This window comes from Camellia sinensis, chromosome 15 (assembly GCF_055761805.1).
Source record: "Camellia sinensis isolate YWXY chromosome 15, ASM5576180v1, whole genome shotgun sequence".
Lineage (NCBI taxonomy): Eukaryota > Viridiplantae > Streptophyta > Magnoliopsida > Ericales > Theaceae > Camellia > Camellia sinensis.
The window spans coordinates 45,928,268-46,000,356 of record NC_138975.1 but is presented as its reverse complement, the minus strand read 5'-3'; the positions used below and the strand labels follow the sequence as shown (position 1 = coordinate 46,000,356).

General features: G+C 40.2%; 1 protein-coding gene and 1 long non-coding RNA gene across 2 annotated transcripts; one reads left to right on the top strand and one right to left on the bottom strand.

Annotated features, from left to right (window-relative positions):
• Positions 1-34,680: 34,680 nt before the first annotated feature.
• Positions 34,681-35,623, top strand: LOC114310218 (uncharacterized). Its single transcript, XR_014356700.1, has 2 exons — positions 34,681-34,980; positions 35,132-35,623. It is a non-coding gene; the product is annotated as an uncharacterized LOC114310218 (long non-coding RNA).
• A 2,683-nt stretch (positions 35,624-38,306) lies between these two features.
• Positions 38,307-44,274, bottom strand: LOC114310244 (shikimate O-hydroxycinnamoyltransferase). Its single transcript, XM_028256192.2, has 2 exons — positions 43,353-44,274; positions 38,307-39,417 (listed from the first exon to the last, which is right to left on the bottom strand). Exons 1-2 carry the CDS (start codon positions 43,764-43,766, stop codon positions 38,521-38,523), a joined length of 1,311 nt encoding a protein of 436 aa, XP_028111993.2. The 5' UTR covers positions 43,767-44,274; the 3' UTR covers positions 38,307-38,520.
• Positions 44,275-72,089: the final 27,815 nt, after the last annotated feature.

Genomic DNA, 72,089 nt, shown 5'->3' with positions numbered 1-72,089 from the left:
CACCTATTGGGTAACTTTTTAGCGACTAATTGTATTTTAGTTGTCTATTGGGCGCTTTTTAGCAACTAATTTTTTTTAGTCGCCAATTGGGTCCCTTTTTAGCTACTAATTGTGTTTCTAGTTGCCAATAAGTAATATATGACTACTAAAAAAGTTTTGTAGCTAAAATATGAAACATTGCCGACCAATACAGATTTTAGTTGCCAAAGGGATGACTTTTGGCGACTAAATTCATTTTAGTCGCAAATTTGGTCGCCAAAAGTGCAAATTGTTATAGTGTGGGTTTGGTCCGTGCTGGGGTTGAGAACCTCGACGAAAGACGGGAGTGTGAAGCATGACTGGATTGTAGTGGAGCGACGACGAAAGATGACAAGGAAAGAAAGAGGAGGGGGCGATGGTGAGGCTTGATGTCAGAGGTGGAGGAAGAAACAAAGGCGTCACCGAGGATATGAATGGGGTCATTAGCAGTAATGGTAATGGTAGTGGTCGGCAGAGATGGTGGTGAAAAGTTGGGTGTGTGGGTCTTTTAAGCAATTTTTGACAAGGACAAAAGTGTAATATTTTTTTTTTGTTGAAAATATGGAGTGTAACGAGTTGTTTTGGTTGTGCAAAGAGAATTTCCCATTCATTATTCTACAATGGTGTATCTGATTCAAATTTTACATTTCTCATTTAATATGAACAACAATTTTATAAACACCTTTAACTTAATTAAAATTTAAAATATTAATTATAAAAAATATTAATATTGTATTTAAAAAATCATAAATAACAATTGGATCCAAAAAAGTATAGTTTAAAATGCATAATAGATTATGATTTTTTTTAGTGTAAACAATCTAAAAAGGCTAAATTCCATGACAATTACAAAGTGCTATGGAAAATAATACTATGAAAATTTTATATATTTCACAATATATGAGATAGTTGATAAATCTTATACTTACGCTTTTGTTTATAAAAATTCATTTAATTCCAACAATTAAAATTTTTTCATTATAAAATTTTAAATAAATTAAAATTATTTACAAAATTTTTGGTTCATATTTTAAGGAGAAATATAAAATTGAAATAAAATATTCTATTTTGAATAATTGAATTTTTTATAAAAATTTATAAAATAAAATAAAAAGACTTTTTTGTTAAATATTAAAATTTGATATAACTTAATAGTAATTTTCAAAACAAAATAGAAATTATTGATAATTTTTTCATTTTGGTTTATGATTTTTTTTAATACAATATAATTTTTACAATTAAAAAATATAATTTTACTTGGATTAAAAATATTTATAAAATTATTGTTCATATTAAATGAAGGGTAAAATTAGAATAACATACACCATTATGGAACAATAAATTTTTTAAAAAATATTTTATAAGAAATAGGATTTAGTTGTCCATATTAAAATTTGATAGGACTCAATAATAATCTTAAGGGCAAAATAGGACTTATAATTTATTTTTCCCATTTTTAGTTGTTAGTATCCACACAATCTTTTTATATATATATAATCACTATATTTTTTTATAAAAAATTTAGTTACATAGATCAAGACATGAAAAAATTATTACAAAACTCAAAATGATAAAAACATGATCAAAGTAAGATTTAATTAATTTCAATTTTGGAAAAAGAAAATTTTCCCAAATCATCTATAACTAATATAGTTAACAATAGAGGTGTAAATGGTTCAGTTTGATTGGTGTTAAGAATATATTTAGTATCGAACCAATCTTTTCGGTTTTTATGATTAAGAAACCGATAGAGACCGTATGTTATGGTTCGGTTTTGTCAATTTTGTCGGTTTGATGTAAAGGAGAAATTTATATGAAATTTTAAAAGGTTTTATAGTAGATTATAGAATTTTACATTAAAAATATATGAAGAAAATATATGAAAATTGCTCTATAAATGTTTTTCTTCGTAATTTTTATCACAGAAGTGTATTATATTAGTTACTTCTCATATAATGTTCAAAAAAGTATAATATAAAAATATTTAAATATAATATTCAGTCGGTTCAGTTTGTATCGATATAAAAAGTTTCAAAATCAAAATAGACCGTACGTTATGAAAAACAGACCGAAAACTAAAATTTTGGTTGGTTTCAATCAATTGATTCAGTTTTTCTTACATTCCTAGTTAATTATATTCTACAAAAAGCCATGTATTTACAAAATAACCATATGTTGCTTTCAATGACTTCCAATTTGGTTTTTACTACTTAGTTAGTCACTCTTTAACTACCCATAAATTATCTAGTCAAGAGGTCAATTCTTAGAAAATGTAAATATTGATGATCAAGTCACGGGATTCTTTGTTATGTTGGTTCTAACTGGAAGGGGTCTTACATCCGCACAATAATGTATTGGTAGTAACGCTAATATTGTGTTTGGTTGGGAATTTGGAGAAAGATTTGAAAAGAGAAGGGAAAAATGTGTGTGAAATTATGTGAAATATAATTATATTTTATTCTTATTTTACCTACTTTTTTTATTCTATTTTCAAATCCCTCCTCAAATTCCCCAACTAAACACAACATAAGAGTCAATGGGCTTGGGGTTAACACATCTAAGTAGACCACGACAGTGCGACAGAGATCTTGTACTACAAACTTGATTGAAAATTTTGGATCTGAGGAAGGTAGATTCATCACTAATCAGGTTCAAATCCAACCCACCATTAGGAGAGGCAGCACATTTTATTTATTCGGACGTGTTAGTTTCCTATTGAATTTTGCTGTGTTTTTGTTGTCTTTTGGCATATCTTGTCAAGCACAGCCAAAGAAGATAAGGAAATGACCAAAGAAATGGAACTTGGCAAGTTGCAAGAATGCTCACAATGATTTGAAACACATTTGTTTTCGCATTGTACATATCTGAAATAAAAGCAATTCACAATTTATATTTCCAAAATACAACTTCAATATATATATATATATATATAAATTAAATACAATGAACATTTGAGAAATAATATTTTGGATTAATTACAAAAACTTTTTTTTAGGGTTTCACGTATTTTTCAATTTAAACTCTAGAGTTTCAATTTTGACAAATTAGACCCTGGAGTTTTATTTATATTTCAATGTGAACCCTCCGTTCATCTCCATCTCACTTCATCTTCTTCCTTCTTTTAGATTCAAACCCACCTGTTTAAACCTTTGTATCTCCCTCGTCGTAATTCCGTTTCGCCTCATTTTTGCGTTGTTGGATTCACCTCATGGCCTAGTTTTCATTCCACCATTCATATACCTTGTTTCACATTTTTTTGCATGTCGTCGGAGCTCCAAAAGTTGACCAAAAATAAGATTCTTTTTGTCTTCTCAGCGGAGAAGTAATGGATGATGCTTGATTAGAAACCAACACACTGACATACTCACTGACCAATTTGGTTTTTGATTTTTGTGAGTAGTTGTATACCTATCACCACTTGACGGCACCGCCCCCATCGGAGGTTCACCACAAGCTCGGTAGAAGGGCTATGAAGGAAGAGAAAAAGAGAGAAAATAATTGTGGAAATGAGGAAGAAGGAAGAAGTATGGAGATAGAAGATAGGAGAGAGAGAGAGAGAGAGAGAGAGAGAGAGAGAGAGAGAGAGAGAAATCTTATTTTCGGCCAACTTTCAGAACTTCGACAACATGCAAAAAGAGGTGGAATAAGGCGCACGAGGAGTGAAGTGAAAATTAAGTCATGAAGTAAATTTAACGATGCGAAAATGAGGCAAAACAGAGTTGTGACAAGGGAGATATGAAGGTTTGAACATATGAATTTTAATCTGAAAGAAAGAAGAAGATGAAGTGAGACAAAGATGGATGGAGATAGATGAATGGTTCATGTTGAAATATAGATGAAACTCTAAGGTTTAATTTGTTGAAATTAAAACTCTAAATTTAAATATAAAAAACATGCAAAATCTTAAGATTTTTTTTTTTTTGTAATTAACCCCAATATTTTTAAATAACTAGGGTTTGATAAATTTCTAGAAATACATGTCTGCAACATGAATCATGTGTGTTTGATGCTTGTATAATTTTGGAAGTATGGCATTTTTAAAAAATGAAAAATAGCATCTAATTCGCTTATAACTTAATCAACAAGCACCACCAAGTCCTCACTAATTTAGCTTTATCCTTCATTCTGGTACCCACTATATGGTAGATTTGGTCTGTACTACTGTTCTATTTGTTGATTTGTGAAGGTTATGGAATTGCTTATAATTTTTTTTTATTTTTTTTTATTTTTGAAAATATGTGTTAGAACGTTTTTTGTAATTTCTGCTCACAACTTATAAAACAAAATAAATTTAAATAAGTTAAGAAAAAAATATTTATCAAAAAATAGATGGAGAAATATTTTTTATTTTTAATTCCTAATTATTAAATTTCAACTTTTCAATATTTTTTTTTTTCAACTTTTGATAGCAGCTAAGTAAAAATAAAAAGGAGATTCTTTTTCATGCCAAGAAAGAAGGATAAAGAACCGACAAGAACCTACTTTAAAGCGGTGGATTTTCATGTATCCTGATATATCTTTGCCAATGCTTGCTACTTTTCATGATATATACCGAAAGCCCTGCAAAAGTTAAAACTGTATTCATACTACTTTCTATATCCTACACCTCTACAATCACCATTATATTGTGAGAAAGTTTATGGTATTATTAGCAAAATTCGGTTTAAGTGTACTATTGACAAATAACAAACAAATCAATTTTCACAAATAATAAGATTAAGTAATTTGGTTGAGTGTCTTAATGTCTTGATAGGTTCAAGGATTTCTTTAAAGGTTTACTTCTTGAAGAAACAAAATAAATACAACTACAATTTTACTGATAATAACTAAACTTATATCTTTAGCCACAAGGATCAAATTACAAGTCCTTCAAGACTACAATCGACATAACTTTACACAGACTACAAATGCTAACTACTACTACTACTGCTACTACTACTTCTAAAACAAGAACCACTACTTCTAGATAAATTAGACTACTCCCAGATTTCTCAGGTTATGAGTTGACCTCTTCTTCTTTTTTTCGTCCTCTTCTCCTTTGAGTTTCCAACCTTTATGTCACTGGCCCTGCTAGTCATATGTTGGCACGTGTCCCACCATGGAGCCGATTACTTCCACTCCTTGAATAACTATCCATGATCCCCACAACTACTTGTAATTGCTTCCTCTACTGTAGCCTTTTCTTTCTCTTCAATTTATGCAAACAAACCACATGTCTTGTGAGAGGGTGATTTATGCTCCGGTGTTGGGCCGAGGTATAGACCGAACAAGTTGAGGGCCCAGCAGAGCATTGGGCCGAGATGATCGACTGTTCACCCGGAGATGGGCTACCAGAACTTGGGCCGGGCAGAGTTTGGACTGTGTGCTGCCCCGGACCGTGCAGAAGCTGCCCGGCCAGGAAGTGACCGGTCAGACCAGGATGCTCGGTCCGAGGATTGTCGAGACCAGACAGACCGAGAGGCTGTCGCTCGGAAAGGCGCGGTCAGCCGAGGTAGTTGACTGACCGGCGAGAAGGCCGACCAAAGGAGGAGCCCAGGCTAAGCTTTGCCGGGATGCCGCCTAGCCCGGTCCTTCATTCGGTTATCCGGTTAGGCGCTTAAGGTATGAAGCATGGTATGACCGAGGTAGGGCAGCTCGGCTGCCGAGCTCCAGCTATGCTGACAGGCAGTTGAGAGCAGGTGATGAACGGCATGGTTTATGCTGACAGATGGGATAGCAGAGCCACGTGTCAGGAGATGACAGGGAGTGGATATGGGGCTCAGAAGGTATATAAGCATGTCTGCGCCCCCCATACGCCACAGACGAACATCTCTGTAAGAAAATCCTTACACTCAAACACTCTCTCCCTTCTCTCTATTCCCTCTAAGGTGTGTGCTAATTTGACCGTCGGAGGGTGTTTCCGGCCACACACCGCCGGGTAGCTCACCGTTATTTGCTCGCAGGTGATCGGATATCGACGGAACTCGGAAGAAAGGAATACGGGCACGCCGGAATATTTGCTCCCCGTACAATTGGCACCGTCTGTGGGAACACTTGACAGACAAAACCTTGTCTTCCAGGTTCATCTGATCGCCGTCCATGGCGAACAACGACGAGTTCCCGTTGTCCGCCATCGATGGAGCCACCCCGGAGTATACCCGAAGGAGAGAGGGACCACCTGCCGTCCATCCAATGGCTGACTTGGGGACGCCCACTGGAGGACAGTCAGGAGACGCGCGCGGGATAAGCGCGGACGGAGTCATGGGCATTCACGGAGTCCAGACGGTCACCGGCGGAGAGACTCACACGCCAGGCGACTGGAAAGCAAGTTAAGGGACCAAGACGCTGTCATCAGGCGGATGGCGGCGGAGATGGAGGATCTTAAGCGGCATGTCAAAGGGAAAGGTGTAGCTGGAGTGGGTGACCACAGTGAGCGCACCCAATCCCGCCGTTCAGGCGGACAGAGTCAACGACATACTCAGTCCATATCTATCACCAGAAGTTACCAGGTTGGTGATTCCGACGTGCGTGCAGAAAAGTCCAGCGCGCAAGACAGCACCTACAAACCCTCACGTCCGGCGACGACGTCGAGGTATTCTTATTCAGCTCAGTCAGAGGACTTACGGGCAGTATTAAGGGAGCGGGCTCGCCGGCGCGAAGCTCAGAGAATACCAGCTTTCCAGCGGCTCTCCTACGGGGTTCATGCCAGCGAGGAGGTCGGAATGCCTCCACCCCGCCAGGCAATGCCGATATTCGAAGATACAGACTTGGCAAGGTTGAATGCCACTCCTTTTTCCCTGGAAATAGAAACAACGCCGCTTCCAGCAGGCTTCCATCAGCCTAAGTTCACACTTTACGACGGAAAAACCGATCCGTACATGCATGTGAGCCACTTCCGACAGGTTATGGCCGGACATCGGCGCAATGACGGACTTATGTGCCTAATCTTCCCGTCCAGTTTAGGTGAGCTGGGCTTAAAGTGGTTTGAGCGGTTGCCGGAAGGGAGCATACAACGGTGGCATCAGTTGGCCGAAGCGTTTGTTACGCGCTTCAAAACCAACACAAAAACGCCAAAGGAAGTTGATCACTTGCTGAGTGTCAAGATGGAACCGTGCGACACACTGAAGGCATACAATTCCAGGTATTGGGAGACCTTCAACGAGATCCTGGATTGCCCGGTCAACCTTGCCATCACGCAATATAAGCGTGGTCTCCCGGTCGGACATAGACTGCGGGACTCGCTTACCATGCACCAACCGACCTCCATGGGCCAGCTCATGCAGCGCATCAATGAGCACATCCGAGTGGAGGATGATGCGTCAGCTTCCACTGTGAAGGCCACTCCGGTCGGAACAGACAAGAAGACAGCAGGCAAAGTGCACGCAGTTGGGCAAGAGTCTAGCCGCTCAAATGACCGAGCAGAGGAATCAGACCGAGGTACAAATCGTAAAAACCGGGGTAGAGGACGTCGGAATGACCGGGATGACTACCCCCGTGATGACGTTGAGGACGCAAACAGGAGAATGAAGGCAAGGACTGGCATAACCACGGTCTTCAAGATTCCAATCTATCGCATACTTAGCGAAATCCGAGACGAGGAGTATGTCCGGTTTCCTGCTAAGTTGGGCGATGGACAAAAGGGGTACAATCCGCGGTATCGTTGTACGTTTCACCGGGAGAGGGGCCACCGGACTGAGGATTGTTTGCCTTTGCGACAACATTTGGAAGAATTGGTTGCGGCCGGGCATCTGGACCTTTACATTGATGGCGGCGTGAAACCGAATCAGGCTCCGGTCGATCCCAGGGGACAGGATGACCGAGATGCACCACCTCAAGGAGTTATTAATGTCATCCACGGCATCGTGGAACCGGAGCGTGTCTGCGAACTCCGGGGCATGATCAAGAAGGCTGAGCATATGAGGGAAGTGTTGTCAGTGCAACCTGCCATCAAGAGGGGGAAGACAGAAGAGAAAGACGTGATAAGTTTCACCTCAAGAGATTTAGAGCGTATCCAGACGCCGCACAATGATGCTCTTGTAGTAACACTACGCGTCAAAGAATTTGATGTTAGACGGATCTTGATCGATCAGGGAAGCTCGGTCGAGATCATGTATTATGATGCGTTCAAACAGCTCAAACTCCGTGAGACAGACTTGGCTCCGGCCACTTCGCCACTGGTTGGATTTAACTCGCAGCCGGAGTGGCCATTGGGAAAGATTATCCTGCCGGTCAAAGCGGGATCCGTGGTCAAGCAAGTGGAGTTTTGGGTGCTACAAGTCCCTTCAACGTACAACCTTATCCTTGGAAGGGGATGGCTTCACGCCATGCAAGCCGTGGCATCGACCTACCACCAGGTGATGAGATTCCCCTCGGCTATGGGGGCAATCGAGGAGATTTGGGGTGATCAGGTCATGTCCAAGCAATGCTTCGTGGCGGTCAACGGGAGCCGGGCTGCCAAAGGATTCGTTCAAATGATCGAGGGACCGGAGGACCAGAGTGTCCTGGATGATGTTGGCACCAAAGCCGAGGACAAGGCTATTGAAGAATTGGTTGAGGTGCGGATTGATGCCGAGCAGCCGGACAGATTCTTCTTGCTCGGTTCAAGTCTCTCGGCCATGGAGAGAACCGAGATGATTGAGTTTTTGATGGCAAATATCGAAGTCTTTGCATGGTCGCCCTACGACATGCCCGGCCTTGACCCAAGTTTTATCTACCATCACCTCAATGTCTTCCCGGGCGCTAAGCCGGTCATCCAGCGAACAAGGAGGTCGGCGCTGCATCACGCCGAGGTAGTAACAGAGGAGGTAAAAAACTTACTTGAAGCACGAGCAATACAGGAAGTGCACTACCCTCGGTGGATTTCCAACACGGTAGTGGTGCCTAAGAAGAATGGAAAGTGGTGAGTTTGTGTTGACTACAAGACAGTCAACCGAGCTTGTCCAAAAGACAGCTTCCCTTTGCCGCGCATTGACCAGCTAGTGGATTTGACGGCTGGACACAATCGGCTCAGTTTCTTGGATGCGTACCGCGGCTATCACCAGATTGCCATGCATGGGCCTGACCAAGAGATCACCTCTTTCACGACTCCAAGGGGACTCTTCTGCTATCGAGTTATGCCCTTTGGTTTGAAAAACGCCGGGGCAACCTTTCAGAGGATGGTGACCAAAATGTTTGCTCCTTTGCTCGGCCGAACGATGGAGGCTTACATCGATGATATGGTGGTAAAGAGCCGACATGAGGCAAACCATTTGACCGACCTAACCGAGATGTTCGCCATTCTAAAGAAGCACAAGCTGCGCTTGAACGCCTCGAAGTGTGCCTTTGGCGTGGGGTCCGGGAAATTTTTGGGTTTCTTAGTCACGAATCGGGGCATCGAAGCAGACCCTACTCAGATTAGAGCCGTGCAAGAGTTGAAGCAGCCCAGCTCGGCTAAGGACGTGCAGCATCTGGCCGGGATGGCCGCCGCGCTTAATCGATTTATAAGCCGGTCATCAGATCGCTGCCGCCCTTTCTTTCAAGCCTTGAAGTCAAAGTTCTCATGGGATGACGAGTGTGACCGAGCTTTGGCCGAGCTCAAGAATTATTTGTCTTCTCCGCCTCTGTTGGTTACACCAGAGCCCGGTGAGGAACTCTACCTTTACCTTGCCGTCTCCCAGCACGCAGTAAGTGCGGTGTTAGTCCGGGCTGAAGGGATCAAGCACCTCCCAATTTTTTACGTCAGTAAGACCTTGCTGCCAGCTGAGACGAGGTACTTGCCTTTGGAAAAGCTTGCGTTGGCACTGATGATGGCTTCGAGGAAATTGGCACATTATTTTCACGCCCATACCATCGTCGTACTGACTGAGTTTCCCCTCAAAGCCCTGTTTGAGCGCGCAGACTTCTCAGGCCGAATTTTAAAATGGGCGGTCGAATTGGGACAGTTCGATGTGAAGTTCCAGCTGCGCACCGCAATCAAAGCCCAAACCTTGGCCGATTTTGTTGCCGAGTTCTCACCTGGTACTCATCCGGTATGCCCGGTCGATATTGCCGAGGCAGATGATGAGACGCACACAATGCCAACCAAGAAACAACCAGCCGAAGAAGGTCGCGCCGCGGAGTTAGCGCGCACCTCCGAAGTTCCCTCAATTTGCACGGTCATACCACCCGGCGATGCGATGACGGAGTTGTGTATCACCAACACATCCACTCTGTCCGGCACCGCATCACCAAGGGGGGAAGGAATGGTTCCACACAGCTCAGAACTTGATGATTCGCCTACGGACTTGGGCATTCTGAACCAACTTGCTGAGTCCGGTGTCGAATCATCAAGGGGGGGAGGAATGGTTCCAGGCAGCTCAGAACCTGCGGCCGGCTTCACACCGCAACCTGGTGATTCGCCTACGGACTTGAGCATTACGGACCAACTTGCTGAGTCCGGTGTCGAATCACCAAGGGGCACTGAATTTGAACCGGTCAACACCAAACTTGGCACTGCACAGCCGAGCAGTTGTGATCCCATTGCCCTTCGCAACTCTCAGGACCCATCTGACTGCTGGAAGCTTTTTGTAGGGGACATGTGGAAGCTTTTTGTTGATGGAGCGTCCAACAGTCATGGTGCCGGCCTAGGTATTGTTCTTATATCCCCGGACGGCCTAACCATTGAGCATTCTATCACACTCGGCTTCCCGGCGTCTAACAACGAGGCTGAGTACGAGGCGCTTCTTGCCAGGCTCAAAAGCGCAATTCAAATGAAGGCTGCCGAGCTTCTGGTATATAGTGATTCCCAGCTTATGGTCAACCAAGTTTCAGGGATTTATGAAGCGAAGGACGACAGGATGGCGAAATACCAAGCTCTGGTCAGGGACCATATCAAGCAGTTTGAGGCAATCCGAGTTCAACGGATTGGCCGAGAAGAAAACAGCCGGGCTGATGAACTCGCCGGCCTCGCTTCCATGGTCAATAGTACGTCTCCAAACCCTTTGTTGATTGACTTTCTTCCGCGGCCGAGCATTGAAAACACCGGGCAGACGGATGTACTCTGCGCCGAGTTAGGCCCTTCATGGATGGACCCCTTGATCTTGTTCCTCAGAGACCGGATTCTTCCAACAGACAAGAAAGAAGCGCACAAAATCCGGGTGAAGTCAGAGCGGTTTTGGCTCTCTCCATCTGGCGCGTTGTATAAGAAGTCCTTCACCGGTCCTTATCTCAAGTGCGTGCATCCGAACAGTGTGGAGGCCTTCTTGTTTGAAATTCATGAAGGCATTTGTGGCAGCCACATCGGGGGCAGGTCCTTGGCCTACCGAGCTATTTCGCAGGGATACTGGTGGCCGTGCATGCAGGCCGACGCGCAAAAATATGTCCGCAAGTGCGAAAAATGCTAGAAATTCGCCCATCAGATCCACCAGCCTGCCAGAGAACTTCTTCCCCTCACCAGTCCTTGGCCTTTCGCCATGTGGGGGCTAGATATAGTGGGACCGTTGCCAACAGCACCGGGCAACCGGAAATTCTTCATCGCGGCCACAGATTACTTCACAAAGTGGGTTGAAGCTGAGCCCTTGGCAACCATCAAAGAGAGAGACGTGAAGCGATTTGTCTGGCAGAACGTTGTCACGCGGTTTGGTGTCCCCAAGATTTTGATCTCTGACAACGGCACCCAGTTTGACGGTCGCCTATTCAGAGGATTTTGTGACGATCTGAAGATAGAATTCTACAACTCCACCCCGGCCTACCCGCAGTCCAATGGTCAGGCCGAAGCATCAAACAAGACTATACTGGATGGGTTGAAGAAACGGTTGGAAAAGGCTAAGGGCAAGTGGGCTGAAGAATTACCGAGCGTTCTTTGGGCATACCGAACAACCCCGCGACGTTCGACCGGGGAAACTCCATTTGCTTTGGCTTATGGCATGGAGGCGATCATACCCTTGGAAGTTGAAACGCCCACCCTCAGAACTGAGAGTTTTGAGCCCGAGCTAAACGCCGAGGCTATTGCCTTGGAGTTGGACCTAGCGGAAGAGCGCCGGGAGAAAGCCCTCATCCATGTGGCCGCCTACCAACAAGAGCTCTCCAAGAAGTATAACAAGACAGTGCACCCCAGACCGTTCAAAGTTGGGGATTGGGTTTTGAGGAAAATTATGGGCAACACCCTGGTGCCAGGAGAAGGCAAACTAGGGGCAAATTGGGAAGGACCCTACAAGATCACTGGTCTGGCTGGCAAGGGGGCTTACCACTTGGAGGATCTAGAAGGAGGAGCCATACCCCGGCCATGGAATGCGGCCAACTTGAAACTGTATTATTTTTAAGCTTTTATTTTCCTCTTTTTGTAAAGAAATTTCTTGGCTTGCAAAGCAGAATGTAAGTCTTTTTGTCAATTTATAGAAGTAATTTCGCCCAGCACTAGCACTTTTGTTCTTTTAATGCTTAAAACCGAGCTGATGTACTCCGGTTGGAAGAGTTGGTGTCTTGTCCAACTTAGGATTCCCAACCGAGATGATTTACTCCGGTTGGAAGAGTTGGTGTTTCGTCCAACTTAGGATTCCCAACCGAGATGATGTACTCCGGTTGGAAAAGTTGGTGTTTTGTCCAACTTAGGATTCCCAACCGAGATGATTTATTCCGGTTGGAGGAGTTGGTGTTTTGTCCAACTTCGGATTCCCAACCGAGATGATGTACTCCGGTTGGAAGAGTTGGTGTTTTGTCCAACTTCGGACTCCCAACCGAGATGATGTACTCCGGTTGGAAGAGTTGGTGTTTTGTCCAACTTCGGATCCCCAACCGAGATGGTGTACTCCGGTTGGGAGAGTTGGTGTTTTGTCCAACATTAGGATCCTCAACCGAGATGATGTACTCCGGTTGGAAGTGTTGATTTGTTCAACTTAGTTACAGCCGAAGTGGCTATTTCGGTTCATGAATTTGTCTTGTTCTGCTGAAGTACTTAGACCGTGTTATGTATTCCGGTTCGATGAGTTATACCGAGATATTTTGCTGAAGACAGAACTGATTACAACCGTGCATACACTTGCAAAAATTTGAATTTTCATTGATAAGAAATTCATTACAAAAAGTGGGGACCAAGCCCGGTTACATCAGCAGTGTGGAAAGCAAAAATACAAGAGAAGAAAATTAAACTAGAGGGGATAGATGAGTGAATTCGTCCTCGCCGGCTTCAAGGTCAACAGTTGGACCGGTATCTTGGGCACCGGGTTCTTCATTGCCGGGCTGCTCCTGCACCTCGGCCTCTTCTTCCTCAGAATCTGTCTCCCCATCCCTATCTTCAAGTCCCTCCTCGGCCTCAGTCTGTAAAGCGCTGAAAACATCGTTGGCATATGGCACGAGGTAGACCGGTAGTGAAGCTTTGGGAGGATTGGCAAAAACATCGGTGTCAGAGCCCTGGCCGAGCTGTTCGCAAGCGGATTTCCAGCCAGCCTTGAAGAATATGTCTTGTGTCGCAAAGACTTGCTTCTTGTAATTCTTCTCGGCCTCGTTGAAACCCGCGTTGTTGGCAGCCCGGCAAGCCTTCTTCTTCGTCTTCTTCAAAGTGTCAACCTCGGCCTGGAGTTCACTTCGTTTTTTCTCGGCTGCGTCCAGCTGACCGAGAAGTCTGTTATTGTCAGCGTTTGCTATCTGGAGGGAAGCCTTAGCCCGGCCGAGATCGGCTTGAAGGCTCTCTACCTGGCTGGCTGTGTCGTTTGCCTTTTGCCTAAGCCGGTGGATGCGCTCCAAAACAAGATGTTGTTTTTGAATGGCCTGCACAAAAGCGAAGTAGATTAGAAAGGAGACCGAGAAGAAAAATTACCGGGTAAACACTTTGTGAAATTTTCAAAAGGACGCCGACTTACCCTGGCCATGGACTTCACGGATGACTTGACCAACCGAGTGTCAGGGACGTGGTCACTGCCGACCACGTCGCTCGGTAGTAGGAATGCTTTGGACAGATCAAAGGCGAGCAGATGCTCTTTGTCAGCCTTGATCGAGGCAGTAGCCGGGATGTCCTGACCCCGGTGTTTCAACTGTGGACGCCAGGCCGGCACTGGGGCGGGGGCGTCAGTCGGATGCTCGGTAGTTAGCTCGGCGACTAACTCGGTAGATGGGTCTGCCCGAACCCTTTTCCCGGCCCGCCGCGCAGAAGGTTCTCGGCTGGACTGGCCGGTCGGTGGAGAGGCAAGGGCGACCACAGCGCCACTGGATTGACCGGCGATGGGTGAGCGAGTTGAAACGCTCGGCAGCTCGGCAGATGTGGCGGTGAGCAAGTTCTTGATTCTGCTGCGCTTGGCCATCTCCTGTTCTTCGGTCAGGCGAACGAGGGGCACGTCTGGCAGAGTAGGATCCGGTGGAGGAGTTGGAGCTCGGAGGAAGTCGGTAACCTTACTCCGGCGGGGAGCAGAGTATCTATATGTGGGACTGTAGCCGAGGAGTTGGTTACAATCTCGGTCACGGTAGCGGAGCGCGGTCCTGATCGCCTCGACGTTGGGGAAGTTGTAGTTGGCTTGCAAGGCTTGGATGGCTGCAAAAGAAGCAAGAGTCATTAGTCTACAGAAACATCAAGTGTAATAACCGAGTTAATTTGCACGGCTTACATGTGCTCCCAAAATTTTTGCTAATCATCCAGCCCGGTACCTCGGCTGTCTCGTAGTTACCGGACACCCAGAAGAAATCATCGTCGTGGAGATCCTTGTCTGGTGTGCCGGTCACGATTTTCTCTCTGCCCGGTCTAATCTTGAGGTAGTAAGCAAGGCCATCACCGGTGTGGCCCATTGTGTATTGCCTCAGTATCTCGGCTAGGCCTAAGTTGATGCCTAGCCGATTGTTCAACTCGTGAACGCCGTTGATTATTCTATAAGTGTTGGTGGACACTTGGGTTGGCGCTAGCCCGGTTCGGCGTAAGAACTCGGTAATCAGTGGGTTGAGAGGGAAACGAAGGCCCCCTTCGACAATGGACAGCACGGTGAAGGGGCATTCCTCCCTACCCCAAGGCGTGGTCTCTTCTTCGGCCAGCTCGAGATGGACGTCGGCCGGGACGCCGTAGTCCTCTCTGAAAGCGGCTAGCGCGGCCGGAGTATCCACAAGGAAGCGGAACTTCCCCATTTGTGGCCGACTTACTATAGCCCGGTTGATGGGTTGGGCACGGTGATAAATTGCTGCAGCTCGGTCCTGAGAGGTTCAGGAATGACAGGGGTCCCCTTGGACTCTGCAGGAAAAGGATGGCAAGTGTAAGTGTGTGGTTTCGCAAAGGGAGCTAGACTTCAGCTCGGTCAGTAAGGGGGCCAAACTACCTCGGTTGTCTGATTAAGGAGCTCGGTCGCCCAAGCAGACCTGATGTTAGCCCGGTTAAGCGACCAAGTCCTTTGGTTATCTCGGTTTTTGCCATGATTGGAACAAACACGTTGTTTGCCCGGTTTGGCTGGCTTTTTGGATCAAAAGAAGGCCCAGAGCCCGGTTCACCCCAGTTCTTCGACGTTCTTCAGGAAGACGAAGAACACCAAGAACAGTGGGAGGTTTAGGACGTTTTCTATGGTCTAAGCCCTAAAAGCTACGTTTTTGGGTCCTAATGTGTGCAAAATAAGGGCAAATAACAACATAAGAGAGATTGGGTATCTTACCTGTGAAGGGCTGAAGGTGTTCTTCCCAAACACGAAGAATGGCAGGATGGCAGTCGAGCTTGGGCTTGAGAATCGACAGAGATGGAGGCAGCAGTAGGGAAAAAATGGAACGATGGGGGGCGAGTTTGTATAGGCGAAAGAGACCGCCCAAATTCAAAATCTGACAAGAACGGCGGGTTGCTTCTCGATAACCAATGGGAGCTCGCCGCGTGTCCCCATTTATGGCCTTGACAGGATTGAAGCGACGGGTTGAAAGATGAAGAGCCAACTGAGCTGCTTTCGACGAGAATAGGTCAGCCGAGGAATATAACCGGTCAAATCTGCGGACAATTACGTCAACTAGCTCGGTCGAGGCTTGGCATCTTGACGACCGGAGAAACGTTATCTCGGACGAGGTGAATAATCCCAGTCACGCCTCCGCGGACGGAATTAAGGGGCAATTGAGAGGGTGATTTATGCTCCGGTGTTGGGCCGAGGTATAGACCGAACAAGTTGAGGGCCCAGTAGAGCATTGGGCCGAGATGATCGACTGTTCACCCGGAGATGGGCTACCAGAACTTGGGCCGGGCAGAGTTTGGACTGTGTGCTGCCCCGGACCGTGCAGAAGCTGCCCGGCCAGGAAGTGACCGGTCAGACCAGGATGCTCGGTCTGAGGATTGTCGAGACCAGACAGACCGAGAGGCCGTCGCTCGGAAAGGCGCGGTCAGCCGAGGTAGTTGACTGACCGGCGAGAAGGCCGACCAAAGGAGGAGCCTAGGCTAAGCTTTGCCGGGATGCCGCCTAGCCCGGTCCTTCATTCGGTTATCCGGTTAGGCGCTTAAGGTATGAAGCATGGTATGACCGAGGTAGGGCAGCTCGGCTGCCGAGCTCCAGCTATGCTGACAGGCAGTTGAGAGCAGGTGATGAACGGCATGGTTTATGCTGACAGATGGGATAGCAGAGCCACGTGTCAGGAGATGACAGGGAGTGGATATGGGGCTCAGAAGGTATATAAGCATGTCTGCGCCCCCCATACGCCACAGACGAACATCTCTGTAAGAAAATCCTTACACTCAAACACTCTCTCCCTTCTCTCTATTCCCTCTAAGGTGTGTGCTAATTTGACCGTCGGAGGGTGTTTCCGGCCACACACCGCCGGGTAGCTCACCGTTATTTGCTCGCAGGTGATCGGATATCGACGGAACTCGGAAGAAAGGAATACGGGCACGCCGGAATATTTGCTCCCCGTACATCTTGTATTAACATATCCCTAACTCATGGCTTCACTCCTGGACCACGTTTGACCATGTTTCATCACCTTATTAGACAAATCGATAGAAAAAACTGCATCTTCCATCTCTACATATGAAACTGGTTCTTAAATTGCTTCACCTCTGTCAATTGTTCTGCATTCTGGGACCCACATCATGTCACTAAACTTGTGGCCTTCATTTCTACCATCCACTAGATTGTCTCTCTACGGTTTGGCGTACTTGTCAACAGAGAAAATAGTTTTTAGTGCCAACAATACCCCCTTCATTCAAGACAAAAAGGATATTTGTTTTGAATGAATATCACATATAGGCTAGGTCTTTACACTTAGTCACTTAAACAGGGCCTGTTAATTAAAAAATTAAGCCCAAACAATAATAAAACAGGCCAACAAAAGGCCCAAGCATCACGATTAAGCCCAAACGTTAATGAAACATGCCCAGATATTGGAAAAGCCCAGATCCAACGACAAGGTCGACCACTAGCTATTTGAACGTCAAAATTCAAACCAAACCATCACCACTTTTATTCCCTCTGCTTGCTCTATATTTTGATTCTTTAACCTTTCTACTCCGAAACCCTTGTTCAATCTATTTCCATGGTGTCCAAATGAGCTCAAGCTAAGGGAAACAAATAACCAAAAACTCCACCTACGCAACGTTTCCCAACTGAGTTCCAACAGTTATTCCGACAACATGCATTCGATAGTTGTATCATCCCACACAACATCACTACACAAGGGAAGCTGGGTCCAACCTTCACTGCAAAAATACCTGATGAACTCACTCACTACTACCGTATTATAGACACTAAGGTGATGCATTTTCATAAAGCAAAACTTGCATGGCACCATTGGGATTCCAGCCCTAACCCTTTACGCTCTTGGCAAAAACGTAACCCTAATTGGAGACTGTGGGTCCAGCGAATGATAGTGTATGACATTGACCTCTGGAGGGCTTTAGGTATTTATGATGACATTCGACTATCAACCCTAGCTTTAGACATAGACAAATGGGCCATCAGTGCTGCCGCTTGTTTTTAGTCCATGTCATGCAATTCTCTCATCCTAAGGTGTGGTATGATCGCTCCCACCAGTCTTGATATTGTGCATTTAACTGACCTTCCTACTTCTAGCAAACATATCAGTGCACTTCTAGCTCCCAAGTCACCCAATAAAATTGAGACTGACCTCAGCTATAGGAAATTCCAAACCAAATACCAACAATTTAGCCTTGAACCCACCAATGATGAGAGAATAACCTTTTATTTACTGTGCTTTCTCAAAACTTTCTATGTGTGCCTAGTTTTAAAATCACTAAAGAGTACCTAGCCCTTGCCACCTATATTCAAGAAGGCACAGAGATGGCTTTTGCTCCTTTCCTCTTGGACACACTGTAGAGAGGCATTTTTTCCTTAGTTGATAAGGAAATAGTCCATAACTGTGGTGGCCTTTGTTGGCATTTCCAAGCTTGGCTCTATGCCTATTTTCCTGAAATTAAGCCTACTACTCAGACCCCATACTTCTCTCTATGTGAGAGTTATGCTGAATTCTTTCTCTCTTTTCGACCAGCCACATCCAATTCATTCAGTAAGGTGCTCACCACTCTTTTTGAACTACTTGTCGACAGAGACTCCCAACTTTTTATTCCTTTCCATCACTTTCATTTTATCTCATCCAGAATCACATACATCCATACTGAGCCTTAGACTTTAGATAACAATTGGAGACAAAAACAAAAAAAGTTTCTGGGCTCAAGTCCTTACCGCCAGATATATCCTAGTGGGGAGATCTATCTCTACCATCAAACTCTCAAACTGTAGCTTTGAGAGTTAAAACCCTTGCCAATGGGCCGGGAAAATGGGCTTGTACCAGATTGTTTCTTGCCTTTATTTCCACTCCACAATCCATGAACAAGTTGGGACTAGGCTTCAATTCAAAGATCACTCAAATGTGGAGAATACCCTAGCTAAAAATGAGAAATTATTTGTTCAATTTAGCGTTTACTACTACGCCACCACCCCCTACCCTACTACAAGATTCAAGGAATGGTGGCCTTTTATGAGTGCACTGATTTTTGACAAGGAACTCAAAGTTTGCCTCTAGAATGTGCATCGTGACAATAAAAGAGGAGTAGAGATGAGTATTGTTAACCACTCATACCCTTTTTTTCCTTATGTCTGTTACTTTCTTTTGATTTGGCATTGGTACTGACCTGTAATGCTTCTTTTATGCAGCCAAGTCACCTATCAAAACAGCTCCATTGACTATAAAGATGCTTGCCTAGGCTGCTCCAACCCTCACAAATAAGGGCAAGGCCCCTCATGAACCCACCAAAGAAATCCAAGGACAACCCTTTGAATACCACCAGCTATGAAAGGTTCAAACCCTATGACCAAGAAGCTAAAAGAATGACCAAGAGGAGGTAAGAAGAGACTCTCCCTTCTAAACCACACCATGAAGGACCAACAACTCCACCAATCCTTGAAAGGATGTCAAAAAGAAGACAAGAGGAACTAACTCCCTACAAACCCATAGCAGCTGCTACACCGGTCCTTTCTTCTGCCAGCAATTCTTCCTCCCCAACTGCTATTGAACAATCATATCAGGTATAAGTCTCATTTACCCTATGATTGTTTAATACACATTATGATTATTAATGTGTTGACACTTTATTTTTCTAAAGGACATATAAAAAAGAAAACTTCTCTCCCCAGTTGTATCCAAATCCACATCCAACCCGTGGGCCTTAGAAATCTGGTTCCTGAGCTGGCCCAACTCTTGTTTGAGATCCCTCAAGGAATAGCACTAGGGGATTTGATGGCCTTTCCCATTAGAGAGATTCGCCCTGAAACTAATAAGGTCATCAATTTTCCTGGTGTTGCTTCTTTTTCAGAGGATTCCCAAGAAGCACAAATCCATGTCAAAGAAGCACCGATTGATCTGACTAACAATCCTTGTCACGCCCCAAAAATAATACAACAATCCATTCCATAAGATCTATGTACATAATAAGATGATCTACTTCATTCATCAGCGTTTCTATTACAAAAGAGAATTACATGCATTATACATTCATTCTGAATCTACAGCATGTAGTTCAAATTAACGATAACAAAATAAATGCCCTACGGGTTTACATCTTTCTAAGATATCACTTGGTTCCAATAAAAGAAAGAGTCCTAAGCTCTATAAAAGTTAAGCCCTTGGTTCATTATTATCTAATCAACCAAAATGAGACTACAACTTAGTGGTTCATAATTCAATACATTCATACTTCAACACTTCTATTTTGCCATTTTACGGAACTCTTATCCGAGGGAACCGACACCCATATATATATATATACAAGGTTTCGGGACTTTCACCCTGGACACTCCGGTCAACTTAATTTTAAATGGAGTCCATCCCCTATCTCCTCCCAAACAGTGGAGTACATCCCATTTCTTCTCCCAAACAATTATACATATACAATGTACTAAAATATCGTCATATACAATGACCATCCACAACACATATTCAATATCTCAATCATACTGTCATATTCAATGACACAATTTAAATGATAGGTTTCAATTCACCTAATCCTTATGCAATTTCTACAACAATCATAGCTATCCTCCACCGATAGCCCAAAACAGATATTTCTAGACAGATACACAATCGTTTAAACAGATAATTTATCAAATTTCCATAGGTGAGTGATTTAACAAATCCAACTACACCATTCATTCACATAACCTTTCAATTTCACATTTTCCATAACAATTTCTGTATTTATGCAATTTGGTTATCCAACTCAAATTAGGGCAAATCCCCTCCTCTTTATTCAAGTATCAACCCAAAGGCTAAATTTCACCATTTTAACACTACAGAATCTCATATACAAGCCCCATAGTCATTCTGTAAAAACAACATGGAAAACCCTTCTTTCAATTTTGAAATCAAACTCTAACTTTACTCAAATCCTCCCAAATCCCACCATTTATATAAAACAACAAATACCTAGGTTAAAAACCATGTTAAGGTGTAGAATACCCCTACCTCAAAGAGAGAAGGCGAGCCAAGCAAGGATGGAACTTCAAAAGTGACGAAACCAACTTCTACTCGGATCAAAGTGAAGAGCTTGAGGAGTTCTACTTCTTTAATGAAGGCACAAAGGTGTAGAGATCAAAGGATCTAGGTCAAAAAGTAAAGAGAATGTGAGTTTTAGAGAGAGAGACTCCCAACTTTAGGGTTTTTGATGAAAAAATATGAAAAAGTGATGTAAAAAGTGCTTTTCGCGATCTGATATATGCGCAGTCTGCTCAAGCATCAGACACAAACTTTTGTTCCACTCGAGCGCAAGAAGAGGCCCGCCCGAGCCCAGAACACACACCTCCATAACTTTTACAGACGACAGACCAACCGCTCGAGCTCAAGAAATGAAGCTCGAGCGTCTACCCACTCGAGCGTAGAAAATGCCGCTCGAGCGTAAAAGACACTTCTCCATTACTTTTGCAGACGTGCAAAGTACTGAAGGTTTGCAACTTCCGCTCGAGCGCAAGAATGGACGCTCGAGCGGAAGATCAAAAATCTGGGCAACACAAAGTTTGAAAACTAAGTAACCAACCTGTTCCAAATACACCCAAAGACCAATTTCAAAGGTATACAAGAGAAGAAGGAGATGAACAAAACACGAAGACATTAAACCAGAGTTCAGAACATCACAAGAGTCGGGTCAAAACCAGGATCGCTATAATCCTAACAACCAAACTTCTCCTGTCGACAAAAGTTTACCTATCCAAGAACAAGATGGTGATATCTTCAGAGAGGGTAACCTCTCTCTGCACAACCAAGAGGATGAGGACGACAGAGCTGACACTGAAATCCCAGAGAATGAATCATCCTCAAATGTGGTAAGGACTCCTCATGAAGGAATAACACACCCCTTCAGCAAGTATGCTTATTCTTCCTCTGCCTCTACATGTAATTCAGTGGAGGAAGTGTCATCTTTTCATGTGCCTTATGTAACTGGTGTTTCCCTTATCATTCTTTCTTCCGATGTGCGGTCAGATCACTCTCTAAGACCCTTTCACTACAAGAAATTACACTTTCCTCAACTAACGTTTTGGTCGCGAAAAGTACCATATTTGGTCGCTAAAATATTTTCGTGACCAAAATGTGTTGGTCGCGAGTTGGTCCCTAAAGCCTCGTCACCGATAGCTTTCTGCGACCAAAGTTATAGTTGGTCGCTAAAAGGGACCATTGGCGACCAAATAATTGGTCGCGAAAAGTCCAATCCATATTAGCCAAAAGGTAACTTTTAGTGACCAAAGTTATAGTTGGTCGCCAAAAGTCAGCACCTTCACCCAAAGAAAAATATTCTTTTGTGCTGCCTGGGAGTTGAACTCCTAACCAAGGTGTCACTCTCCATGTGCCCAATCCAGTCTGCCAATAACATGCTTCTTGTTCACATTTGGCAGAGAAAATATATAACCCATAAAATTTGGGTTATATATTATTTCATAAAATCTTTAATACCTAAACAGAGAACTAGAATGTAATTACAGTAGTACCTGTTTTTTTTTTAATTTATCCCACCATAACTTTCCGCGACCAACTTATTTTTTTTTCGCCAAAAGGTGATCTTCTGTGACCAAATTTGTTGTTGGTCACCAATAGTTAAGTCATTCACAACCAACTTATTTTTTGGTCGCCAAAAGGTAATCTTTCGCGACCAAATTTGTAGTTGGTTACCTTAAGTCATTCGTGACCAACTTATTTTTTGGTCGCCAAAAAACGACCTTCTGCGATCAAATTTGTATTTGGTCACCAAAAATTAGCTATTAGCCACCAAAAAATTGTGGGTCGCGAAAACATGCCCATCAGCGACCAAAAAAATTTTAGCCGCTGAAAGTGGACTATTTGCGACCAACTCAAAATAGGTGGTCGCCAAAAGTGTTTTTTCTTGTAGTGTTTCCTGAAGTCTTTGTTGACCCAGAGACATCAATCTTGCCCATACACTCCACTATGGACATGGGGTTTCAAACCTCTTACATTCCTAGTCCTGTCGAAGAACCAACTCCAAATGTTTTGGCCACCACCACTTCTACTGCACAAGCATTGCCAATACAGGTAACGCTCCTTATGCAAATACTTAACCCATTTCTCCATCTCTTCTCCATGGCCTAACAATGCATTTTAATACTCTGACAAACTACTATGCCTCCTCCAACATTAATTACTGTTGACATGGGGGTGCAAACCACATCACCTCAAAGCCCAAAAAGGAAGCCATTGACCAACCTCGTCCCCATCAACATTGGAATTACCACTCTGTCTTGAACAGAGGTAACATACAATCTCAAGTTTTCTATATTTTTATAACTTAAGCTAACTACTAACCTAACCTCTTTACTACAACAGCCCACAGTTACCCCTCTTTCTACAATTCAAGACTTACTCTTGGGTATATCTGTTGTTCAACAAACTATTGCCAATCTTGTTGTCGAAGAGAGAGTGAAGCAATTATCTAATGAGAAACAACAACTAGTGGATCAGTTCTTCAATTTACTTGGCCAATCTTTGGATGAACTGGCCCTTTCACACATTGTAGCCCTGACTGAATGTTTTGAAACCATTGCACCTCTGATGCCTCATCTCTTAGACTAGTGTAGGCTTTTCAAGACTTTCTCTATGAGCTTTCACAACACTTAGTGGCTATCACTCAATTCCACACTGAGCCCAAAAACATTGAAGCCCAAGTGGAGCAGGTGAAAAAGGCAGTCAATTCTCTAACTGAAGCCTCCACCAGATTACAAACCCTCACTGCTCAGATTGCTACCCTTGTAGCAGAAGAAGCTCAATTGGAGGCTCAACTGGCACATGTGAGAGCTCAGAAAGCTGCTACTGAACAAGAACAAGCCAACCTCACCCAACAAATACCAAGCCTTCTTGCTTAAACAGAGGGTGGCCCTCCTACCATTAGACATGCCCAAGCCTAGAGCAAAATCAAACACCAAACTGCCCTCCAAGCCTAGAGTAGGCTTTCAATGTATTTATAGAAAGACTAGATTCAATGTAATGATGGATTGTATTTTTTGATACAATCTTTAATAAAAAGATCTTTCACATTTATTCTTGCTTCTCATGACTTGTTATATATATATATATATATTTGTGCTTTAATGGCCTATTCATGCACTTCCACATGGTTGGATATTATTTCTTTAAATACTTGTCATTGATGACTCTTCTATGTGGCTCACCTTCTAAAGAGGCAAGATGATAAGCCCCTCTCCTAAGGACTTCATATATTCTAAATGGCCCTTCCCAATTTGGGAACCACTTACCATACTCTTGATTTTTTGAGCTAAGTGGTGAAATAGTTTTCCAAACTAACTCTCATTCAGAAAACACTTTACTCTTTACCTTCTTGTTATAGCTCCTCTCAACTTTCTTTTCCAGGCTATCAAATGATTGAATTCAGCAATCCTTTTTTCCTCTAAATCTTGCAATTCAATCAACATGGCCTCAGTATATTCATCCATAGATATCCAAATGTCTGGCCAATCGACTGGACCTCACTGTCACTTCTAAAGGCAACACAACATCATGCCCATATACCAACTCATATGGGGTTATACCTGTGCCATTCCTTTTTGAATTTCTGTAAGCCCAAAGTACCTCTGACAGGAGATTATGCCAATCCTTAAGGTTATCCTCAATCATCATTTCCAAAATGTTTTTAACAATCTTGTTTGTTACCTCAGCCTGCCCATTTGTCTGGGCATAATAAGGTGAAGAATTCAATATCTAAATACTATATTCTGTGGTAAGCCCTTTAATCTCATCCTCATTGAACACTGTACCTTGATCGACAATAATAGACTAAGGCAAACCAAACCTATGAATCACATTATTTTTGAAGAACTCAATGACCTGAGTTTGTGTCACCAACTTTAATGGCACTATTTCTACCCACTTAGTAAAGTAATCAGTAGCCACTTATAATTAAGAATGTGCTTTTGAAGAGGCTGGAAAGATTTGCCCTATCAAATCCATGGCTCATCCTCTAAAGGGCCAAGGCTTCACAACTGGATGAAGACTTATGGCTGGCACCCTTTGGATATTGCCATGTTTTTGACAATTTTGACATCCTTTTGCATATGTTATGCAATCTTTTCTTATAGATGGCCAAAAATAACCACACATGTTAATTGGCTATCACATTTTATCACCAACCTGATGGGCTCCACAACTACCTTCATGTGCCTCAGCCATGGCTTTCATTTGGTCTGGCTGCCCAATGCAAAGCAAAGTCAAATCATCATGTGCCTTCCCAAACAAATCGTCACCTATGATAACATAATTTAAGGCTTGATATCTTGTTTGCTTGTCACTCCCTTCATTAGGATTTGACAGGTACTTTATTAAAGAAAATCTCTAATCTTCCTCTATCACATCTAAAGTGAAAATTGACAAGAAATTCCTACACCTGTTCCTAAGTGTAGAAAAATTCATTCTTTTAATTCTAATCACCCTCTCTTGAGCTCCCTTAGGAATTTTCAAACCAGAAGCTGCTTAAGCCATCTCATTGGCCTCTTTATTCTCAAGTCTGTATCTATGTGTGAATGTGATATGGTCAAAGAAACTGATTAACCACTTAACTTCGATTAAATACTCCTCTTGAGCACCACTCACACACTTGAACTCTCCCAAGACCTGTTCAATGACCAACTGTGAATCACCAAAGACTTGAAGGCTTCTGATTTTGAATTTTATGGCCAGCGCTAAGCTAGTTATCAAGGCTTCATACTCAGCTTGATTACAAGATTGAATATGTTGCTCTTCCAATTGATAGGCAAACTGGTATATTTGTTTATTTGGTGCAATTAGCACAACATCTACTCCAACCCTTTCATCCGTCTTTGAACCATCAAACATTAACTTCCAAGGTTCATTCTCCACTATATTGACTTCATATAAATCTGAATCAACAGATATACAGGGGTGTTCTGCCAAAAAATCAGCCAAGGCCTGCCCTTTGACTACTTTTTGTGGCACATACTTGAGACATTACTCAATTAGTGCTAAGATCCATTTGCCTTGTCTTCCCCTTAGGATTGACTTGGACAACATATATTTAATCACATCTATTTGCGCTATCACAAACACTTCTATGGGCAGCATATAATGCCTAAGTTTAATAGTTGCAAAATAAAGTGTCAGACATAGCTTCTCGACAGAGTTGTACCTAGTCTCAGCATTATTTAACCTTCTCCTTAGGTAATATATGGCCTGCTTATGACCCATAACATTTTCTTGAGCCAATAGACAACCGATCGATAGGTCAAAAGTTGAGATGTACAACTTCGAAGGCTTACCTGCCACTAGGGGCATAAGCACTAGAGGGCTTGCCAAATATCTTTTGAGTAAATCAAAAGTTTCTTGATGGCATGCTTCCCACTTAAAATCATGTTCTGACTTGATTTTTACCAAAAGAGAAAATGCTAAAGTTTTCTTAGCCAAATTGGCTATGAATCTTCTAAAAAAACTTATCTTTCCAAGAAAACTTTGCAGCTCCTTTTTGTTGGCAGGGGGCTTTGCCTCCAAAATTGCCCTGGCCTTATTAGTATTCACCTCTATCCCATTGTGGTGCACTAAAAGGCCTAGAAAATTTCTAGCAGTAACCCCAAATGCACATTTCAAAGGGTTCATTTTGAGTTTGTAAACCCTCATTCTTTGAAATGTCTGTTGCAAATAGTCCAGATGCTCATCAAAATTGTCAGATTTAATGGCTACATCATCAATGTAGACTTCTAAGTATTTCCCAATCAAGTTATGAAAAATAAAATTCATTGCATTTTGGTATATTGCCCATGCATTCTTTAATCTAAAAGGCATGACCACCCACTTAAATGTCCCCAAAGCACCAGGACACCTGAAGACTGTTTTATAGGTATCCTCTTGGTTAATAAAAAATATGATTATACGCAACATGTCCATCCATAAAGGACAAAATCTTGCTCTTGGCTGCTGAGTCCACTAACAGGTCAGCCACTGGCACATGATACTCATACTTGGGGGTTGCTAGATTCAAATTCCTAAAATCTTTGCAGACTAACAGGTACAATATTAGACAGCCACTCAACATACCTGGCCATTCTAATGAAACCTCCTTTGAGCAACCTCTCAATCTCTTCCTTGACCAATAAGGTGACTTCATTGGTCATCCTTCTTGGGGGTTACTTATAAGGAAGGAAATTCCCCTTGATTGGGAGCTTATGCTCCATCAATGTTCTATTTATTCTAGGCATTTCTTCATAATTCCATGCAAAGAAATCAACATACTCAAAAAGCAAACCAACCAGTTTGCTTTTACATTCATTAGATAGATTAGCATTTACCTATATGGGCCTTTTACAGGCCTTACTCCCTAAGTTAAACTCTTCTAAAGGGTCCTGTACATTTTCCTTGAGGTAATCAAGCTTGGCAGGAGCAGCCTTTAAATGTTCCAGTTACACCTTTTTATAACGTAGAGGGCTACTATCGATAACACATTCTGCCCTAGAACAATTGGACAACCACTTAGGGATGAACTTACTTTCTAAAAAGAAATGAAAAGCTAAGAAAAAGTAGATCTAATTACAATAACTGCATCATCTAGCTTGTCTTCTTCAGTCACTTGTATCTGCATCACTTTTGATCTTTAACAACTTTCTCTATCACAGGCCTCTTTTGCTTTTGCATAAGGCTTGGCTTGGCTAATTCCTGGCCTATCTACTTGAAACCTTCCTTAATGAAGGCCTTGAATCCATCATTAGTCAAGCCTTTCCCTTGAGACTTAACCTCTTCTTCAACAATCACAACTGGGCCCAAATTTTCATCATATAACACAGCTTCTATATTGTTAACATCAGTAACAAAAAGGATTTGAATCTGCCCAGTAAAATTCCATTCCTCTGGTTGCTTTGACCACCACTAGTTAAAAAAATCAGTGTCTGATGCAAAGAAGAGGGTACACACCCAATGAGATGTATCCAATCTCTACCCAGCAACACATTATAGTTAGAGGTGGAGTCTATCACAAAGAAAGTTGTCCCTATAGACCTGGAACCAACCTGAAATTGCAGGGCCACTACTCATCTAGCCTTAGATGACCCACCAGCAAAATTACTTATATTAACCTCAGTAGGAAGCAAGTCATCGATAGACTTCCCAATAGCTTTCAGTGTTCTTGAAAGAAGAATGTTGACAATAGCTCCATTGTCAACTTGCACTCTTTCCAGTGGCACTCCATCAAGGTAAGCCCTAACATATAAAGGCCTTAGATGCTTGATGAGCTTGTCTTCTGGCTTTTTAACATAACCTTCTCTCCATCAACAGACCTAACCACCTCAATTGACTTTACTGGATTGGACTATGCCTCAGTCATTGCTATCTAAACCACTGGTTCAACCAGATCTTCCACATCACCTACCAATTCATCTAGCTAGTCTGGCTTGGCTAGGAACCTATGAGGGATGACCATAATCATGTTATACTCCTTAGAGGGAGGCAAAGAGCCAAACTGAATGACAACCAACTTCTCACCAAAGTCACCACCAGAACTGTCTGATTTGGCTTCTTTCTCTTTAGCTTCTTCACCAAAATTCATCATATTGTCAGTGGCCAATTCCTAGCCTTGAACTTCTTTCATTGCCACATCTTATCGATCATTGTCATTTTCATCTAACATCAAGTCTTTTTCCAACTCTTTCAGCTTCTGTCTCAACAAAGCTTTTTTAGAGAGCTTCTTAGCAGGCTTGTCAACTGCCTTTTTCTGGTTCCATCTTCCTTTTCAAAATTTGAACTGTTTGCACTGGATGGGCCCTAGAAGTTGGCCCCTTCATCTCCTTAACTGAAGAAGCAGAAACCAATCCATCTCTAGTCCATACTGAGTCCTACCTCCTAGTTGGCTTATCTCCTGTAACTCTAGACATCATGGCATGAAACTTCCTTTGTTCCCTCTTTTTTTGAGTTCTTGTCTCTCTCATTGGTCTCCAACCACCCATAGGAGACTGTGGATGACCTACCCCTTACCATCCTAGATAGGGTGGTATTGGAGGCTTTACCATCATTGGTTGAACTGGTTGCATATCTGGCTCATTCTTGGGCTACAATACTATTGTTGAAGTCCCCCAGATGGTCTCGCAAACTGTTGTTGTCCTCCATATGGCCTTCCAATCTGTTATTGGCCACTATGTGGCATCACAAATTGTTGTTGTTGGCCAATGTATGGCCTTGTCAGTATCTTTGGGATTCTATATGGCTTAGAACCCTTTTACTGTCTTAGCATGGCCCTTATATTACTTGATCCACAAAAACATGGATGAACAGTAGCTCCTTAGAACAAAAATAGAGCATCATCCTTGCCATAATTCTCTGTAGGGCCAAATATCCCTGGATCCAACTCATCATAGAACATACAATCAATATCAAATATCTACAAGTCACCACTTCCTATGGTATTGAACCTGAGGCCAACATCTTTTCCAATTTTTTGAATTCTATCGATCACAATGGCCTTGGCTCTTTCTTTTTCGGTGCCATATCTAAAACAAATGAACCTCTCACTAGGCTCTTTTTGAACTTTCTTTCCTTTTGCGTCCTTGGCAATCTTCTCCATCCTTTCTTTGTGGAGTTTCTCTAGTTCTACCAGGAGAACTTTGGGATTCTTTCCCTTCTTCTTTTGGTCAGTCGATTGGAGGTCAGTTGCTACCATGTTGATCTTTACCATGTTTGGGAATGATTCACTATTAACTGCCATGACCCCTTTATCTTTTTCAGCATACTTCAACATTCATTTCTGGATTAAGTCCTGCACATAATTTCGAAATGTGACATAGTTAATAGTAGAATGCCTAAAGGAGTTATGCCACTTACAATATTCCTTGCCAGCGCTATCCCTTTCTTTGGAAATATTGTGGCCAAGAGTCAAAGTTAAAAATTTGTTTGCTAATAGCTCATCAAACAGTACATTTGCTTTTGATAGGTCAAAAGAATGCTACATGTTCGACACAGCCACATTCTTCTTGGTTGGATGTGTTGCTAGCATACTCACAAGCTTGTCAGCCTTCTTTAATGTTTCACAAAGCACATGTTTTTTCCCCTGTGCAATATCTATGTTAACTTCCATGTCAAACTCAACCTCTTGGTAATAAGTTCCTAGTGAGGTTGCATTTCTCAGTTATTCCTCTCTGAGAATGGCCTCATAGTTGGTTGCCCTTGAGGACAACTCAAATAAGTCTCTAAACATCATGCTTTCAAACTTTTTCCTAAGCTCAAAGTCTTAACCATTCTAGGTTAGTCTTATGTCTTCTATTTTAGGCATGTACACATGGCATCTGTTTTTAGCTTTCTTAAGCCTGTCGATGTATTGTTCTGCACTTTCTCCTTGTTTTTGTTTAAATTTTGATAGGTCTACCATTGTCACCTCAGGCTCAATTTTAAAGAACTGAGCATGAAACTAACTCTCCATCTCTTGCCAAGTATGGACAAAATTTTCTAGCAAGTTTATGAACCACGTAAATGCCATCTTAGATAGAGAATGAGGAAAGAGTTTCAGTTTTAAATTGTCATCATAACCAGGTTCACCATATTGAAGTATGAAGCTGCTTACATGTTCTATGGTTGATTGCCTCTCTTTTCTTATAAATAAATTAAATTCAAGAATTTTATAGTTCATTGGAATGGGGGTTGTCTCTACCCATGGAGGGTAAGGACTCTTGATAGGCCTATATGGCCTTCTCAAGCCTAAGCCATACAATTCCTGTATAATATGTATGATTTGTTGTCTATTTGGCATATGGTCATGACCCATCGACACTTGTTGTTGGCCCTCTCCATAAAAATCTTGTTGCAAAGGAGGGAGTCTAGGCCCTTTAGGCCTTGGTTCAACAACAAGAGGTTCTTGGTAGTGTGCTTGATATGGTGGTTGGCATAGTGGTGGTGGTTGTGGATGTGGTGGTTACTGTCATAAGTCTTGTTGGAATGGGGGAGGCCTAAGTCTCTGCAATTCTTGATAAGGTTGTTGGTACACAGGTTCTTAAACATGCTAAGGCCTCATCATCTCTGGTTGCCTTACCCTTTGGTCCATTAGGTTATAATTACCATCTCTAGGGCCTTCGTATGCCTGCTGTGCCAAGGTCCAGGTCCTGGCCCCATGTCATTGTTATTAAAATCAAAAACTAAGTTTGGTGGGGAATCCTTTTATCTCATTAAACTCAAAGATAGGGTTTGAATCAATCCTCTCCTCATACTCTTCTTGGAGTGTAAGTCTGTAAAATGACACCTGCTCATTTGCAGGCAAGGCCTTTGTAGGCTTTGATGTATAATCTTGTGGAGTTAAAGAAGGACCAAAGTTTACCTTACTTCCATGAGCTTCAACTATGAGTTTCCTGGATCGACTTGGCCTGATGTTATGCTTCTCAAATTTAGCAAGGACTTCCTCAATTGAAGCCTGAATTTCATGTGAAGGCAAACTTGCAGGAACTCTACTCACATGCAAAACTAGTGTTTTCCTAACATCCACTAGAAAGCCACTTGTCTAGCTTTCCATGAGTACATTGTGGCCATATTTTTGGCCATCATCCTGACCAGCCACTGAATGGCTGTCATCAACATTGTCCTTGATTTCTTCATCATTACCTTCTTCTAAGACAATGCCATCGAAGGGCCTCTTCTCAGGATCCCTATGCATTTATGGGGACTGGTCAGTTTGCTTCTTCTTAGCCATTACTCCAAATTGGACAGGGTCCCACTAGGCATGCCAAAATATGTTAGCAAAAATCTGGTTTGGGTGTAATATCGACAAACAACGAACAAACCAATTTTCACAAACAACAAGATCAAGCAATGTGGTTGAGTATTTTAATGTCATGATAGGTTCAAGGACTTCTTTGGAGGTTTACTTCTTGATGAAACAAAGTAAATACAACTAGAATTTTATTGATAATAACGAAACTTGTCTCTTTAACAACAAGGATCAAATTACAAGCCTTTTAACACTACAATTGATAGAACTTTACACAAACTACAAATGCTAACTGCTACTACTACTGCTACTCCTAATTACAAGAACTGCTACTCCTAAATACATTACACTACTCCTAGATTTCTCAGGTTGTGAGTTGATCTCTTTTTCTTTTTTTTTCGTCCCCTTCTCTTTTGAGTTTCCAACCTTTGTCACTGACCCTGCTGGTCATATGTTGACATGTCTCTCACCATGGAGCAGGTTACCTCCACTCCTTGAATAATTGTCCATGATCCCCACAACTGCCTGTAATTGCTTCCTCTATTGTAATCTTCTCTTTCTCTTCAATCTATGCAAACAAACCACGTGTCTTATATCAACATATCCCTAAACTCATGGCTCCACTACTGGACCACGTTTAACCATGTTTTATCGCCTTATTAGACAAATCAATAGAAAAAACTGCCTCTACCACCTCTACACATGAAACTGTTTCTTTAACCGCTTCACCTTTGACACTTGTTCTGCATTCTAGGACCCACATCTTATCACCAAACTTGTGGCCTTCATTTCTACCATCCACTAGATCATCTCTCTTTGCTTTGACATGCTTGTCAACAGAGAAAATAGTTTTTAGTGCCAACAGGTATACATGTATCATATATACTTTATAATTAAAGAAAAAAAAAGGTATAATTTTATATATTTTGAATCATAATTAAAATAAAAATAAAAATAAGTCATAACCAAACACTATATGAGGGACAACTAAAGACTTCATGAGGCATAACCACAATATTATCATAATTAAAAAAAAATTAATTATAATTAAATAAGAAAAAGGACATTATTAAAAATATGTAAGGTACATCCCGTTCAATAAGTATATATATATAGTAAAATTTCTCTTTTATTATATATACAAAGTAATCATAAAAATAATTTTAAATGTCACTTCAAATGGTGGGAAGTGAAGAAGAATTTTCATAAAAGGATTAGTAAAATCGTTGTGACGTTCGTGAGTATTCGAAATTTACTTTACAAAAACAAGTGTAATGCGATGCCACGTTAAAGAGATTCTGCATTAAAAATAAAAATAAAAATAAAGTTTAGACAAATTGGTTGCGATGGTTTAATCATGTCAAATGTAGGGGCACTTCTACGATTTGAAACTCCTTAAAAAGTGCATTATTTGTATGACAAATATTATACAATCTTCTAATATCACTTTCATAAAAATAAATAACTGTCACAAATCGTTGTAGTTTCACTTTAGAAATTATAAATTATAAATTTTAATAACACTCAAAGATTACATAACATTTAAAATAAAGATTGGGACCCCTTTCCCCCTATCCCCTTTGACTCCCTTTCTTTTTTAATTGGTCATTTTTTCTTTTTCTTTTTCTTTTTCTTTTTTTTCTTCTCCTCCAATCACCACCCGCCACGTGTGTGTAAGGTGGTGGGGGTTGAAGTTTGAGAGGGTTTAAATCACTGCTGTAACATTTATTATATAAATATAAAATTTACTCAAAAAAATATATAACAAAATACATACAATATGTAGTTTTAAAGGATGCATGCTATAGAATTTTCATTTTAATACTAACACAAGTAATATGGACATACCTAAGAACATGGGTCTTTATATGCTCTCCCACCTTTATCTGGTATGTTCTTGTAATCGGCTGAGTAATGCTATCTTTTCAAAATCAATATTAAAAAATAATGTTCGTGTGTTTAGATCCTGTTTGTTTTGATATTTGGTTGAACAAAAAGTAAATAAAATGTTTTTTATGAAAAATATTTTTGTATCATTTTCTTAAAAACGACTTACCTTTAAAAATTTTGTAAGTCTATTTTTACAAAGTTGACTCTCTCACTCATGATCTTTTCCACGCATTTTAGCATTTTCAAATAAATATTTAACTCACTAAAAAGTCATAAATGACACTTTATCGAATCAAAATTTTTCTTTTAAGAAATAAAATATTTTTGTTTTACGTGTCAACTAAACGCCAAAAAATAAAATAAAAATATTTTTTTATGTAAAATTAATTGGCAAGAAAATTTTTTTTTTTATGTAAAATATTTTACGTTTAACAAATGGAGCCTTAGGTAAATATAAATGTGAGGGTAACAAGGATAAATCTAATTCATCATGAACATTTTTCGAGTAGTTTTTTTGATGTAATATTGTTATAATGGATGATGAGCTGATTTTCAAAGACTAATCAAGTGGCATTTGATTTGGTTCTTCAACTTATTAATTACTAATGCTACCATAATAGGAAAATTATTAAGTAATTATGAAGTATTATGTGATATTATTTACATAATGTACTCAATAAATGAGGAACTACAATTAGGTGAGTCATTTTTATTTCTCAACCATCTAACAAAGTGAGTTAACACTGTTTGACCGTGAAAATTTCTCACCGCCTCCATTAAGTGAGAAAACTACCTAAACAGTATCACTTAATACTCCAACACTTATTAATAATTAATTACCCGTCATAGTGAGGGCCACTCATTTTTGGTTCTTGAATAAAATTTGAAAGTGCCCCTGGGACCACGTGACTTGTGTCATAACGCAATCACAATACATCATGGATGATATTATTGAGTAAGGATCCTCTAGAATTTTTTTTTTTTTTAAAGTTTCTTAGAATAGTGCATTATGTGGTTAAAATTTAATGACAAGTCACATTAATTTTTCAGCATTAAATTTTAACCACACAATACACCACTTTAAAAAAAAAAAACACTCTAAAAGATCCTTGGTGAATATTATTTCGTTACCCAACACAAAATCACAAGTCTCACTTCCTCCACTAATTATAAAGGGGCACCACCTGACTTTTTATTTTTATTTTTTTAGAACGCCGCACCACCTGACAATATCACAATATTTTGTGGCAATATTCTCTCTCCACATGAAAAGCAAGCTCCATATATAATCCCCTCCTAGCCATCCATACAGCTCATCCCTATCCTACAACACTAGATATACATAGTGCCCCAAAGAAACTTGGAGATGAAACTAGTTGGGTGGCTATTCATCATCTTATCTGCTCAAGCCCTATCAATTTTGGCTATTGAACTGTCTTCCACAACAACCAGAGACACAAAACACCATATCCAAGAACAAGCAGTTAATGGTAAGAAACTAAGAACCCTCTCTATGCCTTTGTATAATAAAAGCTCAAAAAAAAAAAAAACAAAAACAAAAACAAAACAAAACAAAAAACAAAATTGTTTTGTGTTTCACATTCATTTTGATACAAATATACTATGTTGTCATATATGCAGGTGTAAATGGGGCAACAAGTTTGCATGGAGGAAGTGAAGATGGAAGAGGATATATTCATGTGTTGAAAAAAGCAATGGTTTACATGAGAAATGCACATAGTGGAGCAAGGGGAGCAAAGGGATCTTATGGAGGTGCAAATGTAGTTCATCGCCCTCCCCGTTCGGAGAGAAGTGCAGCTCCTCTATTGCTGGAGAAGAAGAGCTCCCCTTTCTTCTTCATGCTCTCAACAACTATACTATGTGCTGGCTTCAGTTTGGTCCTTGTTTTTCCCTTCTGATCAAAATCTGGACATCAATGGTAGAGAAGCTTAATGGGTTGCTATAACATCATGTTGGTTTGTTTTGTTTTCGTTTTTCCCTCTTAGTTTTGCTATTCAGCTTCCTTGTGTGCTCTGTTTGGATTCCAACAGAAATGATTTTACTAGAATTATGGCACTCGTCATGTAATTTAAACAATCACTGATTGTATTTATGTGATGGAAGTTGTTACAAGTTGGTGTGCTAGTCTTTGTTGTGTATAGGCCTGCAGAAGTTCATGTGTGAGTTCAGTTGGATAATAGTATGCAAAAGAGATGTCAAGGTAACCAAGCAGGTGAGAGCTCATTCGCTTTGATTTTGGTGAGGCAACGCAGTCCCCATCTACCTTTGCTACACGCTTTCACGCACTAGGATCCTGATCAAGTTAAGATAAGGCTTTAGACCATTTTAAAAGTGTGTTCAATAGCCTCACTTTGCTTGGACCCATCTAAGTCGTTCCTCTCCAGCTCCCTAGTAAGTAAAATTTATTATAATTGATTGCTCCCTTCTACTCTTTTTCCATCTAGCAAAAAAAAAATTGTCCAGGTTGCTCAACCCAAAAAAGTGGAATTCAGAACTTGTCATAATCAACTGAGCTTGACAAATTATCACACCAAGAACAGAGATAAATGTCTTAACTTGGGTTAAGTCAAACTTTCAATTTGATGGGTCAAGTACACAAAATAAGACTAAAATAAGTTAAGGTTTTCTAAATTGGTTTTACTAAACATGTTGGTATTGCAATAATAAGTTTATTAGAATCAAAATGATTTTATATCAAGTTGATTAAATCATTTGACCCTTAATTATCTTTGATCAACTTTTGATTTGTTGTAATACATTAAGAATAATAATATATTCAATAAGCTATATTGCATTCATCTTTTTCAAATTTTAGATTTTATTGCAAGGGCATGTAGATAGTGCTAGAAATCTATCAAATTAGGTGGGTTGAAGTGAGCCTTTACCAAACTTTCTTCCGCTGTTACTAAAATTATCTATGTTATTAAGACTAATACTTCAAAAAAATTTACTAGAATAGAAATCCCTAATAGTAAAAATAAAAGATTAAATTTGAAAAAAATCCAAAAAAAATGAAAGTAGTCGAAAAAAACAAATAAATTTGACCCCCTTTCTTAATCTTTAAATACACTTTTTTCAAATTTTGTTTCATTTGTTTTTAGTTTATAGGAATTTCTAATTTACTATAATCTAATTCAAACCAAAAAAAAAAAAGGCCAATAAAAATGTTGCTAAAAAACATAGTAGGCTCATAATTTCTCCATTTACCCTTGCAATTAAATCTAAAGTTTCATAAATTAAATACATACCAAATTCATTCTAACAAATTTATTAATATGTTAAATTTCAAGTTAGGTGATGTTTGATAAAGTTGAAAACTGAAAACTGAAACCTGAAAATTGAAAGTTGAAAATTAAGTATTGAAGACTAAATGCTGAATTTATTAAGTTAAAAAGCTGTTTGATAAAAATTTAACTACTGAACTAAAAATAAATTATTTAATATATATAACATTAAATTTGAAATTTATTATTTTCAAATTATATATTTTAATTTTTATATTGTGATGGTGGTGGTGGTGGTAGTGGTGGTGGCGATGGTATGATGATGATGGTAGTGATAATGGTGGTAGCGGTAGCGGTAGCGGTAGCGGTAGCAGTAGCGATAGCGATGATGGTGGTGGTGGTGGTAGTAGTAGTAGTGGCAATAGTGTGGTGGTGGTGATAGTGATAGTCGCAGTGATCGTCATGGTGGTGGTAATGGTGGCGGCATGGTGGAGGTGGCAACAACGGTGGTAGTGGTGACGGCGGCGGTGGCATGATAGTGGTGGTAGTGAGTTTAAAATAATATATACTGTTACTTATAATTAGTATTTATAAATTTTAGTTAGAAATAAGTAACTTTCATTTGATAAAATTTTATTAAGTTTTAGCTTACATATTAAGAAGCGCTTAAATTTTTAAATGATATCAATTGTAGTTATTAAACAGACTTAATTGATTGTCACTTAAGGGTTATTTAGGATGAACTAAATAATTGTACTTTTTGACTTTTTGGACTAAAAAATACAAGAAAAAATATTGTTGTTTGGGATAACTTTTTGACTTTTTACGAAAAAATGTGTATTAAAATATTATATAAAATAGCAAAATTACCATATTACCCCTAAATATATAATTGCCTACTGACAGTGATGGTACCATCATACATACGATTGGCAGCAAGATATATAGAACCAGATTGCCTACGGTGTTGTTCGGCCCGTGGGGGCCCACCATGTGTCTCGTTTTGATAATCAGAACCATTCAATGTGTAGAACTCGTCAAGTATTATACGTTTGTAAAAAATCACGGTGATCGGATATCGATAGCTATCTAATCGGATTAATTTTTTGTCAACCGTTACTTTGTGTACCGTCCACTTTTTTATACAAAACTGATTTGATCATATAGTTATCGATATCCGATCAACGTGATTTTTTTACAAACATATAGTATTCGACGAGTTCTACACATTGACGGTTCAAATTATCAAAACGGGAGCTGTAATAGGCCTCCACGAGTCGAACAACACTGTCTTATGTAAATTTTGTGTGCACCCGCTTAGCGAGTTCATACCATCACTTCAGACCAAAACATTACTGCAGCCAAAAAGTTGACTTGCACTTTTTTTGAAAAAATTTGTTTTATATATATATATATATATTTTATGAATTGTGATAACTTTTTGATTTTTTTTATAAATTTTTGACTTTTTACATTTTTTAAACATAACAAACTAGTTCTTAATACATTCAGTTTTAAGTGGTGAATCATATTATCAAACACCTCTCAGTTATACAATGAACTCAAAGTTCTTTGCATCCACGTTGCATTTTCCTGTTATATTTCATAAACACATTTCAACTGAAATAAAAAAGAATTGTCCAGCGTCACAATAAACATAAATAATGTACCCAAAAAAAACAAAGGAAAAAATACGACCAATGGAAAATTGTTTTGGCAATATAAATGTATCATAAATCGACCGGCTCGATTAACCAGCACGACATTGTCGGATGATTCAATCCTTTATATGTCAAACAAGAACTTCTCAAAGAGTTTCATATGTTCTGTTTGGAGCGAAATCGCCACCGATAAGCTCCCATCATTGGTTGGACTCGGCAATGCAAAGGCTAAGCCTTCATATGCAATCCCGCCCGGTCCCATGAAAATAGGCCGGCCCCAACCAAAATCCGCGTCATGAATCGGCAGCCTAACCCAACTGGTGATCCCGAGGTTTGGGCACTTGAAAGTGTGGGCTCCACGAACGAGCGCCTTTAAATCGGGCTGTAGTTCCAAGTAATCAAGAGCGGATCTTAGATAATCATTGTCCATCCGTACTAATGCATCGTGAATTCGACTTGCAGCATACCATGTTGGCTTTGATTGGAGATCACCGGCTATAGCTAGAGGCGTGGTGGTGAAAATCACATTGCCAAAGTAGCCCGGTGGTAGTGCAGGTCTTAATCTGGACCGTCCATCTGTCGCGATGTACAACTTGGTTTCTTGATTATCTGGTAGTCCCCGTGCCTTGCACACCGATCGCCACACATGTCCTGCAAGCATTTCATACGAGCTGTAATTGACCATGTTCCCATCTTCCTTCGACTTGGCTTTGAGAGTGTTGAGTTGGTCCTTGGTTAATTTGAAAATGGAAACCGTTGCCTCAGGAACTGATTCGGGCTTTGTTGATTGAGGATCGACTTTCATGGAAGGAGGGGGCTGGTATTCAATGTGGTGGAAAGCAGGTTGTGGTGGGTCCCGGGCACGGAGCAGGGTCCGGTCAATGAACGGTGGAATTGTGAGGTCAAGACCACGAGCAATATCAGACCATGTGTTGACAAAGTGGAGACCAGAAGATCCATCTGCTACGTGATGTTGCATACCAACACCGAGGGACACTCCCCCACATTTGAAATACGTCACCTGCAAAAAATCAAAGCATACTAAGATCGTGGTATTGATGAAGATCGAGAAGTCCTCGGATGAAGAATAAATTAAAGGATAATTTTAGTTTTAAGAAGATTGAGTCCAATAGTTTGAACTCAATGCTAACTGATGTATACAACAGAGTCGAACTGAAAATGAAAATAGCATAAACCTATCAATAAATATGCTGAACCTAACTAAATTAACACAAGGAGTTATCAAACTAACATGAGTTTGGTATTTCAACATGCACTGATTTATTAACTTAAACTTCTAATGATTTTTTAATGCTTTACTTTGATTTCTAGTTTGTGGACATAAGCACAGGTGTGCTAAGACTCATTCTGTTAGATTTCTAGTGACATCTCTGCCTGAATGGGTTATACACCCTAGCTCAGTTGTTCTTGTTTCCAATAAAAAAACTAGAAGAGAAAAGGAGAGTGACATAGCAAATGTAACGCGGTCTTGCAATTTAAGTTTATAATTTAGATGTGGTTCATAAAACTCAAGATCTAGTTATTAGGATACATTTCAATCAAATGAATTTAGACTGTTTGGATCTAGGATTCAAGGAGTGATTTGTGAAAGTGAGAGGAAAATGTGACAAAAATTTAGGTTCTATTTCACTCACTTTTCCCATCCTATCTACTTTCCATCTTCAAATTCCTCAAATTCTTAAACCCAAACACAACCTTACGGAAATTAGCTACAAGTTTCATCAATTATCTATCCAGCCCCTATTGCCGCCTGGAATTCTTCTGCTCAAATGAATTTTCACTTTAATAGACCTAATCTTAACCTAATGGTGACGCCTAACGCTAATGTTTGATATCATGACGAGAATCGAGGGGTGTACTTTTTGGGGCAACCTTGCCTTAATTAGATGTAAGTACATCCAACCATATTTTTGACAGCTAACTGAACCATAAAACAACAGACAACCAAAACCAATACCTACTACTGCTCGGTTTGATTAAATTTTTCTTCTGTAATAAATCGTTAGGTACAAGCTTGTAATAATTAACTCAACTATAGTCATGTTAGGTGGCCCATTTCTTAAGAGTTTTGAAATCAAATTATTGTTAACATGTTTTCCACCTTTCTAGTTCCAGCCTGTTTCTCGCCTAGAACCAGATGTGGAAAAGCATTTATTTGGGCCAACCCCCTCACTAAATGCACATGTTGCTAACCGTCATCTCCCCTAAAGAGTTGTACACAAAGAACTTTCCAATGGTTAGGTGTACAATATTGAAGGTCTAATGATAGTGAAACTCAACAACGTAAATGGTTCAAATCAAACAGTTCAAATCAAGCCATTAAACACCATATCCAGTTCTCTTCCCGTGCATGTTGTATCATTCATCAGCGACTTATGATAGTGAAACTCAACTACAATTTCCACAACTACAATAATCAAAGTATATCCCTCTCCCTTTTATTGTCTTTTCATTTCTGTCATTAACTATAGTATTGTTATTTATAATTTTTATGTGTTCTGTGAACCACATAGTTCCATTTACTCAGACAAAAGCAATAGTCGTAAAACTCAATGGCAACTATAGAGATAAATCACATACACTCAAGGAGTTAATAGCTCCTATATAGTTGTACTGTTCCTATACATAATTGTAATAACAGGATCACCGTACCCCCAAAAAAAAAAAAAATTTATTTCAGGGCCAGGGCACCCACTAATATTGAAACCAAACAGTCGACGAATTTGGATAAAGCTTTTTGCATGTGAAATTTAAATTAAAATTGGAAACTTGACCTAGAAGTTGGGTTGCCATTGCATCAGTTAAGGCATCAAAATTTTTGTAATAAAATAAGAGGGGCCTATGGGTGTGTCCATATTATAAACGAGTGAGTCGTCTTGTCTTGGCTTTGCTTGAAGGTAACTTATGATAATTATGAAAGAGACAACTTAGCTACATGCTTACTTCATTCAAAACAAAAATAAAAATCAACAAGGAACATGAGGCATAGGTTTTGCTTGGGTTTGTGGGTGTGAATTTGAGTTTCCTATTAGGTAGCGTAAGATTTTGTTAAAAAATAAGAACGACAAAATAAATAAATAATTCAATTCATTGAAGAACCATTTATTTTTTGGTAGGTAGGTGGATGGCTAATGTGTGTATGTAATGCATATGTACATGTAAATATTGTTAATTAGCAATACAATTAAATAATAAACTTCAAACAATTTAAAATGTAAAATAAAATTTTTAGTCTTTCAAAGATTACCTCAACAAAAATCTAAAGAATATGAAATTTTATTTATCCTGATTTGAGTTATTCTAGTATTCAAACATTTCACATATACTTAGAAACAATAATTCACAAATAGAATTTTTGGCAGATTTCTTGTCCACCACTCTTTTGTACTAGTTTCTTTTCCTCTTTTGTTTATTTATTAATAATATCTCCCTGATCATAACAAAATGGAAAAACTGCAAATAACTGGTGGTACTTTCATAAAATATTTATAAATTCATGAAAAAATTTATATCTTTAAAGTTAATAAAGTTTGCCCCTAATTTGTAATTTTTTTTTTTTGAAAACATGCATTGAAGTGCAAATTTCCCAAAAGAAAATTCATATTTTTAAAGAATGATTTGGATTGCCACAAATTCTACATAGAAAGTGTGTTTGTGTTATGACTTTAGTTTTGAAAAAACATTTCAGTAAAAACATGACTTTAATTAATTTATTAAAAAATTAGAATTCTATTTTGAAAACATGATTAAAAAATAATTTATATTTAGGAACATGACCAGAATTGTTTGAATTTAAGAATTTTATTTTAAATTTAATAATATAATTTTAAAAAAGGCAAAAAAAAAAAAAAAAAAAAAAAAAAAAAGAATAGAACACCAACAAACAAACTACTAGGGCACCAAAGACGCGGAATCAACATTTTCTTTTTTTCTTTTTTTTTTTTTTTGTTGTTGTTGTTGTTGTTGTAAATTACACTACCATCCCATAGTTTTTAAAATATATAACAAGGTTTATAAATAGTATAAAATTACAAAAATAAACCATATAAAATATATTTTTTTCACCTGACTAATAAATTACTGATAAAAAAATTATGTAAATTAAAATTTTAAAAGAACAATATAAAGTAGTAAAAAAAAAATGGTTCAGTTTTTAAAATTTTACCTTCCCTCTCCCAATTTTACTCCTAATGATATAGAATTAAAGGTTAAACATGAGAAAGAAAATAGTGTGAAATTATTTCATAGAGAGAATCATTAGTGGTGAAATTAGGAATCTCAATCAAAAAATATAACGGGACTAAATTATCAAAACTATAAATTTTATCAATAATGTGTAAGAGTTCTAAATTAACGCTATGTTTAGTTGAATGATTTAAGCAGAGATTTAGAAAAAGAAATAGAAAAATTAAGTGAAATGTGAATAAAATATAATTATATTTCACGTTTCACAGATATTTTTTCTTTCTCTTTTTAAATCTCTTTTCAAGAGTTCTAATAAAGCTCTAACAGTGATGCCACATGCTGATGTGATGGTTTTTTTTTTTTTTTTTTTTTTTTTTTTGACAACTCTAGTATTAGAGTTCTTTATCACTGTCCAAATTTTATTGTATTAATTTTAATTTTTTGAAAAAAATCTATGTAATTTGTTTATTTATTTATTTTAATAACATGGGACCCACTGTCATTCAACATTCTCACGAAAAGCTAAAAAAACAACAAACTCCAAATAAAATATTAAAAAAAAATGTTCAAGACTTAAAAGATTTATTAAATATTTTATATGAATGAAGAATTAAGTTTTACGTGAATTTTAAATCAACTTTTGATAAAAATTTTAACAAAATCTTTTATCTCTAACATAACTCTGAAACAAAGGAAAGAATAAACAGAGTATAGTAAAAAAGCAAAAGAGAAAAGGAATCATCATCCCACCTGCAAGACGAGAATAGGATACGATGAAATCCCTTTAGAATAATCGACGGCAGGAATGAGCTGCCGAAGCTCCAGCGTAGGCGCAAAGTCCCCAAAATCATCGACACAACTATCACTCTCTGCTTCTACAAACAACACTCCTTCATCGTTACAATCGATTTCGATACGCCCATCATCGTCACGAGCCAGCCGTCCAGCCATGGGATAGAACGCCACGAGGGCTCTGCTCAGGGCGTCTTTTAGCACATGGGGTTCAAAGAAATTGGGCGAACCATTGGGTCTGTAAAAGTAGACGCTGGGTGTGTGGAAGCTCGGAACCACCAGGTCCACGTTCGAGTTCCACAGCCTCCTCTTCGAAGATGGAATCTCCTGCGCCGCCTTCACCATTGTCGACTCCCTCACTTCTATCCTCATTCCTAACTTGCGCCTGTCGACTCCCTCACGTTTAATTTTTTTTTTTTTTTTTTTGGGAAATTTGAAAATTTGATGGAATTTGAATTTGAATTTGAATTGGGGATTTTTGAGAGAGGAGTTGTGAAAATGTGTGAAGGAAGGAAAGCAATATATGCGTGGGTTTAAGTTAACGCATGAAAATGGAAACCAGAGACAGAGAGAGATAGAAGAGGAGGGGGGTTATGAATTTGGTGGAAATGGGTTGAGTTTTAATCACACAAGTAAAATAATTTTATTTTTTATTTATTTAAATTGATGTTCACCTACCGCCGCGGAAATTGATCAGGACCGGCTACCAAACGACAGGTGTAAAAGTCATAGTTGAACACTAGCACAAAAGATTAGACTGAGGAAAAATGTTTAATGCACACGGTAATATTAATACAAAATTATATAAGGCTTCGTTTGGTAAGGAAGTTTGGGGTTATTTTAATCATAAAAAATAAAATGAGTTATTTTATTTACAATAAATAAAACATCATATTCAACGCTGCTACACACCCCCAGTTAGGAATGGCAACGGGACGGGGCGGGGCCGAGGACCACCCTCCCCGTCCTCGATCCCCGATAGTGAGAAATTCCTCGCCCCCGCCCCCGATCCCCGACGGGGACCCTATCGGCCCCCCCACCCCCGCCCCCAATCGGGGTTCGGGTTTCCCCGACCCCGAAAATCCCCGACCTGTTCAAAAAATATTCAATGAACCTGTTGTATACATAAACATATATATACTCAAAAATCTATATATATATATATATAAATATGAATCTATTGTATTGAATATGAATATATATACTCAAAAATCTGTTGTATATGAATATATATACTCAAAAATTAAAAAACCTGTTGTATTGAATAGATTCATATATACATATATATATATATATGAATCTTTATATATATATGAATCTATCATCATCATCATCAACAACAACTTAAAAAAAAAAAAAAAAAAATTTGAAATGGCGACGGAGGCAGTGGTGGTGGAGGATCTATCATCATCTATCATCATCCACATCATCATCAGCAGCAACTTAAAAAAAAAAAAAATCTGAAATGGCGACGGAGGCAGTGGTGGTGGAGGATCTATCATCATCTATCATCATCATCTATCATCATCCACTTAAAAAAATAAAAAAAATCTGCAGATCTGTTCGTCAAGCTGCAGCGGATGATCGACGGTGTTGCGAAGAGGAAGCGAAGAGGCGGTGTTGCCATGGCGACAGAGGCGGTGGTGGTGGAGGATCGGCGACAGATCTGTTCAGATCTGTTTCGATCTGATCTAGATGATGAGGAGAGAGAGGGGGAGAGGAAAGGGAGGGAGAGAGATGAGACTGAGATTTGAGTCATTGAGTAAGGGAGAGAGAGATGAAAGCCACGGTGAGAGAGAGACACACAGAGGAAGTGAAATGAAAAAATAGGTTTGGTTTATATATATATATATATATAGGAGGGGTAAAAGGGTATTTTCACTTCGGGGATAATTCAGAGACGGGGATGGGGCCGGGGCTTGAACACTGATCACCGTCCCCGGCCCGAAACAGATCGGGGATTGATTTTCAAATACCGTCCCCTCCCCGTCGGGGGTATTTTTCTTGGAAAAATCACTTAAATCGGGGTCGGGATCGGGGATCCCCGTCGAGCTGGTTTCAAATTGCCATCCCTACCCCCAGTGAGGGTCAACCCCCAGTGACGTGGCGCACCCCCATTGACCAGTTTTTTTTTTTTTTCTTTCCTTTCAATCCCGCAGTGCCACGTGGCACTAGGGGGTGGGGTTTACTGGGGTCGGATGCAGTTTTGCATCATATTTAACCTATAATCATTAAATTTTTCTTTTACAAAAAAAAAGTCAAAAAGTCAAAAAATCCTTTCCAAATCAAACTTTTTAACCCAGGCTAAAATAGTTCAAAAAATCAAAAAGTCAACTCACTTTTCAAGCAGAGGCTAAATATTTATGAATTTACATAAATAATTTTATAAAAATATATAAGTTAAATATAAATTTACATAAATTTATAAAAAGTTATATTATTTTATAAATTTACACTAATTTATATAATTTTTTTTTGTTATATATGGCGTATTGAATAGAACATGTCATGTATGTACGAGAGAGAATTTTGTGATAAAATTGTACATTGCATTCAGTAGAACATGTCATGTATGTACAAGAGAGAATTTTGTAACAAAATTACACACGGTGCGTTGAATAGAACATATCACGTATCGTATGTACGAGAGAGAGAGAGAGAGAGAGAGGAGAGAGAGAGAGAGGAAACAAACAGGGGTGAAGTTGGTGAGACGATGACCTAGAAACTCCTACCCCACTACTTCATTCACTCCTCAAAAGTCTCACCACCACCAACCCTTAGGTTTGTTGGTCCCACTAACATTTGAGGCTCTGTTTTGATCTAATTAGTAATGCTATAATAACGACACATTTTTATGTCATGTGTGGTTTTTTTTTTTTTTTTTTTTTTTTTTTTTTTTTTTTTTTTTGGAACAGGAAAAAAAAAGTTATGTGTCATCACAGTTTTGTTGGGCCCTAGTTCTGGGGTAATCGGTTGCCAGCTAAGAATTAACCCTCACCAAGTGAGGGACCCACCATTAGGACACTAATAGAGGGCAACTCCACGCCGCAGCAGGGGCCAGAGACTGAGGGAAGTAAAGGCATTACTCACAAAGAATGATCTCAAATACCCCTTCCCAAAATTGACCTAATTCTTCGGCTGAGGAATGGGCAGCTTCCTCCACCAGGCCACCATGTGTGGTTGATTACATGACTTGTGTCATTTCTGCTTGGTGGGTGTAGTTGATTACATGATTTGAGTCATTACTGCTTGGTGGGTGAGTTTTGTCTTGGGGGATTGAGGAGGGAGATTAGATTATTAGTCTATTTGAATTAATAATTTATTATTTAATTTAATATTTTTGTACTGAATTATTAGTGTCTTTAGATTATTAGTTTCAAATTTATTAGACTATTATGTCTTATAGGAAGGGGTGAGAGACAAATGGAGGGATAAGGAGATATGAGATTAGGTGATGAAATGATCATTTTGACCATCTACTATTTAATTATGTATTATATTTAATAAAATTTAATAAAATTTAAATGTCTCAATTTAAAAATAAAATAATTTTATTTAATTTTTTTATAGATATTTTATTGATGTTTTATTTTAAAATTTTGTTTATATTTTATTTAATTTCATTATTTAAATTTTAATAGATGTTTTATTTAATTTTATTATTTAATTATTATTATTATTTAAAATAAATTTATTTAAAATTTTAATTAAAAAATAACATATATTTTTATTGATATTTTATTTATTTAATTTTTAAAAAATAAATTTATTTAATTGTGTAAAAAATAAAATAAAATAAATTTTTATTTAATCTAGTAAAAAATAATTAAAATATTAAAGATATGTTTAATATTGGTATTATTTAGTAAATAATTGAAAAAGGTAAAATAGTCATTTGAACATTTATCATTCTCCATAATATTCCAAACAAACATAGGATTCATATCATATCCAACCAAATAGTTCTTTCATGACATCTAATCTCATGACAAAACAAATATGGAATACAAATACAGTTCAACCAAATAGTCTGGGGACAATATATAACAAAACTAACAGTTCAGTGGATTCTAGGGGTGAGCATGGTCCGGATTGGACCGGATTGGGATAAAACCAGGACCAATCCGCTATCTACGGTTCCTAAAAAATTGGAACCAATCCAATCCGTTTAAATCATGGAACCAATCCGAACCAATCCATTTAAATACGGATTAGATCGGTTTAGGACCACGGATTCACATAATTAAATAACAAAAATATATTTATAACACTTTAATTTTATAAAAATATAAACATAACGCTATATTAGTTCCACAATAGCAACATATTTTTCTATAATAGCGACATACTGTTCTAAAATTTAAACAACCATAAGAAAATTTGGTTTTACTATAAGTATTTAAACCATTACAAATTAAAACTAAAAACCAACAAACAAGAGTAATAAAAGAAAATATTATACGATTTTAGGTTTGAGTTTAGATTTTATATAGAACTAAGAGAAGATACTATGGGGGAGGATGTATAATAAAAATATAGATTATTTGTATACGGTTTGGATCGGTTCCAATCCGGAACCGTGGGGTTCAATCCGGAACCAATCCGTAAACTACGGATTTTTAATTCTTCAATCCGGAACCGAACCGCGGATTCAAAAAACCAATCCAAACCTATCGGATTGGACTGGACTGGATCGGATTACGGATTTCACGGATCACTTGCTCAGCCCTAGTGGATTCCAATCCTCTCTTATCCAATTCATCCAAACAAACATACCTCTAAGATATAGATATTAGTGGTTGAATAAGAAAATTATTTGGTAGTATTTGAATATTAATTCACCATCTTATTTTCAAAAGTGATATACAAGTAATTAATCTTACGTTGTGTTTAGTTCGAAGATATGGAAAGAGATTTAGAAATCGAAAAAAAAGATAAAGATAAAATGTAAATAAAATATATCTACATTTCACTTAATTTCACACACATTTTCTCTTTCTCTTTCCAAATCTTTTAACCAAACACCGTATTCATGTTTTAGTCAACAAACTTTAATTTAAATTTGCTATTGAACTAAAATATAATGGGGATTTTTTTAAAGATATCTGATATTAAGATTTTATAGCATAAAAGATATTCAATATTTTCATAATATCTAAGGTCTCTCAAATCAAACTAGAAAAAATTCAATCCAAAGAAATTCTCTGGTCTAGCCAAGCTAGAGAAAATTTCAATCCAAACCAGAGAAGTTCTCTGGTCCAAGCCAGAGAAAATTTCAATCCAAACCAGAGAAAATTCAATCCAAAGAAATTCTTTGGTCCAGAGAAATTCTTTTGTTTGTGTTGTCTTCAAATCTCAGATAAATCTATTTCTAATTTTTTTTGAACTCAATCTTCACTCCTCAAAAGAAGAAAAAGCGACATAAGAACTTTTCAAACAACAAAGGACAAATCACAATATATGCCCAAATAATAGAGGTCCATTCCATTGTATTTTCAAAATTTGGAATTTGAGTTTCACAAGCTTAGGAAAAATAAGTAAATAAATAAAAACCACACCTATATGTGATTTGTGAGTATCAAGCATGAGATTCAAAAACTGAGAGAGAAGAACAAAATCACCATTAGAAGAGTGGGTACTGAAAGCTAGACTGTGAAGTGCCGTGGAGCTACTGAAGAACAAAATGTCGCCGAAGTAGAAGCTAGATGAGGGGAAGGAAGAGAACCTTGCCTCCATTTCCTTCCCCCACTACCTCAACGCCGTGGAACTGGAGTTCGAGCTCGTCGTCCTTCGATGTCGAAATCTCTCTGACGCCGATAACTCCATGTAGCCCTTGTTGTGTCGCTACTGTTGAACACTGAACTATCAAAATCGAGCAAAGTCAAGGGCTTCACCACGGGCATAGAGACTGTGGGGGCCATATATAGCATTTGGCTCCATCTCGCATGATCAAATCCTTCCTTATTCGGTCAAATGGCCGGTTGGGCAAGGGTCCGAGTGAAAAGCAGTTCGCTACAAAAGAAGTCGAATGGCGAACTGAAGGTGGGTCCAACCCCGAGGCCCAAGAGAGAAAACATATAAACAGAAGAACATCAGCCAGAAAGAGGTATGTGAGAACCATTACACTTAACTTAAAATACAAGGAATTCAGAGAGTAGAGACTGACTTGTCCGTCGGAGTGCTAATTCTGGCACCGCCGATCGGAGTGTTTAATCCTTTTCAGGTAACTAGCTGAAGATCACGAGCGTCCCCCAAGATTAGAAGAATATTTCCAAACCTCTTCTTCACAATTGGCGTCGTCTGTGGGAATACTCAAGCACATCCATGGCGGGCGTGATGGAAGATCCTCCGGCAGTCACTATCGACCCTACACCGCAAGATGAAACCACTCCAAGCAATATGCTTGGGCTAGAGAATATTACCGCAAGAAGGGCCTTGAACTTCGGTTCACCCTGGACATCAGCACAAGAGGCAATGCAAGCGATTATGGAGCAAGCAAAGCAAAATGAACAGAGGTTGGAGAACATGATCGCTGAGAACGAACGTCTCTGTCAGGATTTGGCCTTGGAAATAGCGAAGTCCAAACAAGCTGTACGCCAGGATTCGAAATGACCTCTGAGGGCAGGTGGTCGACGACCTCGAGCCTAACAACAGGACACTGACAGTGACTCTGACTCATTATCCCTGGAGCCCAAAAAGAAGGGTCAACTCGAAGCTACCAGTTCTTCTGAAGAGAGTGTACGTATAAGGCATAAGCGAAGAAGGAACAGTTCTGATGAAGAAGACCAGCATGATCCCTTTGTACGACGGATCGCAAGGGCGGTCTTGCCCAAAAAGTTCAAAGCTCCGTCGTTCACTCTCTATGATGGAAAATTAGACCCCACCAATCACATCCGTCACTACAAGCAAGCCATGACATTGTATGCAGACGACGAGGCCCTCACGTGCCGAATATTTCCCAGCAGTTTGGGACCGTTGACTGTTAGGTGGTATTATAAATTGGAGTCGGCTTTGATCAAGAGCTTCCATCAATTACAGAAATCCTTCAGGGCCAGATTCATCACCAACGAGGTCCAGCCGAAACAAGCTGACTCTCTCTGGGCAATGCAGATCCAGCCAGGAGAAACACTACGAGCGTATTCGGCACGTTACTGGGAGTGCTTTAATCTTGTTGATGGCGCTTGCAACGACTCCATGGCCATCACCGCCTTCAAAATGGGTTTGCATCCCGACAGTGCTTTCCGTAGCTCATTGACTAGAAGACCCCCCAAAATGGTCTGGTCGTTGATGAAGAAAGTTGAGAAATACTGCAAAGTGGAGGATGACGCCTTGCGGGTTAAAGCCGGAAACGTGGCCAACAAGACAGCCCTTTCTGAAATTGCTCAGCCAATAAGTTTTGTACCACCTCAGAGCCCCGAACCGCGACATCGGGCTAAACGGGACAAGAGACGGGATTCTCGCCGATCGAGCGACCAATGCCCCCACTGAGCAAACGAACAACTGCAAGTCGATGGCAGGCGCATAAGGCGCGCCGACAAGAAATACACAGAGTTGTCAGAGCCGATCAACGCGTTTATGTCCAAAGTCCAACACCTTCCGTTCTTCAAATGGCCGTCCAAAATGGTGGGACCTCCCAAAACGAGAAGACGGGATCGACGGTGCGAGTATCACAAGGATCATGACCATGATACTAAAAGTTGTTACGCATTGAAGGATCACTTGGAGGAATTGGTACAAGATGGTCAGCTATAACAATACATCCGAAAAGGCGACTCAACCAAAGCAATAGCCTTAAAACATAATTCCCCTCCACTCGGCGTGATCTACATGATATACAGCCTGCCAATATCATCTGCGGTGCATACGATCCAGTCAAATCCCGGCCCTCAAAATCAACTCACACCAGCTAAACGGCCCTATGAAGCTGCGAGCATTGCTTTTGATGATTCAGATTTGGCCAGAGTGACACTTCCCCACATCGATCCCTTGGTGATCGAGTTACGCATAAACTAATTCGCCGTTGAGCGCGTACTCATTGATCCGGGGAGCACATCGGAAGTTATGTATTACAAGACATTCACCAAACTCAACTTCTTTAAATCGGATCTCTCTCCGGCTCCTTATCCACTATTCGGCTTTAACGCCAATCTAGAATACCCGTTGGGAAAAATCACACTACCCGTCCGAGCGGGCTCCCGAACAGTGGATGTGGAATTCTTGGTCGTCAAGCTGTCATCGCCATATAATCTCATCACGGGGCGAACTTGGTTGCATACTATGCAGGCCGTGCCAAGCACCTATCATCAGCTGCTACGCTTCCCGACAAAGCACGGCATTGAGCAAATCTGTGACTTCCAGAAATCGGCACAAGTATGTTATCTCCTTGCTGAAAAGATGCCAAAAAAGTTGCAAGTGAATTCAATCAAAGTGCCGGATCGAAAGAGCCTCGACGATGTTGGGCGGCTCCCAAGTGACAAGGCCATGGAAGCCCTAGATCAAGTTGAGATTGATGGCAACCCAGATAGGTTCTTCATGATCGGCGCCTCCCTGAATCAAGCCAACAGGCAATAGCTAATTTCCTTCCTGTTTGGCAACCTTGATATATTTGCGTGGACACCATATGAGATGCCGAGTGTAGATCCGTCAGTTTTGCAGCACCATTTGAATGTTGACCCTAAATGCAAGCCGATCATTCAGAAAAATCGGTGGTCCACCGCAGAGCACACTGCCGCCGTTATTGAGGAGGTTGACAGGTTGCTTGACGCTGGGGCAATCAGGGAAGTGACCTACCCTACATGGCTCTCTGATACTATGGTTGTGAAGAAGAAAAATGGGACTTGGCGAGTGTGCGTTGATTTCACGGACCTAAACAAAGCCTACCCCAAGGATTGTTTTCCCTTACCCAGAATTGACCAACTCGTAGTTGCGACGGCACGCCATCAACGTATGAGCTTCCTCGATGCTTATAGAGGCTACCATCAAATCGTCATGCATCCGGAGAACCAAAACAAAACTGTATTCCTTACCTCAAGAGGACCATACTGCTATAAGGTTATACCTTTTGGGCTGAAGAATGCAGGGGGAACTTACCAAAGACTGGTCGCTTCCATGTTCAAGGAACAACTCGACCAGACTATGGAAGTGTACATTAGTGACATGGTGGTCAAGTCCAAAGAAGAGCAAACTCATCTAGCCGATCTGGAAGAAACATTCGACATTTTACGCAAGTACAAAATGAAGCTGAACGCTTCCAAATGTGCGTTTGGGATTGGCTCTGGCAAATTCTTGGGTTACATTGTCAATCACCGACGAATCGAAGCCAACTTGAGGCAAATCACAGCAATCTTGGAGCTCGGCTCCCCTCGCTCAGTGAAAGAGGTTCAAAAGTTAATGGGGATGGCCGCCGCACTCAACAAGTTCATCAGTCGGTCCACAGATCACTGCCGATAATTCTTTCATACACTATGGTAGGGCAAGGCTTTCAAATGGTCCGCCGAGTGCGAGGCCGCTTTCAATGGCCTTAAGACCTACCTCCGATCAGCACCACTCTTGACAACACCTTCGGTAAGTGACTCGCTCATTTTATATCTAGCAGTTTTCGACCGGGCCGTCAGCGCCGTACTGATAAAGGAAGAGCTGGGGGAGCAACAGCCAATGTATTATGTGAGCAAGGCAATGGTTGACGCCGAAACACGCTATTTTCCGCTTGAAAAACTCATCCTAGCCCTAGTCATGGCAATAAGAAAACTGATGCATTACTTCCAGGGGCATAGCATCAGGGTGCTAACAGATTATCCCCTCCGATCAATACTACGTAGTGTAGAAACATTAGGTCGTGTTTCAAAGTGGGCTCTTGAACTCGGCCAGTACGATATTCAGTTTCTACCTAGAACCTCAATCAAGGGACAGGTGCTTGCCGACTTTGTTGCCGAATTCACTAGGGACCTTGCCGACTTCAAGTCTAATGAAATTCGACCAAAGCCGAACTGGAGAATTTATGTTGGGGACATTTGGCAATTGTACTATGATGGATCATCCTATCAGCAAGGCAGTGGAGCCAGAGTAGTAATCATGGCTCCCGACGGCGCAATAATTGAGCAAGCTGTCAAGCTCGGCTTCAAAGCATCAAATAACGAAGCCGAGTACGAAGCCCTTCTAACGAGTTTGCGGAATGCACATCTTCTGGGTGCTCGGCGTTTGCTTGTATTTTGTGATTCAAAACTGGTGATCAATCAGCTCAAGGGGGAGTACAAGGCAAGAAACGACCGTATGGCGGCTTACATGAAAACGGCTAACTCCTTGCTGGCAAAATTTGACCATCATGAATTGAATCAGATAACACGTGATCAGAACACACATGCAGATGCCTTGGCTTGCCTAGCCTCCGTCATTAACTCAGAGATTAAACGGACTATCGAAGTAGGTTTCATCCCGGAGCCGAGCATTGGCCCCTCAGAGGAAGTTCAGGTCAATGTCATAGAATCTGGACTAAGTTGGATGGATCCCATTGCTGCATTCTTGTCTTCTGAACAGCTCCCAGAGGACAAGAAAGAAACGCACAAGCTGCGAAACAAAGCCTTGCGATACTACTTGGATCTGCAAGGAAAGCTTTATAAAAAAATCCTTTTTTGGTCCATCCTTGGAATGCGTGCATCCGGACAAAGTGGAAGAGCTTCTGACTGAAATACATGAAGGCAGTTGTGACGCCCATTCTGGCAGGCGCTCTTTGGCTCATCGAGCCGTGACACAGGGGTATTACTGGCCGACAATGAGAGCTGATGCCGAAAGTTACGTAAAAAAGTGTAAACAATGCCAGAAGTTCTCTCCGTTGACCCACCTGCCTGCTGAAGAGCTAAGCTCCATAACCAGTCCTTGGCCGTGCGCCCAATGGGGATTTGACATTGTCGGACCATTGCCTCGCGCCCCGGGTAACAAGCGATTTTTGATTGTTGCGATAGATTATTTTAAAAAATGGGTAGAAGCGGAGGCACTAACACACATCCGAGATTCCGACGTGAAGCATTTTGTTTGGAAAAATATCATAACACAATTCGGCATTTCAAGAGCACTTATCTCAGACAACGGCACCCAGTTTGATTGTGGTGTCTACTGAGAGCTGTGCAGTAAGTATGGTATCCGGCCTTACTTTTCCACGCCGACTTATTCACAAAGCAATGGTCAAGCTGAAGCCTCTAACAAATCTATCTTGGACGGCATTAAGAAGAGGCTGGAGAGAGCTAAAGGCAAATGGGTCGAAGAGTTGCCAAGTGTGTTGTGGGCTCATCTAATTATGCCGATGCGATCTACTGGGGAAACGCCGTTTGCTCTATGCTTTGGAACCCAGGCAATCATACCCCTGGAGATCGGCCTTCCAACCTTGAAATCGAAAGTTTTTGACATGGGCCAAAACGACATGATGCTGGCCTTGGATTTGATTCTGATCGAAGAAGGAAGAGACTGTGCCCTTGCATCCATGGCGCAGTATCAACAGCAGCTTGCTAAGTCGTATAATCAACGTGTTCAGTTACGCCGCTACACACCAGGAGAGTTGGTCCTGAAGAAAGTACTCCCAACTGCCAGGAGAACGGCTGATGAAAAATTGGGTCCTAACTGGGACGGCCCCTACCAGGTCGATTCGATTGCGGGAGTGGGGGCATATCGGCTCAAAGACATGTCTGGAAGGAGTCTGCCACGGCCTTGGAATTCGACGCATTTACGTAAATTCTATCATTGACCCAACTTGTGGAGCTTGATACTTGTACATATTTCTCTTTTGCAATGCAAAGTTTCTCATTTCTTCATCGCGCAATTCAGTTCGCAAGTCTCCATATTTGGAGCCCCATCGGCGCATGATGCTCTTGGGCCAAAAAAGCCTCCGCATTCGGAGCGCCCTTCATGGATATCACAATTGGCCAAATAAAGTCTCCAGATTTGGAGCCCCATCGGCGCATGACGCTCTTGGGCCGAAAAAGCCTCCAAATTCGGAGCCCCATCGGTGAATGACGTCTTTGGGCCGATAAAGCCTCTGGATTCGGAGCGCCCTTTGTGGATATCACGATTGGCCAAACAAAGTCTCCAGATTCGGAGCCCCATTAGCGCATGACGCCTTTGGGCCGATAAAGCCTCTGGATTCGGAGCGCTCTTCGTGGATATCACGATTGGCCAAAAAAAGTCTCCAGATTCGGAGCCCCATCAGCGAATGACGCGTTTAGGCTGATAAAGCCTTCAGATTCGGAGCGCCCATCGTGGATGTCACGATTGGCCAAATAAAGTCTCCAGATTCGGAGCCCCATCGGCGCATAACGCCTTTGGGCCGATAAAGCCTCTGGATTTGGAGTGCCCTTTGTGGATATCACGATTGGCCAGTCTCCGGATTCGGAGCCCCATCGGCGAATGACGCTCTTGGGCCAAAAAAGCCTCTAGATTCGGAGCGCCCTTCGTGGATATCACGATTGGCCAAATAAAGTCTCCAGATTCGGAGCCCCATCGGCGCATGACGCATTTGGGCCGATAAAGCCTCCGGATTCGGAGCGCCCTTTGTGGATATCACAATTGGCCAGTCTCCGGATTCGGAGCCCCATCAGCACATGACGCTCTTGGGCCGAAAAAGCCTCCGGATTCGGAGCGCCCTTCGTGGATATCACGATTGGCCAAATAAAGTCTCCGGATTCGAAGCCCCATCGGCACATGACGCCTTTGGGCCGATAAAGCCTCCAGATTCGAAGCGCCTTTTGTGGATATCACGATTGGCCAGTCTCCGGATTCGAAGCCCCATCGGCGCATGACGCTCTTGGGCCGAAAAAGTCTCCGGATTCGGAGCACCCTTCGTGGATATCACGATTAGCCAAACAAAGTCTTCGGATTCGGAGCCCCATCGACGCATGACGCTCTTGGGCCGAAAAAGCCTCCAAATTTGGAGCCCCATCGACAAATGACATCTTTGGGCCGATAAAGCCTTCGGATTCGGAGCGCCCTTCGTGGATATCACGATTGGCCAAATAAAGTCTCCGAATTCAGAGCCCCATCGGCGTATGACGCCTTTAGGCCGATAAAGCCTCTGGATTCGGAGCACTCTTCGTTGATATCACGATTGGCCAAACAAAGTCTCCAGATTCAGAGCCCCATCGGCGAATGACGCCTTCGGGCTGGTAAAGCCTCCGGATTAGGAGCGCCCTTCGTGGATATCACGATTGGCCAAATAAAGTCTTCGGATTCAGAGCCCCATCGGCGCATGACGCCTTTGCGCCGATAAAGCCTCTGGATTCGGAGTGCCCTTTGTGGATATCACGATTGGCTAGTCTCCGGACTCGGAGCCCCATCGGCACATGACGCTCTTGGGCCAAAAAAGCCTCCGGATTCGAAGCGCCCTTCGTGGATATCACGATTGGCCAAATAAAGTCTCAAGATTCGGAGCCCTATCGGCGCATGACGCCTTTGGGCCGATAAAGCCTCCGGATTCGGAGCGCCCTTTATGGATATCACGATTGGCTAGTCTCTGGATTCAGAGCCCCATCGGCACATGACGCTCTTATGCCGAAAAAGCCTCCGGATTCGGAGCGCCCTTCGTGGATATCACGATTGGCCAAATAAAGTCTCTGGATTCGAAGCCCCATCGGCACATGACACCTTTGGGCCTATAAAGCCTCCGGATTCGGAGCGCCTTTTGTGAATATCACGATTGGCCAGTCTTCGGATTCGGAGCCCCATCGGCGCATGACGCTCTTGGGCCGAAAAAGCCTCCGGATTCGGAGTGCCCTTCGTGGATATCGCGATTGGCCAAATAAAGTCTCTGGATTTGAAGCCCCATCGGCACATGACGCCTTTGGGCCGATAAAGCCTCCGGATTCAGAGCGCCTTTTGTGGATATCACGATTGGCCAGTCTTCGGATTCGGAGCCCCATCGGCGCATGACACTCTTGGGCCGAAAAAGCCTCCGGATTCGGAGCGCCCTTCGTGGATATCACGATTGGCCAAACAAAGTCTCCGGATTTGGAGCCCCATCAACGCATGACGCCTTTGGGCCAATAAAACCTTTGGATTCAGAGCGCTTTTCGTGGATATCACAATTGGCCAAACAAAGTTTCCGGATTCGGAGCTCTCTCGGCGAATGACGCCTTTGGGCTAATAAAGCCTTCGGATTCGAAGCGCCCTTCGTGGATATCACGATTGGCCAAATAAAGTCTCCAGATTCGGAGCCCCATTGGCGCATGATGCCTTTGGGCCAATAAAGCCTCTAGATTTGGAGGCTCATCGGCGCATGACGGTCTTGGGCTAAAAAAGCCTCCGGATTCGGAGCGCCTTTCGTAGATATCATGATTGGCCAAATAAAGTCTCCAGATTCGGAGCCCCATCGACGCATGACGCCTTTGGGCCGATAAAGCCTCCGGATTTGGAGCGCCCTTTGTGGATATCACGATTGGCCAGTCTCCGGATTCGGAGCCCCATTGGCGCATGACGTTCTTGGGCCGAAAAATTCTTCGGATTCGGAGCGCCTTTCGTGGATATCACGATTGGCCAAATAAAGTCTCCAGATTCGGAGCCCCATCAGCGCATGACGCCTTTGGGCCGATAAAGCCTCCGGATTCGAAGCGCCCTTTGTGGATATCACGATTGGCCAGTCTCCGGATTCGGAGCCCCATCGGCACATGACGCTCTTACGCCGAAAAAGCCTCCGGATTCGAAGCGCCTTTCGTGGATATCACGATTGGCCAAATAAAGTCTCCGGATTCGAAGCCCCATTGGCACATGACGCCTTTGGGCCGATAAAGCCTCTGGATTCGGAGCGCCTTTTGTGGATATCACGATTGGCCAATCTTCGGATTCGGAGCCCTATCGGCGCGTGACGCTCTTGGGCCGAAAAAGCCTTCAGATTCGGAGCGCCCTTCGTGGATATCACGATTGGCCAAACAAAGTCTCCGGATTCGAAGCCCCATCGGCGCATGACGCCTTTAGGCTGATAAAGCCTTCGGATTCGAAGCACCCTTCGTGGATATCGCGATTGGCCAGTCTCTGGATTCGGAGCCCCAGTCGTGCATAACATGTTTGGGCCGAACAATACTCCGAATTCGGAGCGCCGTACACGAAGGTTAAAGCATATAAATATTCAAAGTGGAATGTTTTGTAAAGCTGAGCCAGCTAAAGCCGTTTATACTTTAAAAGCATACGAACGTTGAAAATGAAATGCTTGAATACGTCAGGCCGGCGCAATCGCATAAACAATTAAAATATGCAAACACTCGAAACGAGATGCCTAATTAGGCATGTAGCCATTACCAATCAAACACAAACATTTAAAATAAAACATTTTATTAAAATATCTAATAGATACATAGCTGACGCCCAAATTGTGTTGGAACGTTTACAATATATGTCAAATCCTATTCAGCATCGCCCTCGTCATTGCTCTTCTCAATTTCAAAAGCGTCAAAAGGGAAGTCGTGATGATGATATAATGGCGACGCCGACTCAACTCCTGCTCCTTGGAGTGCCTCTAAGACTTGGAGAGCCTTGATCCACTCGTGCCTGAAGCCCTGATTCTCGCATCGGCACACTTCTTCTGCGAGTTTCTCCTTGGTCATGCCTATCCCGATTCTTCGGCCGTCGTGGAAGCCTTTTTCATAATCCACGATCCTTGCATTTTTCACGGCAAACATGCTTTCCGTATCTCGATCAGTGATCGCGTGACTTAACAGCCATTGGGTCACTCTCTCCTCCACGACCGGGTTAGATTGACCTGCCGCACGCGGCTCGGTGGTTTGAGCCTTCCTAAGTTCCCTAAGCTCACGCTCGGCCTTCTCCGCGCGAGCTTCCAAGTTCTGAATTCATTCGTCTTTTTTCTCAATTTCTCACCGCGCAGCGCGCAGGCACATGCCGACTTCATAAGCTGTATACATCCCCTTCACCGCCCCATGGATGTCCTCTCGAAATACTTTGAAATTCTGTAGACCAACCATCGACTGCTGGACTTCCGGCCAAAAAATCTGTCGCGCAAACTTGATCGCTACGCCTGGGTCGTTGACAATGGAGTCCGCCTCCATCATCGGTTTATTCCCCACAAAAACCGCAAAACTCAACGGTCCTGACATCTCATCGGTCTCATTTTTCGATCGCGGTCGTGGAGAGCTTCCCCGTTGTTGTTTTTCCTTTCGGGGTGACCTACTCCGACGACTTGGAGGCTGACGTTTTTCCCGTTCTTTGGACATCCTACATCCCGCACGGGTGGGTTCGCTGCTGTGATTCATTGCAGTGTCAAGCTCAGCCAAAGTTCGCGCTTCTTCTTGGCTGTTGAAGAGCAGTCTATTTGACATTCGCACTTATCTAACCGTATGCAACAAATTGTTTTAAGTTGAGTCTGAACCCAATAAGTGGAGTCAATGGCATGAAGAGTCCATCCCATTTATTTCTAATGCTTTCAACGCCCCCGAGGCGATTTCATTAACGCTAAACTCCAAAAAACGAATGGCAATCGACATGCACCGCAACCACTCCATGAACTATTAGCATTCGACTTTCTGGAGTTCACGCACTGGCTGGGGCAAGGGCAGATTTATTAATCTGATCGGCCAAGCATGTAAGCCCGATGCCGATCGATGTGTGCCATAACCACTCTATGAACTATTAGCATTCGACTTTCTGGAGTTCACGCACTGGCTGGGGCAAGGGCATATTTATAAATCTAATTGGCCAAACATCTAAGCCCGATGACGATCGATGTGTGCCACAGCCACTCTATGAACTATTAGCATTCGGCTTTCTGGAGTTCACGCACTGGCTGGGGCAAGGGCATATTTATTAATCTGATCGGCCAAGCATGTAAGCTCGATGTTGATCGATGTGTGCCACAGCCACTCCATGAACTATTAGCATTCGGCTTTTCTGGAGTTCATGCATTGGCTGGGGCTAGGGCAGATTTATTAATCTAATCGACCAAGCATCTAAGCCCGATACCCATCGATGTGTGCCACAGCCACTCTATGAACTATTAGCATTCGACTTTCTGGAGTTCACGCACTAGCTGGGGCAAGGGCAGATTTATTAATCTGATCGACCAAGCATCTAAGCCCGATGCCGATCGATGTGTGCCATAGCCACTCCATGAACTATTAGCATTCGACTTTCTGGAGTTCACGCACTGGCTGGGGCAAGGGCAGATTTATTAATCTGATCGGCCAAGTATCTAAGCTCGATGCTGATCGATGTGTGCCACAGCCACTCCATAAACTATTAGCATTCGACTTTCTGGAGTTCATGCACTGGCTGGGGCAAGGGCAGATTTATTAATCTGATTGGCCAAGTATCTAAGCCCGATGCCGATCGATATGTGCCACAGCCACTCCATGAACTATTAGCATTTGGCTTTCTGGAGTTCAAGCACTGGCTGGGGCAAGGGCAGATTTATTAATCTGATCAGCCAAGCATCTAAGCCCGATGCCGATCGATGTGTGTCATAACCACTCCATGAACTATTAGCATTCGGCTTTTTGGAGTGAAAATTGCCTAATTATCTAATCGGCAAGTATACATGAATGTTGTATCCAAAATAGCAAAAAACAATACCATTCATCAATAACAAAATTTAGCACAAATAATAGCAAAGTACAAAGGGAATTTTCATTAGTAAATTGGGCACAAATTGTAGCCATTTTACATATGAAAACTACGAAACAAAAAGCTACAAGTTTGTAGGGAAATGACTAGCAAAAACTTAAAAACTGTAGCCATACATAAAAACTACTAAACAAAAAGCTGTAACATTACATTCAAAATCTTTAAATAAAAATAACTATTGCCGCCCTAATCAATCCTCGGAGTCAGACTCCAGCGGTTCAACATCCACTTGCTCGTATGGAATCGGCATAGCCAATGTCACATTAGCAGCAGCAAGGGCCTTGAGCCAGCCGTGTTTGAATTCCCGATTCTCGAATTTGGAGACTTGTTCCATGTAATTGTCGAGGGCAGCGCTTTGCCAGCCTCATACGTCTTCGAAGTCTCAGAATCGGCTACCTCCTTCGCTGCCTTCGATTCTGCCAAGTCTGCCTCAAGTTTGGCGATCGCCTCTTTGGCTGACTTGAGCGCAGCTGCCCTCTACTCGGCAGCCAATCTGAGCTGGTCTACATTTCTGGCCCTCTCCATCTCGGCCTTGGCCCTCGCGCCTTCCATCTTCGCCCTCATAGCTTCGAACTCGGCCCTGCTCCTCTGGCCTTCAACTTCCGTTTATAAACGGCCAAGCTGTTCGATGGCGTCATGATGGCGATGGCCTATCTCGACTATCCTTCCGACCATTTGCAAAACAGGAAATTAAAATCAAAACGGTATTTGCATAAAATGAAAAGACAAAGTCAAGGTATATACCCAAAGAGCCGATTGAGCGGCTAATGCTATTGCAACCAGATTCAGCTCTGCCCGGAAAGCCGCCTTGTCTGTCGGCAAAGAGACGGACGTAGCCATGCTCAACGCCACGGCTGGGTCTTTAATAGCCGACGCGTCAGAGGAGATCGGCGTATTTTTTTTTATCTTCGATTGAATGACAAAAGGCATAATCACATTCGATTCCTCTAAATAAGGCCGTTTGTTAGCACGATTTTCTTTTGAGCTGGCCTCGACCTCGGCAGGACGCTTCTCTACCCTTTGTTCAGCCTCTTGATCGGCCTACACAATCACTTCAGACTCGGCACTTCGGTTCTTTGCCGTTTTCTCCTCAATAACAGGCAAGGAGGGCTAAGATTCGGTAATTGGAAGGGAGGGTTGAGAGTCGACGGCAAGTGGCACTTCTGATCGAATGGCCTCTGCCCTTCGCCGCGCGGCCAACATTTTCGTGTTTCTCTTTTTGGCAAGTTGTGTGAGGCTTATCCCAGCCATGTCTTCGGGATATGAGCCGGGAAGGTCCTGTAGACCGTTAAAAACGTCGTCAAATGAAAGGTTTCCTCGGCCCGAAGTGGACGGAGGATCAGCTGAATTGAGGCCAGCTTCCTCAAAGGCCAACCTCAAAGCCTCATCTATTTCCTCTTCGGACTGATCTAACTCGGCGACCTCAGCTACTTCTGTCTGCTCCGAATCGGACCCCTCGAAACCAACTTGTCGCAAGTTTTTGAAGTCGGTCAGAATAAGAGCGATAAGAAACTCTTCACCCTTCGGAATTGGTATGTTCTCTGCCGCCAAGAAAGTCATATATGTCGGCTCGTAGCGAAGCTGAACGTGGGTGTAGACACCCCATTTTGACCGGCCCTAAGACTTGGGCGCTTTCTTTTGATTACACAATGATGAAAACAGGAATATGCTATCTCACAAAATTCTCAGTAAAAAGATGGAATATAAACTTTAATCCTAGTCTTACACCTGTTTTGCCAAATTATTTTAGACTCCTTCTCCATTTTCTTTCCCTTTATTATGTATTATATATATATATATATATTATGTTATATTATTATATAATATTTTATTAAATTTATTCAGTACCCTGGTTTCACCCACGCACCATACTTTTGTATATATATAATATTATATTATATAAGGGTATTATTCCTCATTTGAAAAAAAAAGAAAAATTCACTACACTCCCATCGTGCGTCTTTTTGTTTTCTGTGCCTTTAGACCCGCTTTGGTCAAATTATGTTGCATATTTGGCCTACTAAAATATATTTTATTAGTCCACGTATTTTAATTTTACGTATTTGTGTGTTTTTATATATTTTTCTGGGTATTTGTACATGTATTTATGCTAATAATCTCTTTTATATATTATTATATTGTAAAGTGCATAGTAATTTTACTGTGCATTTCACAGTAAAATCACTGTGCATCTTTTGAAATCAATTCCTTCCACCACCGTTTCTTCTTTTGTCTTTTTCTTAGAATTATTTTCTATAAAAGGGGGAAGATCAGAGAAGGAATAAAGAATTTTTTGGCAGGGGAGAAATCAGGAGAGTCAAAAAAATTGGGAGAGAGAATAAAAAAAATGGGGATTGGTGCGAGGGAATATTGAGAGAAAAAGAATCAGAAAGAAGGAACTGTTAAAGTTGTAATTCCAAATTTTAACTGAGAATTGAGAACACATTCCACAGACTTGAGGGTAATCAAAAGAAAGTTTGTGAATCAGAAAATTCATCATGTCCCCGAAAGGTGAGTTTTTGCAAACTTTCATTTAATTTCAAAATGTGATATAATTTGTTTAAGTACTTTATTTATTGTTTTTCATAATATTTTTTTTCGCTTTAAATGGTCGGTTGAACCACCTAATTTTACTACTTTATCTGCTGTAATTTACGGTTGTATATAAACTGCTGTAATTTACATAAAATGTTGTAGTTTACTATTTATAAATTGTTGTAATTTTATCGCTTTAAATGGTCGGTTGAACCACCTAATTTTATTACTTTATCTGCTGTAATTTACGGTTGTATATAAACTGTTGTAATTTACATAAAATGTTGTAGTTTACTATTTATAAATTGTTGTAATGTTATCACTTTAAATGGTTGGTCGAACCACCTAATTTGTTAAAAGATGTGACCCCGCCAAATGAATAGTGATCGGTGGTGAATAGTAACCTCCGGCGGTAAATAGTAACTTCCGGCGGTGAATAGTAACTCCGACGATGAATAGTAGCCCCATCGATGAATAGTACCTCCGGCGATGAATAGTAACAGCGGATGAAAAAATGCCCGGTAAGATGAATAACGATCAAGAAAGGTGAATAGTAATTGTCATGATGAATAGTAACTTCCGGCAATGAATAGTACCTCGGGATGAATAGTGCTCCCGCAAAAAATAAGTTTCCCCAAACAGAACGGAGCAGTCTTCCTACGTCAAGCAAAACATTTTCCGGCGCACATGAAGTTTCTTTATTTTATTTTATTTTATTTTATTTTATTTTGAGAGTTTGTGAGGTTTTTATTTTGTTGTAATATTCCTTTCTCTCTCTTATCTGGTTTGTAATAATTTATTCAGAGCGTTGTAATAATTCCCCGCCCCGCTTCTTTCTATCCCGTTCTTTTACTTGCTTTCTTTATTTGTACATAAACATCATATTTATTTTTCATCATAGTTATGCTTTGCATCCATGTTTCATGCATCTTGATTCGGCTAAGTTTGCATTTGTGGATTTAATCAATTCCTATGTGATTATGTGCGCTACCTCATGTTCTTGAGATGATTCACATATCATATTTTAGAGGCTGAATCTTTAGTTGCATCTCATGAGTGAATTGCATTAGGATTTTGTATATAAGATCATGCATGTTTTACTAACTTTGTTTTGTAGCTTGTTCGCGGGTCGTTAAACATGTAAGTTTTTATGCTTTAGCATCCCGTTTGTGTATGTTTTTTCTTACTATGTTTAAGCATCCTACCATGTGGCTATTTGCTTATGTGATATAATTGTATGAATGCCAGTGGATGGAGGTTGTGTCGCTTAATTTGGAATGATGTTGATTTTCATGTTTGTAAACTCAATTTATTTGGGTTATACATTTTCAAAACTCTTTCAAAACTACATGAAATTAAGTTGTTCCAAAATGGGTGACATAGTCTATACTTGTATGCTTCACATAGTAAATTTTAGGATTTATTAACTAATCAGAACATGAACATATAAATAAAATAAAATTCATATCATGGTTAGTAAAGGCCGATCTTTGATCGGGTGGGCGGGGGTGCTCATTATTGACCTTCCCCTCTCATACCTAAGGTTCCGAGCCAAGCATCCTTGGTTACGACGAACAGTGGCCTTGGCACCGAGTCATGGGTTTCCTAATTTCCCAAAATATTAGGTGGCGACTCTGAGATCTGATGACGCAGTCCATTTTTGACAAAATTGCAATAAAAATGGATTTTCAATAAAAGTTGCCAAATCTGGACTCTCATCCACGTTTCACATTGCACTCGTGAGAATAGATCAAAGGGATCTTGGGGGTCCGAACTGTTTAACGCGCGCGGGTACCCCCCGGGCATGTTACAGTGGGCTACCCCTCCTCTGTTTCTGAAGACTCGGACGATCGAAATATTTTAGCGCGACTTTGATTTCCGAAAGAACAGCATCGTTGGTTGAGGTCAGGACTTTCTTCAAATCGTTTCCAGCACAAGCAAAACCATTAGGTCTCAAAAGTGAAGCTTTACAAATATTAGAAAAGAAAAATAAACACAAGAAGCTATACGGCCACCTGGTTCGCCCCTCCGCCTAGGAGTAGGATCGAGGTGATCCTCACCTTCGCCGAATTCCTAGTTACCTTGAACAATGACCATAACATCATCGACTCACTTCCTAGAGTTGGAAAGCATAATCACTAGTTGATAGTCGGTGTCCTTGGCCCTAAGGAAATAACGTCCGTACCGACCAGAAGACTTGGCCAAGGCATAACAATGTCGAATAGCAGGAATGCCGAGGTTAATCCTAAGGCGACGGTTTAGCTTTATAATCCCCATTATGATTCCAAAAAAGTTGACATTGGGTTAGGAAAGGATTAGACCCCAATGGCAAAGCACAGCCCTAAGGAATGGGTGAAGGGGGAAACAGACTCCATCCTCTGCGATTGATAAGAGAGGGAAGACGATCGTGGTTTCATCAGCCCTCTCCATATTGAGGGTGCCGTCTGTCACGAGCGACAGACAGACGTCATCAGGAATGAAAAATGGCGTTGGAAGCCAGAAATTCGATCCGAGAAGAGGAGATCTTTCAAATGTTTTGCCATTTTCTCCAGTTTATAGGAATAGTGAAGGAAAGGAAGTTGCAGAGATAATTTGGAAAGTAGTCCAGCGACGAGCATCTAAAAGTGTGTATGTATTTGAAAAGACGTCAAAATTTTAAATCATAATAAATAGAAGTGTACAAAGGGGCGGGAAGTTGAAATGATAATTGAGAAGCGTGTGCTCAAACATCTGCATTGAAATGAGGTCAACCGCCGAATTTTGGCTCTGACTTTTCGAGTTCGAAACCAAACACTCCAGCCAACTGTCGTTAGTGGAATGCTTGGGGGCAATTGTGGGGGCCGAATATTGGAAGTCGTAAAGCGGCCGAATAGTTGAACTTGGAGAGTTGAGATATATATATATATAGCGTTCGGTTCCGTTTCGCACGATCAAATCCTTCCCTATTCGATCAAGTGGCCGAGTGAAAAGCAGTTCGCTACAAAAGTAGCCGAATGGCGAACTGAAGGTGGGCCCAACCCCGAGGCCCAAGAGAGAAAAGATATAAATAGAAGAATATCAGGTGGAAAGAGGTATGTGAGAACCATTACACTTAACTTAAAATACAAGTAATTCACAAAGTAGAGACTGACTTGTCTGTCGGAGTGCTAATTCCGACACCCCCGACCAGAGTGTTTATTCCTTTTCAGGTAACTAGCTGAAGATCACGAGCGTCCCCAGTATCAGAAGGGTATTTTCAAACAACTTCTCCACAGAGACCATGCGAGCTCTAAGAGCTGAGCTTGAACCACCCCTATTTCCAAGCAAAACTTGAGCTGCTTTGAGAGATTTCAAAGCTGTCTTTGAAGATGCAAATGAGAGAAAAGAGAAGAGAGAGAGAGAGAGAATGAGAGTGTTATTCATGGGTGTAGAAGAGGGACCTCATACTACCAAAAAAAATTATTGTGAATCTCTCTCATTATTAAAAGTTGGGGAGAGATGTTAGACTAATTTTTCCAAATGTAATTCTTTGTGATTGAACCTATTTAACCAACCCACTTACCACAAATGAGAAAATAAATATCGTATAATAACATGATCATTATTCATTCAAGTAACAAAAATATAATTGTATTTTCTTATCATTTTATTTGGACTAATAATAAATAAAAAAGTGACACATGTCCACTTTATATTTAGAGGAGTAATTTATTTATAAGGAAAAATTTTGATTTTTCATCAAATTTTATAATTTTTTTATGAGAAATAAAATATGATTTTTTTTACTATTTCTCTCTTTAATTAATCATCTAAATAAGTGATGAGAGATCTCTTTTTATTCATTTCAGTTTTTCTCCCAAAGTTAATATTGGTTTTTTTTTAATACAAAATGACAATGTCAAACTCAAAAATTTTAACCTATGATAATATCAAAATATTATAATTTAATAGTGTTATTGAGAGAAGTGCATTGGCTCAATTTAAAATTGCATGAAAAATATCTCATCAATTAACATTTTTTGTTGATTTTTTATTTTTATTTTTGGATTTGATTCTATAAAACTTTTAAATTTTAAGTCCTACTAGAATAGATGACCCTAAAAATTATACAATTTTTAAGAAAATCTCTAAAGACAAAAAAAACAAAACAAATTTATTTTCTTACTCTCTTATTTTTAGTAAAAAAATATTCTTTATTTTTTTTTTAAAAGTAATTTACTTATTAGTTCTTCCTGAATTTGAAGGGCATGAGAAGAAAATTTGTTGACATAATTTTTTTTTAAAAGAATTATGGATGAGAAGAGTTCAACAAAACTTATGACTTTTTTTTGGCTCTTTCGATTTAGCTAAAAATAATTCCTTTTTTTTTTCATTTTTTTTTTTTGGGTTCTGTTTATAATCACTTTTTTAAGATTTTCATTAAAAATTATACTTTTCACATTGGTCAAATCTACAAGGATTTTAAAAACTAAAACATTTAGAAAAAACATCCAAAATTTTGAATTTTGAATTTTTTTTTTTAAAAAAAATACATTTGTTAAGGCTGTCTAATTTAATAAAATTTAACAGTGAATTTTATTTTTTTTTAAAGAAAAGCAAACTCCATTTTATAGTCGTTGCCCAAACTCAGGGGTAGTTTGGGATGAATTATATAAGTATGTTTTTTGACTTTTTAGATAAAAAAAGTAGAGAAAAAAAAGATAATTGTTTGGGATAATTTTTTAAATTTTTACGAAAAAATATATATTAAAATATTGTATAAAATAACAAAATTATCGGATTACCCCTAATGCTCCTAGGCGTGTACTGGCAGTGATTGTTTAGGAAGCCAATTAGCTGCGTTGCTTTGAAGTTGTGTAGTGGATTGAACGGTATTGTTCGGCTCGTGGAGCCCCATCACGGGTCTCGTTTTGATAATCTAAACCGTTCAATATGTAGAACTTGTCGAGTTCTTTATGCTTGTAAAAAATCAAGTTGATCAGATATCGATAACTATTTCATCGAATCAATTTTTTGTCAACCGTTAATTTGTTCACTGTCTATTTTTTTATACAAAACTAATTTGATCATATAGTTATCGATATCCGATTAATATGATTTTTCATAGCCATATAGTACTCGATGAGTTCTACACATTGAACGGTTCAAATTATCAAAACAGGACCTGTGATGGCCCCCCACAGGCTAAACAACACTGTCCTGTGTAACTTTTTTGTGCATTGCCTTTGTAAATTTGTACCATCACTTCACAGTGCACCATTATTACAGTGGCCACAGTTGGCTTGTACTTTTTTTCTGTGTAAATTATTTGCTTTTATTTTTTTTTTTTTATGACTATTGATAACTTTTTGGCTGACTTTTTGCTTTTTTATAGATTATGTCAAATAAGCACTCAATTAGCCCATTTGCAGAGTTAATTTTTTGATTTTTTAATTATTTTAGTGTGATTAAAAAAATTGAGTCCAGATCTATTTTTATTCTTTTCTTGTCTTTCTATTTCTAATAGTAAATTTGACGGTTCAAATTTAGTTATTTAAAAAAAAAATTGTTTCTAGTATTTTTTTTAAATAAACAGATCTGTATCGTTGAATGAGTGTACGTAGAGAGAATGTAAGTAGAGGATCTAACTCCTATATGCGTGCACTATGTTGGGTCGGGACTAGTTGTCCCTATCTTTCTCGGATGTGGTGTGGGCCCTGTGGTTGGTGGATGCTGATGCCGTCATGATTGTTGTGTTCCGTCACCGTACTGTTGGGTCGGGTCAGGTGGACTCTATTTGATCTCAGCGGCCCAACGGCTCAGGTCTAATGGTTTGTTCACGGAAAATTGAGGTTAAAGTTTCGTTTGGCAACTATGGATATGTTTGGTTTGGTTTGGTTTTGAGATATAATTTTTTTAAAAAAATCTTAAGAAAAGAGTTTTAATTTTTTTTTAGTTTATTTAGTTATATATTTTGAAAATAGTTTTGGAGTGTGGGAGTTTGGGATGATTTAATATTTTATTGTATTTGAGTAAATATTTGTGAGAAAAAAAATAATTGAGAAGGAGAGGGGAGAGAGAAAAATGATTGATTGATGTGTAAAAGATAGAAAGTGATTTTGAATTTTTTTTCTAAAATCACTAAATTAAACAAAATTTAAAAAAAAATTTCTCCAAAATTTGTTTCTAAAAAACAAACCAAGCAAGGCTTATATGTTTTAATTAAAAAGTTAAAAGGTTATTATAGGTTGTTATATTATTCTTTTTATTTTTTTTGTATACTTTTTAATGAAAAAAATTAAAATATTACTAACATAACATATTCTCAAACGAGATTTTTAGTTTCATCACTATTGTGTTCTCCGCATCATATCAACTATTGCCTATTTTGGCTTTTGGATTGAAAGTTAGTTTTTAATTTTTTGATTTTTTTTGTTATATTATATATATATATATATATTAAAAAATAGAAAAAATAACTTTTAACCTACTTTTCAAAATAGGTCTATATTAGTTATAATAGAAAATATATAAGAAAAGCAAGTGAGAGGAAAATGCAATTTGACTTTTTGTCTTTTAAGTTCACTTGTGCTTTTTTGGCATAGTTTATAAAAAATAAAAAATCAAAAAGTTACTAAAAAAGTCAAAATATTATCACTATTTACCAAAAAGAGTAAAAAGTATAAAAAAAAAAAAGGTACAAGCCAAAATTGTACCCCAGTACAAGCTCACGTGTGGGCCTGTTGGATACTTTTCATATATCTTATGAAAAAAAATTAGATATATATATTTATTGAACTGGAGGGTACTGTTGAGCTCGTGGGGGCTCACTATAAGTCCCGTTTTGATAATCCAAACCGTTCAATATGTAGAACTCGTCGAGCACTATATGCTTGTAAAAAATCACGTTGATCGGATATCGATAGCTATGTGAACAAATCAGATTTTTGTCAGCGGTTTATTTTTTACTATTCATTTTTTTCATACAAAATTGATTTGATCTCATAGCTATCAATATCCGATCAACTTGATTTTTTACAAACATATAGTACTCGACGAGTTTTACATATTGAACAGTTCGAATTATCGAAATGGAACCCATCGTGAACCCTTATGGACCCAACAGTACATTCTAGTCCGATGAAGGACTGGAGGGAAGCCTCATCCTATATATATATTAGGGATAACCCGCGCCTGAAGGCACGGTTAATAATTTTTTTGGTACCACACGTGCTACGGAATTCAATTGTAATAAATCAATTTAAAATGATAGATCACTCCAGTTTAATACTTCACAAATAAGAAGTTAAAATTGTTTCTACACAGCAAACTGGCACAAACATTCATAAATTTCAAATAACAAACTTCAAAATTACAGTTCAAATAATGAATTTTATATTATAGTGTAGCATAAGCAAAGAATAGAATCTAAAAATATTTGCTAAAATTCAAGTCCAAACAACAAATTTAGAATTCAATCCACGTCAAAATGATACATGTATAGCAAACTTTCAATAAAAGGATGTTACTGAATTAGTATCATAATTGGTAACCTTTTCACTTTATCAAATTTCAATACCTTCAAGAAAAGGTGAACGAATATTTTAGTATAAAAGAGTAATCATCCTATCTAACTAAAAAAAATTAATCATCCAGTTCAGAATGAGAGCCAACCAACTACACACATAAAGAGAAGCAACATAACCCAACGTTTCTAATACGGATCAGCCACCACCAACAAAATCACTCGCTTAAATTCACTTTAAAACACCAATAGCTATGAGAAATCGCATCAAAATACATATGAAAAATCAACAAAATGATTCTTTAAAAGCAACTCTAATTTGACAACAAAGTGAACTCATTGTAGTAATAAAAATAATTTGAACAACAATAACAAATGCATGAATAGGTTAATATAATATTATTGAATCAGATGATTTTACAGTTTCAATTTGAACAATACCAAAAAAACTCAACAAACCCATGTTTAAGAGTGATAATTGCATGTTTCACAATTTTTTGCAATGACATTGTCATAGCAATGGGACTAAAGGCTTGGTTTAATTTGGTTTGGTTTGGTTTGAACATTGTCATAGCAACAAATAATTTTGTTTCAATTTGTTTTGTAATTAATCCCCTTCTTTCAGCACAAAATTCATGTACTTCTCTGATAGCTCTGAATATATCAGTGGTAAGTATAATTCTGACCCCATCATTGGCTGAAACACACATGAAAAATAGCATTGAGCGAAGATTCTAAACATGAATGTAAGAGAGAAGTTTACATAGGTTTTAAATAGTGAAACCTATCAATAAAATGATAACTCTTGTATAGAAGTCTTCCTAGTTAAATCGGGGAGCAAATTTCAACAATAGCAAAAATATGAATTAGGCAAACCTCTCCAAACACTTTGATCTAGATAATGAATTACTACAGTGAAGCAAACATAGAACACGCATTGATGAACTCGCCATTTCTCCAATTATCTCAAATAATAAAAATAAAATTAAAAAGCCCTAAAAAAACACAAACTATTCATTGCAAAATTCACGAAAAAATCAAAAATTTGTGTCATCACTACTATAAAACAC

Bases quoted from the DNA above. Each gene is read 5' to 3' on its own strand.
- LOC114310244 (XM_028256192.2), bottom strand. From the start codon at position 43,766: ATGAGGATAGAAGTGAGGGAGTCGACAATGGTGAAGGCGGCGCAGGAG. The intron at 39,418-43,352 runs GTGGGATGATGA...GATTTTTTGCAG, and splicing joins ATCCTATTCTCGTCTTGCAG to GTGACGTATTTCAAATGTGG.